Genomic DNA, 72,089 nt, shown 5'->3' with positions numbered 1-72,089 from the left:
CACGCATTTACCGAAACGAAACATACAAATCATGTGCGTGGAATGTTGATGCTATTCATTTCCAGCAATAAGAGATACTTCAAAATCGTCTTGCTTTTCTGAGACGCCACGTTTCGTAATGCAGATAACCCATGACATTTGTTCATTTTGTTTTTAAAAGAGCTAAAAATGTTTAGGGGATACATATATATCTTATTTCGCTAAAGTTAACCGGTCTATATTTTGTAAGAATAAACTATTGCGCATTGAGCGATTACCTCCTTTTGTTATAGGTGTAGTATAGAGCTTTATCACGCACTGACCTTACAATGCTGTACATCGTATCTTATTCAAGCTGTATCACTGAGGGTGAGTGATTATCTCCCTTACCCGAACAGCTCTATTGCGTACTACTTTTGCAATGTATTGTATGTTATTCAGGCAGCCATCGAGAAAGGTTCCAGGGGGGAATTTAGGCCAAGCCTGTCACGCGCACTCAATCTTTCAACTTCACATTGCTGTTGCAACATATTGTTCAACACGATGAAATATCAGGCTTTTATAAAGTATGACTTTGTTCAATAAACAACACATGTAAAGCAATTTGATATGAGAAATCTGTAATTAGTTGTCTTAATAATCACATGTATGGCGCTAGCTGTGCACAGTATTGTTTCCAATAGTTCACTGCATGTAATGTATGATTCATACCGTTTCATGCGGCCGTTTGCGGTTCTGCATGGTCTATTGCTTTGACAGTTTATTAACTTCCTTCAGAGATTATACACCCGTATATGTTCTTTCCTTCTGGATACATAGGAAATCAACAGGTTGGTCTGTAGTTTGCAATTACTTTCCTAAAAGATAATACGGTTGCATGATATCTTCACGATGTTTGGGTTGAACATATTGACATCCTTCGAAACATACTTCAAATCTAAACTGGAAGCAATCACAACACAAACAAACCCAGTTAACCAGACGGAACCGTACACAAGAGTGAGTGAGGGAGTTGGGTTCAGTGCCGTTTTGAATAGTATTCCGTGTCAGCTTGATGTGGGAGGAATTGAAACACCGAAGTGATGCAGGTCTTAGACGTTCACCACTTTGGTGAAACCAACGAGCACGGGTATTGTGCTGACAACAAAATTGGGGCGAACCGGGATTCAAACACACGTCATAGGTTTCTGGCGTGCCCAAGGGACACAACTCTGCATAGCAAATTTTCAGCGCCTTAGGCGACCATGCCCCCGTACACAACTGTAAGAAACTGTCATACAACAAAGATGTTTTAGATGAGATATGTATTGCGTAACATTCCATGAAGAAACAGTGGCAATATTACACTATCACAAACTACAAAATACATGCACAATAAACGACAATTAAAAAAAACAAAGGTGCATTCAACATACGAAGGAGGTAAATTATAACAATTTTATTTCAAAACAAGTGTATTATAATGATATGGAAACAATATGAGAATTGAGTAAAACTATGGTAATGTTGTACATACAAGGAATTTGTTTGAAATTGTTGATATGATAACAGATCTTGGAAGTTGTTTCTGGATAACTGTTGGTAAAGTTATTAAGAACTGTTCCTTTTAACAGAGTGTACCAAATTCTTTATCATGATTGAGGATTATTTGTGATTCTCTTTCTTGGTTGTATTATGTAAGACAGTGCTTAATGTTGTTAATCTTCTGAGGCATCAAATGTTTCACAGAGACGTTCTTCCAATGGGGTTGGTGTTTTTGTATATCTACCCATTTTTCAGTTTTTACTTTGTGATTACTTAAACGAAGTTTTGAGAAAAGTAACCTATGACCTTTGTTTTTTACAATATGAAAGATAATTCTAAATATTTGTAGATGACTTGACCAAACTGTGTGTTCTTAACTTTCTGTTACAAAAATAGGAATCCCTTAATAATTGCGTGATTTTTTACATTTGAACTGCAGTTTACTTACAGTGGATTCATTACATTTTTTTTGTTTACGATTTTAAAAGTTTGTTTTATTTAACCCAACCAACATTTTGATGACTTGACCAAACTGTTCTTAACTTGCTGTTAGATAACTAGGAATCCCTTAATAAGCATGTTTAAGAATGGCATTTGTTGTGTTATCTATATAGGACTCGTAATCAATTGTTTTTTTATTGGTACTAATAGTAGGTATATATCAAGTTCTGCCTGACAGGCCCAGTTTTCTTGACTGGGTTTTCCTTGTGCTGAGCATTTAAAGACACTGTTTCTTTAATTGTGCTTTCCAAAGATAACTACATTAATAACAACCAATTTGTACTTTACATCAATTCTCTCCTCCCATAGCTTACACTTCCTTCCTCCGCACATAACATTATATGGCGGGAAACAATTGATGCTCTGTAGCAAGCTCTACTTGTGTTTCCTCACACTGGTGTGAGGACACATGCAGATGGTGTCATCTCTCACCTCAGCCCGGAACTGACACTTCCATTAATGGTATCCCTCGCGAGTACATCGTATCGCGTTACAAGTTAGACAAGCTGTGCAATATCTAGAGTGTGAATGTAAGTTCGTTCACACCACCACAGAACACGGCTCGTATGTGTTTTCCTATCCCTGATTATCCAGTGTATTACAGCTCCATTCTTTTATAATACATTATCTCTGCCCATTCGCTACAACAGCTTTGATTTAAGCCCGATCAGCTGTTAGCTCACTTGTTTGTTGTTTAACGCCGCAGTCAGCAATATTCCAGCTGTATGACGGCGGTCTGTAAATAATCGAGGCTGGACCAGACAATCCAGTTATTGATTTCATAAGCATTGATCCACGCAATTGGTATACGATGACATGCATCTGTATATGTAATAATTGCAGGTTTTAGACATAATGTCTGATGAATTGAAAGTAGACATGTATGCTGAAAGGCCACGAGAGAAAAATAGGATATTTTTGTACAGTCCGCACTCATGGCGATCTTCATTGAAGTAAGTTGACATCAAACGTCTTATGACGTCACTGCCCAATTGTATCCTAGCACCCATAAGGTCCCTTTTCTTCTGTTGGGTCACATATTGTGAACTAAGATCCGCGCCCTGTGAGTACCAGGTCGCACCAAGTCACCGAGCCGACCCTTTGATGGCTCTTACAACCAGCATAGGCTGCTGGGGATCTCCTCTAGCCCTCTGAGTACCAGGACACACCAAGTCACGGAGCCGCCCCTTTGATGGCTCTTACAACCAGCATAGGCTGCTGGGGATCTCCTCTAATCCCCTGAGTACCAGGACACACCAAGTCACGGAGCCGACCCTTTGATGGCTCTTACAACCAGCATAGGTAGCTGGGGATCTCCTCTAATCCCCTGAGTACCAGGACACACCAAGTCACCGAGCCGACCCTTTGATGGCGCTCACAACAGCATAGGCTGCTGGGAAACTCCTCTAACCCTCTGAGGACCAGGACACACCAAGTCACGGAGCCGACCCTTTGATGGCTCTTACAACCAGCATAGGTAGCTGGGAATCTCCTCTAATCCTCTGAGTACCAGGACACACCAAGTCACGGAGCCGACCCTTTGATGGCTCTTACAAGCAGCATAGGCTGCTGGGGACCTCCTCTAACCCTCTGAGTACCAGGACACACCAAGTCACCGAGCCGACCCTTTGATGGCTCTTACAACCAGCATAGGCTGCTGGGGACCTCCTCTAACCCCCTGAGTACCAGGACACACCAAGTCACCGAGCCGACACTTTGATGGCTCTTACAATCAGCATAGGTAGCTGGGGACCTCCTCTAGCGCTCTGAGTACCAGGACACACCAAGTCACCGAGCCGACCCTTTGATGGCTCTTACAACCAGCATAGGCTGCTGGGGACCTCCTCTAGCCCCCTGAGTACCAGGACACACCAAGTCACCGAGCCGACCCTTTGATGGCGCTCACAACAGCATAGGCTGCTGGGAAACTCCTCTAACCCTCTGAGGACCAGGACACACCAAGTCACGGAGCCGACACTTTGATGGCGCTCACAACAGCATAGGCTGCTGGGAAACTCCTCTAACCCTCTGAGGACCAGGACACACCAAGTCACGGAGCCGACACTTTGATGGCTCTTACAACCAGCATAGGCTGCTGGGGACCTCCTCTAACCCTCTGAGTACCAGGACACACCAAGTCACCGAGCCGACCCTTTGATGGCTCTTACAACCAGCATAGGCTGCTGGGGACCTCCTCTAGCCCCCTGAGTACCAGGACACACCAAGTCACCGAGCCGACCCTTTGATGGCTCTTACAACCAGCATAGGCTGCTGGGGACCTCCTCCAACCCGGAATTCCGCGGGCACACAGACGATGTACAGCATCTCCATCAAAACCAGATAAAACAAGAGGCATTAATTATCATAAATTTTATTTCTGGTAAAATCATTTGACGACTCTATCTACCATAGGCAGTGAGCCATAGCAATGTACATGACACAGCTAATTAATACCACTTAATGAAAGCCATGGGCAATTGTAAAATACTGATTGTAGGTATTCCGTCAATCAACATTCTTGGCTCAACATAGATATTAAATAACCATCAACAGTGACATACATTCATCCAATCTGAGACCCTTTTACTAACATTTCTATCAATTCAGATTAACAAGGAGTAAAGCTCTTATCACATATTGCAGACCAGTCATACTCAGGATCAATGTCGACAATAAAGAAACATTCTAGGTAGTCCTATCAAGACTATGTCAAATGCCATTTAACAAATACTAATATTAAAATGATCATTGCTACATTCAGTGAGTGAGTGAGTGAGTGAGGTTTTACGTCGCTTTTAGCAATATTCCAGCAATATCACGACAGGGGACACCCGAAATGGGCTTCACACATTGTACCCATGTCAGGAATCGAACTCGGGTTTTCAGCATGACGAGTGAACGCTTTGACCACAAGGCTTCCCGGCCGCCCCTCATTGCTATAGAGACATCATGAATATTGTTCAATATAAGTCCAACATTATACAACCTAATTCAAGACATAATTTGCTTTTGCCATCAGCGCTTACAGAATGTTGGATACAGTGTGAATCGGAATACTCTTGATAAGATATTAATCTGTTGAAAACAAGCAGAAAGATATTATCAAAGTTTCAATTAGAAAATGAACTCAGTTTTAAATATGATCAAACCAAAGTTTCAAATATGTAATCAAACTAAAGTTAGCATTTTATGAAAGGGAGGGTTCCAAAATATCAAAATCCTCTCAGTCAAGTTTACTGTTACATTTTGGTTTTCATCCGCCTATTGTAAAGAACGGTTTATCATATTTCAGTTTCAAATAGAATTTCCATTGAACTTTCAAAGATTATTTCCAAACTAGGGTTTAAAAAGTAATCACACTGAAGTCTTAAATAGACAATAAAAAATGAAGTTTGAACAGGTTATCAAACAGGAGTTTCATAGAAAATATCTAGAGAAGTTTCAAACCAGTACTCAAACTGGAGATTCAAATAGATCACCAGACAACTTCAGAGGTAAAGGAAGTGTAATGTGAAGAATCCAAGTATCTTAGGCATTTTGTTTTGTCTTGTCACAGATGGACCTATCTTGGATATTCACTACCACCTGTATTTACATGAGGATCCTAGGCCTGCTCGTAGATATAGAAGAATCTACTAACATGAGTGAGTAAGTGGGGTTTAACGCCTCTTTAAACAGTATTCCAGTTATATCGTGGCATGTCAGCTTAATGTGGGATGAAAGCCCGAAGTGATGCAGGTATCAGACGTTGACAACTTCGGTGAAACCCACGAGCACGGGTATGGTGCTGACAACCTAGAAACATAATCAGGGCGAACTGGGACTTGAACCCGCAATCATAGGTTTCTGGCGTGCCCAAGGGACGCAACTCTGCACAGCGAATGGCGGCGCCTTAGACGACTGGGCCACCCGTGCCCCCTACTAACATGAGAGCAGTGTATTCGACACCTTCCATATCACTCAACTGATGCATTCACACACCCATAACCCCTGGACACTCGCTAATACACCACTAAACACAGCCGACAATGAGACTAGATTAGTATTGCATAATCATTCAAATTTGTACTTGATTCACAGAAAATTATCAACGTCGCCACTGTCTTCATCACCCCAAACATTATTGAATACAAAGAATATTGCAAAGTCTCAGTATTTCATAATTGTAACAGCTATGTACATAGAATAATTGTACAATTTGCTTCCGCTGACACTCGGATCAGTGTTAGAGGACATAGATCTGCATTATTACAACCCAACCATAGCAACACGAACTAACTAGCATACTACAGGCACTAAAACTAAAAAAATGGCAAAATATATTCATAGTTATTGAACAATTATCCTGACAACAAAGCACAGAATATGTAATTGAATGGTCCTATGATGAGTGAGTGAGTGAGTGGGTTGGGTTTAACGCTGTTTTTAACAGTATTCAGTTATATGACGGCGTGTCAGCTTAATGTGGGAGGAAAGCCCGAAGTGATGCAGGTCTCAGACGTTTACCACTTGGGTGAAACCCAGATGACGGTATGGTGCTGACAAACCTAGAAACATAATCGGGGCGACCGGATTCAAACCCACAATCATAGATTTCTGGCTTGTCCAAGGGACACAACTCTGCACAGCAAATCACAGCGCCTTAGACGACTGGGCCACAAGTGCCCCCGGTCCTATGATGAAGAGTGTGTATGAACTGATGATGTCAACTGATGGACTGATGATGTCCACATGGGACTGATAACTCGGACTGAAACAGTTTGAGCATTAGGACCTTGGCATCATGTCAACATGTGGGAACAAACTGATGCACAGCGACCAACAGATCTACTCCTTGTATGTCGCATTTCGACCTTGTCATGTGACCTTGGGAAGCATTACAGAAATGAGGAAATGTTTATGACATAAATAATCTTTTGGTTTAGAATGGAAGAAACAATTGTGTTACTGTATCTGTGTTGGCAGGAATGGCCAATCAATCAATCAATCAATCAATCAATCCTATGACTGATTGGTCGGCTAATTCCCTGGTGAAACTTAAGGAGACCAATATCACTTGAGAGAGAGAAAGTGAGTGAGTTGGGTTTTACATTGCTTTTAGCAATATTCCAGCAATATCACAGCGGGGGACACCACAAATGGGCTTACCACATTGTACCCATGTGGGGAATCGAACCTGGGCCTTCATTGTGACGAGCAAATGCTTTAACCACCAGGCTACCCTACAACACCAATATCACTAAAGACTCTGGACAAGGTACTATTGTCCTGCACTATGAATTTAGGAATGACTGAGGTGAACCAGTGATCGATATTGTGAACAACAGTCCGGGGTACATAATCACCCACACCTTACTGACAAGGTAGCTTCTGTACATACTCTCCATCCACTGCGAACATGTAGTCCTTGACTAAACACATTGTGTATTGCAGACATTACAAACTGCCGACACTACACACTGAAGTGTGAATGCTTGATCACACAGAATGCTGGTCCAAATGGCATTTAATAATTCTAGTTCAACAAATACTGGTGTTATTAGGTTGTCAGATTCCCCTCGGTGTCAGTGTAACAATATTTGCATGTTTCAAAACATATTAACAATAAGAATACAATATAGGTCACAACTAATTTATAATTTTTATTATTCTGTCATGATCATTATTAAACTTCCCATTTAGTACGTAATTGATAAAAAGAAGTAAGAAAATAGAATTCCATTATTTTTAGAATAAATACATAAAGTAAATAAAAGTTCAGAGAAAATGATATATTAAGAGCAAACATTTTAAATAGTGTCAGATATTTAATAGAATGAATGTGAGACAAACATTGTTGAGAAATTACCTGTCCCCTGTAAGGCTTTGATTTCAATAAAATTTATATTATTTAAATAAAGTAAAACACTCACAAAAATGGAAAGGAATGTCCTGAGCCTAAATGCTTTCAATATATCGTTTACTGTGTTGAATACCAGTGTTGAATACCAGTGTTGAATACCTGGTATGTGATGTTCAGTGTCTGACATATCTAGGTGGTGACACTGTATGTGTCTGTATGTATGTTCCTGTATGTATGTAACGGGACGTACCATTATGCCGGCATCACACACAATACTGTCAGTTCTTGTCATGTGGACATGCTACACAACGTCCATGTGAGATTGGATGTTTTATACAATGCTGAATAAGTATGTTTTGAGCTCTCACCCAACTTTACATTTACCGACTGTGCTACAAGAGCATCAGTGATGTCTAGAACTGGCACATACAAATGTCATTATTTGTTTGTTAACATCATATTCTTTATCACAATTAATGGACACGACTAAATGATACATATCTAATGAGCCTATCAACTTCATTTTTATACGCCCCTTGAAGAATATGTACCTGTACAATAAAATACAGATCCAAAAATTATGTTTTTAGATTTCCAAATTTATTCATAATTCACACAGTTGTCCAAGTTTACTGCTGAGGTTCTACTTGTGGGATTTTGTCTTAATCCTCTTGTGCTTCTGGATGGTTAATTTTCTCTGAGAATATGTTACTTTGGGGTATTTCACTTAATCAGAAACAAAAGCACTTACGCTTAGAGTGCTTATTTTGCTTTTTGAGCTTGCTGCTTATCTTGAAACCATCAATGCAAGCACACCATGTGTATTTGTGCTTTATGCTGCTTTCCTGAAATTGCTGCTTAGGGCTTCCAACAAGCAATGCAAGCACACAATGCTGAATAGTGCTCATTTTACATATCTGAGCTTACTCTTGCAGTCATACAGTCAAGCAAAATGCTTGATAGTGCTCATGGTTGCTCATCTGAGTTTACTCTTTTAATCATCCAGTCAAGCACACAGAGCTGAATAGTGCTTAATGGTGCTTTTCCGAGATTGCAAGTTAGTATTCAAGAAAGTATTTCATGTTTGACAATGAGAACTATCTACAGTTTTAAAGCTCTTGACACAAACAACATTAAGATTTCACAAATGTTTAAACTACAGTAGGTTCAACATGCACAATACAAACCTGTCTAAAGCACATCTCACATCATCATCAGCATGTCCTGAAGTCGGACTGTTTGGCACAAAGTGTAGCTCACTGTTTATAAAATCTCCTATCAAAACATGCGTTCCAAATAAATATATCACAATAGACAGCAGTATACAGTAGCATGCACGTCTTGGAGGAAGACTGGCGTACAACGATTTGTTTCTACCCCAGGGGTCTGCAAAGTGACCAAACTTAGGCAAGTGTCCAAGCTGGGCAATGAACCTACAGCTAAATGAATTGTTTGATAGGCATTACTTAGACACTGACGGATGACCAAGTAGACACAATTTACGGATAACAACTTCTTTATGTACGGTAAAGGAGACGTTTCAGTACAGATCCTTATACCGTTGCCAAGCAAGGCTGAAATATGTACACTTAATCTCGTAAATTGCCTTCCTGTCTTGCTGTCTTCCTCATCATGGGTTCTCTGTCCATCATGTTGTTACAGTCTTATCCTTCTGTTGTCATTACCTACTCATGTTAAACTCCTTGTATCCAATTGTTGTTACTATTAATCTCCAACCCACTATATATATTCTGTACCATGTTCATTATTCAGCCTTGCGGTACAAGGGTATAAGGATCTAGACTGAAACATCGCCTTTATAGTAAATAAAGAAGTTGTTATCCATAAACTGTGTCTTCTTTGTACAGCTAAAGGGGCAAGAATAAATGATTTTCATGGTTTTACAACAATTTATAACTCTGTATTGCCTCTGTAGACTTAGAAGCAGGGTACTTACGACCAGTGATGGAGCATTACCAGTTCCAACAGTACTTAAGCCATACCATGGCATGTCAGTGCACATGTGACGCAATCTTCGAGTTCATCACCCTCGTGAAACCCAGGAGCACAGGTGTGCTGCTGACAAACCTTGAAACGAATCTGCAATTCTGACACGTCATCATTGCTTCCTGGATTGCCTAAGGGACACAACTCTGCAGACCGAACTGCCGCACTTTTGACAATTTGGCAACATGCGTTTCCACGACAACCATTTCCAATGCATTTCTTAATTAATACAAACAATACATATGACACATTTCGCCTCATAACATTTTCCAACAATGGATAAATGAATGCAAATCGGATCTAATAGACCATATGGGTGTTGAATATGCCTTTCTTAAACTCTTGAACATTCAGGTCATTGTCAGATGCTTGAATTAATTCTCCACCAATAATGTTTTTGTAAATACACATTCATTACCTGAAATATATCACCTTAATGACATTCAATACAGAAGTGGAGGAGGTTTCTGATTTTGAATCACTTTAAGTTTGTACCCTTTGCAGTTGGTTGCAGACAAACAGGCACATCCATATTTGCAAATGTAAATGACTATCAAACGGACAAGCTTACAACATTCAATTAATACAGTTGAGACATACCCAGAGTTGATACATTATGCTTGTACACACGCCAAGGTAAATAACTGAGATGTTAGGTTCCACAACACATGTTACACAATCAACTATAACACCATATTCGTCTCCACCTGTGCATCTTCCAGAGGCAAAGGCGTTAACTGACTATAAAAGTACAGTTTCCACCCTTGCCGAACTAGGCTGCAATTATGGAGTTACATTTTGGCTTGACGAACGAGTCTATGCATAGTACAATAAACATTGCGTTACGAACTAGACACCAGGTTCGTAACTCACATCGATTTCAACATGCAGATTTCGGTCGCCTGCAGGATTTGCAAAGCATGTGTGCCTCCAACTGGTCGTCCACAGATATTTTGCAAATTCTTTCATATTTTTTAGCCAATGGTGGCGCTATGATCGAGCCTGGAAATTTCAGCCTAGTTCGGCAAGTGTGGAAACAGGACTTTTAGTGTCAGTTACCTCCCTTGCCTCGGGAAGATGCCACCTGTGTAGGCATTCAGGTGACCTTGACATGTCAGTGCTCTCTGATGTAGCGTAGACAAGACAACTTGCTACTTGTTTCTTAAATGTAGGGAATAGGGGTTTGAAATTGACCTGATATTCAATATTCATCCTTGTATGTTGGAACATCAGATTCAAGTTACGTTTCAGAGATCACCCCTTCCAACTAAATTGTAAAATGTTTTATTTGTTAAACCTGTGAAACATTTTATTTGTGGGCTTCAAAACTTGACGTATATGCCCCCCATCCTATAAACTCAAGGAATTAAGATATGAACTTCACACATTGTACCCATGTTGGGAATTGAACCTAGGTCTTCAGCGTGACAAGCGAACACTTTCACCACTAGGCTACACCATCTTGTCCCACTACCAGAGTACCATCCAAACCTACCCACTAGTAATACCCATCCAATCTTCTCCCTCACAGGTCTCATGTCAAGGTTCATCTACCATAATGGATTATTTAAACAGCTAGACGATAAACAAGGAAATCTTGTGGAAGACTATTTCTACTCTCCTACATGCAAGAACTTTAACATAGAAGTGACGTATGATTGTCAGATTGTCCTCTAATAATGATTAGCGATCATATTCATTTCAGCCTCTTGTTAATTAAAATATCCTAACTAAACAACAACATGATTATATTCGATTATAAAATAATCATGATCTAAAATTTAGTTATAAAAAAGTTCAACATGAGACATAAAACCCAATGAAGACATCAGCAACAACGTTGAACATATGGGGAGAATGCTAGAGTCTCTCCACTCAACATGCTCCACCAATGACTATGTACCGACTACCTCAACACAATCTGACACGCTTGATAGTACACCCATCATTAAATTAATACATCATGTAAATCAACAACGAATCACACTTGAATATACAAGTATATAAAATATATCTGTGTCACATCTGTACGGGACTCAGGGTAATAATGGTCTTGTCAAGTCAAATAGGGTGTGGCTTTATCATAATACTTTAGGTATTTGGCAACACTGATAGAGTGCAGCTAGACTACAACCAAAAGTCTCCAACTAATAATTTCATACCACTTTGTGTACATTATTAATAAGTGGGTTAGATATGCCAGTCAAAAGGAGTTAATATGGCTCTAGTTAATCGGTCATGCCATGACATATTAGGGAGTCAGTGAGAATGGTTTTACGCAGCGTGTTGCAATATTCCAGCAATTCCGGGTGCGACATCGGCAACACGGGAAGCCCTCGTTAAATCACCAACATCATCATCATCGTCCAGCAATATCATGGCGGGGGACACCGGAAGGGGGCTTCACACACTGTTCCCCACTGTACCCATGTGGGGAATCGACATGACGAATCGGCATGACAAGCGAACGCTTAACCACTAGGCTACCCCATCGCCCCATGACATACAGTGGTAACATGACAAAAATCATGCCATGACAGATAACTATTGAAATATTAACTTCTTTTGAGTAGTATATTTTAAAACTGACACTTCATACAAGGCTGAAATTATTCATCATATCAAACTAGATAGCAAGGATACACTTCCTTCTGTATCGATGCTCAAGATTCCATTGTGCTCTGTATCATCCATCAGAGGGTCTACCAATGTTTTGTTATCAAAACTGATTTTGGAACAAACATTTTTCATTATGTGAAATTAGAATATATGTTGAACGGTAAATAAGTCCATATTGCATCATGACTTCGGTGCGTCACATCAGGCCTTAATTCTGTCACTATCAGACTTGCAAAAAAACCAAACAAATATCCTGAGACTATTTTCTGCTCATATGACTACAAATACGCTGACAAAATAACAAAAATCATTACAAAAGAAATATTAAAATCTAATTAAAAATGGACATAACAACCATATAAGTTTTATCAAAAAGGTCAGATGTCATGGAAGCATTAAGTTAAAATATTACCTGATTACATATATAATATGTAACCATGGTAACTGGATCACATTCATTATTTTGATTTCTAAATGTTTGGTATCACACATTGAGCAGTTACATCACATTAAGAATATACTCTTCATATGCACTGTACCTGTTTGCTATCAACATTACAGTATTCAACCAAATAAGTGGCACTATGATTGAAAAGTAGGTTTGTTTTGTAATAAGGTTTCAAAACTGATACAGCTGGTACGATGTAGATCAGATTTTGTAATGAAAGATTTCTATGAAATATGATGTGTAAATAAAGAAACAGATCCATTTCAGGCTATTTCAGCATGGACATGTGGATTTCATCTTCCAGAAAACACAAAATGTTGGTATCAACACTAATTAAAAGTAAATAAAAATTTCTTTAAAAAAATTCAACGTCACCAAAATCAAAGCAAACTCAGAATATTGCATAGAGAGTTGGACACGGAAAAAACTAAATATTGCATGTGATGAACTCCGTCCTGGAACTACCTCATCTTGTTTAAAGTAAAAGACCATTTTTGAGAGGTTGAGTCCGGGTTACAGTGGTTGGCAGTGAGTCCTTCAGTCTGTACAACCTGACTGTCCAGACACAGATTGCTGGTCCTGTGCTTCAGCATCGTCTCTCCTTCAGTGCGATCCCATACCTGAAACAAACAGCCATGCCTTAGTTTGTTTGTTGCATTTGTTTACAGTTGGTGATACTCTAGGTGGCAACCCAGAGAGCAATACTCAAGCTAAAATCCGCAGATGGCAATACTAGCTAATAAGCTTAAAATACTCATATCCTCCGCCACTATGACATGTCTCCCATTAGCCCCTATGTTCACTACGAGGAAGTTGGTTGGATTGTTGTTTAACGCCGCACTCAGCAACATTCCAGCTATAAGATGGCGGTCTGTAAATAATCGAGTCTGGACCAGACAATCCAGTGATTAATATCATGAGCATCGATCCACGCCATTGGGATCGATTACATGCATCAACCAAGTCAGTGAGCCTGACCACCCGATCCCGTTAGTCGGCTCTTATAACAAGCATAGTCACCTTTTACGGCAAGGATGGGTTGCTGAAGACCTCTTCTACCCCGGATCTTCTAGACTGGTTCGGGTGCCACGTGTTAAATTGTGTTTTCACAATAATTCACCATATACCTTGTCCAAGTTCCTTAGTCAAGTGGTATACATCTTACTTAGGTAATTATGGTAACGGTTCTCAGACCATCCTGCATATCTCTTTTTGCAGAATGAGTAAACAGTTTCTGAGTTGTGCCCCGAAAGCGAATGCTACACATATTTGAGCTTAAGTCAAGTTTCTTGCAAAGGAAACATTCTTAAAAAATCCCAAGTTATAAAAAGGCACCAGTTTACCACCAGGGCTATCTATGTGCCAAGTTTGGTGAAGAAATAATACTTAAGACACAACGTCACTTGCAATCAACATGTCTGAAAAAAGGGGGATGTGCCACTGGCAGGCACTAATAAGTTGGAGCATGTCTCAATGAACATTTTTGCTCTTTTGTTGTTTAGGCTCAAAGGGCATACAAAACATATAAGAATGAATACATTCCACAGGCTTTGAGGTCTGGGTTACCTGTAGAATGTTGTCAGATTGGCACTGGAAGAGCTTGACAACAGTCCCAGGGGCATCGCCTGTGAGGGTGACACACAGGTCCAGGTGCTTGATGCTGCCATCCTTTGTCAATGAGAATTCCTGGAACACCACAGCATCTTCATGAACTTACAACGGACATTGTATGAATAACTCATTTGGATTAATTACAGCAAAATCTAATGATTTAAGTGCACATCAGTATTAATATCTGCTTTACATGTTTGTGATGGACTGGATTATGTAAAATAAATATTGATGTTCCCACTTATGTGAGTTTGAAACATGCCTCTCATCTTCAGTACATCAAATTTGGACAGAGTCGTGTGAATCATGTTTTATCCCAGAGTGTATGATATTGTCGTGCAGTTGTACGTGGATCGGACACACCGGTTAGCAGCCATTGTGACCAGCTAATTCCCATATTTGTCACCTCAGGGATCCTCACAGGGTGCTGTGGAAGTGTTCTGCGAGTCTGTGTGTATACATAGTTTACTGCGGCAGTCGGCAGTGTTAAGTCACATCACAGAAGCCAGTGACTGACAGCATGAGCATCAACACACCGCCAGGTCATACAACCACTCAACCCTCATTTACACCTGCTACAACAACAAGAATAGGTCCCTTGCCAAACAATTAACATCATCCTTTGCACAGTTCCATAAATTGTAAGTGCAGTTATGTATCCACGTTTTCTGTTTCCTGTATGAAGAAGTAAGCCTATTCTGGTGATCATGGTGTCTGGTTCATTGATACTGAGTGAGATGAGTCCTATGCTATGTCCCAATATACCAGCAGTGAGTGAGTGGGTGAGTGGGTGAGTGGGTGAGTGAGTGAGTGAGTGAGTGAGTGAGTGAGTGAGTGAGTGGGCGTTCGGACGAGCGAGCGAGTGGGTGGGTGGGTGGGTGAGTGAGTGAGTGAGTGAGTGAGTGAGTGATCCTTTTTGCTGCAGTCTGCAAAATTCCAGCAATATTTAGGTGGATGCTTGTGTGAGTTTGGTTTTTATGCCATAGTCTGCAATGTTCAACCTATGTCAAAGCGCAGCTTGTTAATGCCTGAGTGGTGAGTCAAGCACACAAGTGGTAGACTGGAGAAATGTACTCAGCACAGTCGGAGAACAACAACGCACCATCAGCCAGTTCACACATTGTATCCACCAAAATCATCAAGTGTGTTTGTCGTTTAACGCAGAACTCAGCAGTATTCCAGCTATATGACAGATGCCTGGACCAGATAATCCAGTGATTGATATCATGAGTACGATTCAGGTCTTCAGAGTACGATGACATACAATCAATCCCCCGATCCATTTGGTCGCATCTTACGACCCGCATGGGTTGCTGGGATCTATTCTAATCCGGAATCCCCATGGGTAACAGAGGAAGAGAATGCACGAGAACTGGTTGTTTCTTTCCCATTTTGGTGAGATTTGAGATGGAGGGAATATGAATGAGAGGCAGGTCATGACAACAGCGATGAGGATGAATGTGATCCTATGCATGATGGAGGAACAATGAAAGCATGAATATAGGGAGGTTCACAGAGTACACAAAACTAGCCTATGAGCAACACTATTTGCAAGCAGTGACATATAAACTACATCTGAAAAGCTTCTCCATAAATCATTACATCTACACATGGTATAATGTGCTGATACCTGGATCTGCCAACATGGCTCTGTGGACAGGACAGCAATTCATATGGCAGTGTGACTGCCCAAGCTAAAGGAACTCTGGGACAAGTTATCTGCACTATGACCGTCTTAACTCCCATAATTTATCTTAACTTCCATACTTGAACACAGATTTACAAATGACCTAGTGATCTAACAACTCTTCAAATTTGACCATGACCTAAATGCAAATTCAAAATGGCAGCTGTTTTTGTCATTTCATAATTTACACATCTCATAAAAAAAACCCTGTAAATTAATTTTGTCACATTTAGATGATCAGTGATACAAATAATTAAACAATTTAAAGCTTGCCAATTTTTACAATCAAAGCCAAATTCGGAATATATTTTCCACTAAACTATGATCTCCCCATAGTTTTCATTAAAAGCACCCATCAATACCGCCAAGCAGCATGTATGTAGCTTGCATTCCGAGCTATCTAAGCCAGCCAATCATCACGCTCTGCTAGAAGTGGGTGTGTCTACCTGGTTGCCGCCGGCATTGTGACAGGGGTATATGCCGAGGGTCCCGTCAGCAAAGTGTCCCATGGTATCAATGCACTGGCCCGACTGTTGTATACTGCCAAAAGCTACGTCCTGGGTGTCAGGCACTCTGTGAAAGGAGGAGGCATGCGATGCTGTCAAACCTCACAATACCACGGCGGATATCATCCAGTTTGGACACACATGGCCTTTCTCCCTACCTAATATTATATTCTGGGCACAATAATCAATCGTACAGTGGTATTGTGCTGCAAAACTCACTTAACATTACTGACACTATTTTCTAAACAACAGTTCTGTTGTCCTTGGCAATGTAGGCAAAGAATGGTATTTGGTCTTGTCCTAAATAACTCAAATCTTAAATTTCAAAATTTAACTTGACCATTTTCATGGCTGAATTGATTTAATGTTCTGATACAATCTTCAAGGTTCATGATCCAAACTTTCAAATGTAATTTTCGAGGAAAAAATGAGCTTGTCAGTTGTAATGTAAAATGTTAAATTTTGACAACAAAAGTTGGCAATCAACACGTTTCTGTATTTATCATTCCTGAAAAATTTTGAAATCAAAGAGAAATATATAAATATTTCAAATTCAATTTTCTCACCGAACCTAAAATAAATACCAACTAAAACCAGAATAATGTCATCACCAATTCCCCAAAGAGTCAAATTGCTTAAAAATACTCCTATGAATATTTCATAAAGCACATGTGCACCCAAACTAAAAAACAAACAGAAAGGTGTGTCTAATATAAGCTGACTCATTTGGAACACATGCATGAAACATCTTACTAATGTACAATAAGACAAGAGGTATACATGTGCTAGCAGGGCTGAGGTAACCGGGGACAACGACCATGAAGACAGGGTTCCCACAACTCCAGGAGTTCTGATTTCTGAATGTCAACCCCCTTAACTTCAATGGTATACATCGCGGAGCTCTCTATACTATCGCTCCCAACTGTGATAGGAGGCCACAACCATGCTTGGAGTTGAACTCGCAACCAAATGACCGTTATATTTACAAACAAGTGATGACTGTCGTGACGCCGAATACACCTATCGCTGCTAAATTACTTTCTTTGTTTGTCAATTTGAATTTCTGCTTCATTAAAACTATTGTGTTATTGATAGAGTAAGAATGTAAGGGAGAAATTGGTTGATTTTCCGTTAGTCTGCAATCTCGAACCAATCTGATTATTAAATTCATCTGGAAAACATGGTCAGTCGTAAACGTTTTCAAAATGAAATAAGATGGCATTCCAAAAGACAAGAACAAAAGTATAAACGTCACTACATTTGGGGTTAGAGGACAAATTTCAAGATTCTTTTAATGGCCGTGCCCACACTAGTGGCAGCCATGTTTGTAGTTGGGAAGGCAACTGAATGTACTTTAATTAGGATCTTTTTTACATTGTTACTTTTACTTAGTTGTTATCTATGGCTACAATTAATGTAACGAAAAAGGTTCAAGCCCTTTGGACAGTATTTCAGTTACATCATGGCTTGCCATCTAAAGGGGGATGGAAGCCTGAATTAATGTCGGTTTGGACTTTTACCACCTAATATATGGGAATAGCTACATGGGAGTGACTGAAGTGCTAGTTATGGAAGGAGATACCAAGTACCAAGCCCTGTGTTTCATGCAAGCTGTGGGTGCTGGCACTGGTGATGAGGATGCTGTGGTGAGGAGGGGATGAGTACCGAGCCCTGTGTTTGATACAAGCCTGGATTGAGAGCTGGGTTTCATACCAGCTTGGGTGCTGCATCTGACGAGGATGCTAGGGCTGGGTTCGGGTGGGTGGTGAATGGGGTGGGGGTGGAGGGTAGGGGGTAGAGGGTGGGGAGGGGATCAGTACGGAGCCCTGTGTTTGTTACAAGCTGTGGGTGCTGCATCTGACGATGAGGATGGGAGAGGGTGGTGGTGTGGGGAGGGGATCAGTACGGAGCCCTGTGTTTGTTACAAGCTGTGGGTGCTGAATCTGACAATGAGGATAGGAGGGGGGGGGGGGGGGGGGGAGGGGATCAGTACGGAGCCCTGTGTTTGTTACAAGCTGTGGGTGCTGCATCTGACGATGAGGATGGTATGGGTGGTGGTATGGGGGGTGGTGTGGGGAGGGGATCAGTACGGAGCCCTGCGTTTGTTACAAGCTGTGGGTGCTGCATCTGACGATGAGGATAGGAGAGGGAGATGATGAACAAACAACAAACAACATATCCCTCCTGGTTTGTGGGAACCCAATGTTGCCACGGTTACCAAAGATGATGACTGAAACTGATGCTGAAACATCACGTATGCCAAACAACTAATTCCAATGATATACAGCCAGCGCAACAATCATGACGAATACTCAGATGATGGGAAGGGATGTAAGAAGAGGTCTGGAGCAATACTTACTTCAGTTCTGGGTAGACATTCTCTAGGAACCACTTAAATGGCTTACATTGCAACTGTTCCTTCAGCGCCAAACGTTTTGAAATACTGAAATAACAAAATCACACACATATGTCACAACACAAAAGCATCTGCAATTCTGTTTGCAGAAAGAGTGGATATCTTTGTGAAGAATTTGCTTGGGGCTTACTCTGAATGTTTTGAATAATTCGAATTCATTGATAGATTTGATTTGTAAATTGTAAACAAGATTGAAACAATCTCTGATTATCCAGGGTATTATTTACCCCCCAAAGCTGGTTTCCAAGGAGATTGCCCTTGGGTGATATCTGGCAACTGGGGCATGGGTGGCCCAGTCGTCTAAGGCGCTGCGATTCGCTGTGCAGAGTTGCGTCCCTATGGTACGCAAAAAAATCGATGATTGTGGGTTTCGAATCTGGTTCGCCCCGATTATGTTTCTAGGTTTGTCAGCACCATACACGTGCTCGTGAGTTTCACCGAAGTGGTAAACGTCTGAGACCTGCATCACTTCGGGCTTTCCTCCCACATTAAGCTGACATGCCGTGATATAACTGGGATACTGTTAAAAGCGGTATAAAACCCAACCCAATCACTCACTCACTCACTAACAAGCAACTGCATCACAAAACTCTGGAGACCATTGTGATGTCATCAGTTACATCATAATCAAATGACATCATTAACCTGAAGCTTGAAGCTGTATTGTTTACACTCAACACACTGGTTGTTACTGTTTACATACAGGAAAAGTTGAAAGATTTTGGATGATAAATAGAATCTCACCCTCGTGTCTTTTGATATCAATTAAATCAAAACTCGTTGATAAAAGTGTAAAAATCGCCAGCATGCCAAAGAGTTTCAGACATTTATCGACACAGTTGATATATTTAATATCAAAAGATACCCGGTGACATTCTCTCTATCTCAATTCTATAAAGATGAAGACCCTGGGACCATTCATCAGCAAAGTCTTAGCCTGAACCTGGTTTAAATGACATGACGCTATCAATAGACATCCAGTAAACACAGAGAGTGAGTGAGTATCATTTTAAGCCGCTTATAGCAATATTCCAGCTATATCACGACGGGGCACACAAGAAATGGGCTTCATACATTTACCCACGTGGGGATTGAACCAGGGTCTTCTGCGAGACTAGCGAATGCTTTAACCACGTGGCTACCCCACCCTCCTGTTTTCTTAACAGTCCATTGATTGGATTGAATATATTGAGAGCTTCCACAAACAAGACCACGGTTCTGAATATAGATGCATGCTGAACTTGTGTTCGGTAGACATTTTGATTGGTTGTTGATTTCAAGCTCATGTTCAAAATAAATTCTGTGCCAAGTAAGTGATAAGAGAGATACAGCTGTTGACATCACCCCCGAATCGAAACTATCCAGGATGCAAGTTGGTGGCAGGGTGAAAGTTCACACCAGATTATCCACTTGCACAAATCGCTGTTAGCGCTAAGATGATCTTAACTCCCATACTTTAACATAGGCTTACGATAGTCTTAGCGCTAAGATCGCTTTGTGCAAGTGGGCCCAGGTCAGTTCTTCAGTTCTATAAGTATACTTCATCTGCTTGCACTACTCGTCCCTTCGTGGTCCACACATGTACCTGGGATCTCCCCCAAACAACTACCTGGCCAGAGAACATTGGAAATAATTTCCATAGTCCCTAAGGTACTAATTGTAGGTTGAGAATCACTTACTCTCCAAATGGAATATTTTTGGCTGAGGGAACTGCTGCATAGTAGAACTGCTTATAGTCATCCATCCACACTTCAGCAGCACGGCGTGTGTTCCTGGCAAATGGAGACATCATCATCATCATCATCAACGTTATACTATTCCTTCTATGTAATTGTCAGATTTGTAATTCTAAAATATCAATGTCATGTTCGCCATGCTCAAATTGTTTTAACTGTGTGTGGTGTGGTGAGGTGTGGTGTGGTGCGGCGTGAAGTGGCTCAGCGTGGCATAGTATATGTGTCTTTTGTTCAGATGATAAAAAGACTGCGTTCTGCGACGTACCTAGCAAATACATTGCCACTCCCCCCTGGGAAGGTGTATGGGTGCTGCTTCCTGAACACATGTCCAACTCGACTGCATGGAATGATTTCTAGAGCACCATGGCACTGCCAGACTCGGAATGAGATCTCTGAAAAGGGAAACACAATGGTAGGATCAAAAGGACATACACAAATCCCAGGCAATCTTCTGCAAATCACTTATTGACTTAAGTTTCAGGACAAATATCCATAATTCCTTGTTGTCTTTATGTTTTTCTCTGAGTGTCAACAAGGACACTTAATACGATATATTTAGGGTCCATGGTGTCAAGTTAGGAATCCAACAAGACAGACCATCTTGGACTTACCGAGGTTCTCCCCGCCCCATACATCCATGTCCAAGTCATACTTTCCCAGTTCCTCAAACCATGACTTGTCAATGGCAAACAGTCCCCCAGCAATCAGGGGAGTCCTGCAATAAAACAGAGAAAATATGACATCTTATGCATAACATGTTTCAGAATTATCAAAATGTCTGGACCAGGAAATCTCCCGGGAGACTGTAACTGGTCAAGTCTGGACTATGCAGACCAGTAACTGTTCAAGTCTGGACTATGCAGACCAGTAACTGGTCAAGTCTGGACTATGCAGATCAGTAACTGGTCAAGTCTGGACTATGCAGACCAGTAACTGGTCAAGTCTGGACTATGCAGACCAGTAACTGGTCAAGTCTGGACTATGCAGATCAGTAACTGGCCAAGTCTGGACTATGCAGACCAGTAACTGGTCAAGTCTGGACTATGCAGAACAGTAACTGGTCAAGTCTGGACTATGCAGACCAGTAAGTGGAAGCTTGAGAACAGTCCACTCCATTTGGGTACAGTGGCACACAGCCAGCTCAGATGGCACATTGTCACAAGCGCAGCCTTTTTGCAAACAGTGGGTGAGTGAGTGAGTTGGATTTAACACTGCTTTTAACAGTATTCCAGTTATATCATGGCGTGTCAGCTTAATGTGGGAGGAAAGCCCAAAGTGATGCAGGTCTCAGACATTTACCACTTTGGTGATACCCACGAGCACGGGTATGGTAAAAAAACCATTTTACTTTGCTTCCATGTTAAATATATATTTGTAGCGACTTAGACTCAAAATATTTTTAAAAAAAGAGAAAACTGGGACTGAACTTTGTGTGAATGATGTGTAGATCTACTTACTTCAGTGATGACGTCATTGCATTGAAAATTGATTAAAACCAGCCAATTTCTATATGTTTATTTAATTGTTGAAAGTTGGGACTAACAAAAATTAGGGGGGACTGGTAATTTTCAGTGTTGCCAGTCCACCAGGACAAGCAGTTTCTAAAGCCAGCGGAACACTGATTGAGTGAGTGACCTATCAACAACACTGTCTGTCTATTAAGTGCAGACAGTGGCTAGTGGCTGGTAGTGTGAGCGGCCATCATGCCATACTGCAAGGACACAGAGCCAGTCCAGTCCCAGATGAAGTCTTTCTCGCTGGCCACAATCCAAGAACTATCTATGCATACTACACAAAATAATTTAAACAACACCTGATTTTTCCATATGATTACAGTTAATCTGTTATGAAAAAATCAGGTGTCGTTTAACTTCTTTGGTGTAATATTCATATCAGCACCCAGTGTGGCCATCCGATCCCCAATATAGGCTCCTGCTACAGGTAGAGGTGCTCGGGACCTGTTCTGCCCCTTGGGGTGCTGTTGTAAGTGGAGGTGCATGACCTCGCACCCGAGGGTAGGTATCAGTGTGCTCCTTGCGTTACCTAATGGCTGAGATTGGATCTGTGGTTCTCTTATTGCGTTCCTCTGCCGTCATGTAATCCCACTTGAACACCAGGTTCCAGTCAAAGCCACCCTTCAAGTCCGCCGAGGCTCCAATGTAGTCGAAGTTGTCCATACTGATGACGTCAATGATGGGGCTCACAACACGTGTGCGATCCTACAAAGGTAAAGTTCAGCTGTTACCCACACGATTATATTAAAATGTCATTACCAATGAAGAAAGAGTTTATAATCCATTTGGAAATAAAAGGCAAATATCAATTTCCTAAAGTCTGTCATTAAAATCAGGAATATATATTCATGACTACTGAGTTGATGCCGGTCAGGCTGAACGGACACTAAGATCTGATACCTTAATGTTACCCTGGCTGCATGTAAGTAAGTTGTTAATAATTTTAACATTAAAAACTTTTAAAAAATCAATTCAGAATTTAAGGTAATGTTTTTATAACATGTTTCCGTATAATGGCGAAAAAAAGAGAATTCCCCATCTCTCGAAATGGACATCTGGTTCTTAAACTGCCGTACAGATTTCGGTCGATTGCAGGATTTGCAAACCATGTGTACCACCAACTCGGCGTCAACAGATATTTGCTCAATCTTTTCATGTATGTAATCAAGGTGCTCATGTGATTTGATGCACTTCACGAAGTAAGACTCATTTTATCACAAAATAGAGTTTGATTATCAATCAGATCATCTTGACAGGGCGCTTCCATTTTGTTTAAAGCAAATACAAGTGATACTTATGAAAGATGGAATCAATGGTCAATAGGAGAGACATAGATGGGACATAACTTGTAATAGCCACTAGTGGCGCTATGATCGAGCCCAGGAATTCCAGCCTATTTGGCAAGGATGGAACTGGACTTTTAAAGTCAGTTAACTCCCTTGCCTCTGGAAGATGAGAATTCCCTGACATCATCATTATCTCCTTGTAATGGGACACACACGTCAGTGTGGCACACCTGTATTGTATTACACATGACATAAAGACATTTGACCTTACCTCTGCCACTCGGAGCAGGAGGGGTTCCAGCCAGAAGGCGTTACACTCGCAATGACTGTCCAAGAATGTTAAGATGGCACCCTTGGCTGCATCAGCACCTCGCACTCGGGACCGGATCAAACCTGCATCACCAACCATGTATTGTATTTGGCAGGAATCTGCTATTAACAGTAAATTCAACCAATCCGAGTAAGTGATTGTGTTTCACACCAACGGTATGATCACCAAACATAAACTGTACGTTGCGATGGATCTATTTGCAGAACAAAAGCTAACTGGCCGAACAAGTGAATTTCCGCCAAGTCAGCAATATTCCAGATATATCAGAGAGATACCAAGTCTGGACAACCCAAACCAGTGACTGACAGCATGAGCACAAACCACCCCATTGGGGCACAGTGACACACTATTACATTGTAACATTCTGTTCCTCATTTACTGCTAATACAGATAAACTATAGCAACATGAAAGAAAGCAAGATCTGTATCCCCTTAAGTCTTACCCTCTCGTTTCTTATTATGAATGACCTTGACCTTCTGAATGACAGCCAGTTCATCGCCGTCAGAAGCTGCAGACGGAATGGAAACAATAACACTTTAAGAGCATGGTTTTATAAGATTTAATAATATTTAACCTCTAGCTGTCATTGTGACCACCCAATCAACATTTGAATCTGTCTTGGAAACAAACATAACTTACAAGTGTTGGGATCCATTTCAACAATTCAGATCAGCCAGTGACATTTATCTAACAGCTGAACGACTAGTGTTCAGTAATAATTACCGTATTCGACGTAATAAGCGCACAGGGCGCTCTCAAAATTAGAAATAGGGGGCTCTTATTAAAATGTTATTTTGGTGAAAAAAACAGAGTTGAAAGATAAATTTTGTGGTTTATGCTGAAAGCCTGAAATGTTTATGTACGACAGATATATTTTTCCAGAATTAAATGCCCATAATTAAGGGTGCATATAACACACGAGTGCGTATTATACACGAATAAATAAGTCTTGTGTACATTATCAATCGGAAGGGATGCTAATTGGGATTGTTCACTAGCCAATATCTTAGAAAATGTTGCCGTGGGCGCTTATTAGAGCGGGGCGCTTATTACTTCGAATACGGTAAGTCTTCTTGTCAGGCAATCAGGTCAAACGGCAATGGAAATGTGCTTCATCTAACTTCCATCCTAAAGTGCTTTTCAGAACCATTAGAGACAGAACCACTATTCAATCTTGAATTGAGATAATTCATTGCGTATTAGAACATCACTATGCAACATAAAATCAAGATTCATACAAAAATGACATTTCCTCTTCCACAGAGATCTTATTAGTGTCATTTACAAACATACTTACGATCATCACTGAAGTCGTCTACAAGGATGATTTCTTCTATCAAGTGTGGGGGGCTCTTTCGGAAAACGCTGAAAACGCAGGTAAACTTCTATCACCAGATTCAGAGGTGAGGTGAGGTGAAATGGGGTTTAATGTTGTGTTCAAGATTATTGCACTTACATACCGACAGGCATGGACGTGTGTGTGGCTGCTTGTACTAGTCCAGACTGATGCCGATTTTATAGTGCTTGCCCACTGAGATACCAATTCAACATGAATACCCCAGTCAGAAAGTGTATACTGACTCCGAGCCGAACAGTCCTTGTTTTAGCCCCTTAATGCCAAGCGCCAGACAGGGTAACAACAAGTACCATTTTTTAACGTCTTTTGGTATGAACCGGCCAGGGATCAAACCCGCTCTCTGGGAGGACGCTCTACCACTAGAACACAGAGGCGGTCCCAGAGTCAGAAAATCAATCTCACTGATCACTTGTCCATTGGTCTAGTTTATGTCCACATCAATCACACTGCTGTGCAGTGATAACATCATAAATATGCCTCGTGTCAATATCGGTATCAGTTGGAAGCAGCTGTCAACACATTGATGTAACACGACTCTAGGGCTGGGACGAGTTCGAATTAACTACCCGGGTACCCACCCCCCTATTACTCAACCCTACCCGGGTACCCACCCCCCTATTACTCAACCCTACCCTGGTGTCCTTCCCCTATAACTCAACCCTACCCGGGTACCCACCCCCCTATTACTCAACCCTACCCATCCGACCCGGGTACCTGAGTTACACGTCCCAGCCCGATACGACTCTCTATGATCCGGGTTGGCAGGGCCAATCAGGCCAGTAGAATGATTCGGTGACAACACTCAAAACACAAAGTGTACAACAACCTACCTGACAATTGTGCGGAGTAGTGCCGATCGTGCCTCATTATGGAAAGTGATGATAACGGATGTTGTTGGTAAGTTCTGTCTCCATCCCATCTGTCGACATCTGAAACAAAGTGGGACGTTCTCATCATCTAAACATGACAGCAGCGTCACTTAACGATTATCATCCACACACGAAAACAGCGTCACTAAACGATTATCATGATTATCATCTACACATGACAACAGCGTCACTAAACGATTATCATCTACACATGAAAACAGCGTCACTAAACGATTATCATCTACACATGACAACAGCGTCACTAAACGATTATCATCTACACATGACAACAGCGTCACTAAACGATTATCAATATACCAGACCTGTATGACACTTGTGTCCTTTCTTTATAAAATGAGATTGTCTGGTTCAGACTCGATTTATTGACAGACTGCCGTCAGATAGCTGGAATATTGCTGAGTGCAGCGTTAAACCAAAAAAAACCGAACAAACAAACTGTACAAAATGAACCAGTATGTGGACTTTAGAGTGGTTTTGGTGTATCAACTATTTGCATGTGTGCTTCAAACAAATAATAAAACGTGGCAAATACTTCAATTGTGTAAGTATGGCTTCAAACCACTTTCAGCAACGTTCCAGCAATACCTTAGCGAGGCACACCAAGAGTGTCATCATTATCTGTCGGCCATTTGCAAAGATCTGCACATGTCCGAAACTGATACACGTCAACATGTTCATCAGTAGTTTCATCATGTTAAGTTTTCCAAATTTTGATCGAGAACTGTGTTAACATATTTTTCAAGCTAAGTCTGAAATGGAAGTCGCCAGGTTAAAACGAGTGCCGTAAAGCTCGAGAAAGTTGCTTTCTAATTGGCTGATGTCGACTTCCTGTTAGTCTTTCAGTGGTCGTTCAAAGTCCTCAAAAGATCGTTCTGACGTGACCCGTAATGGGATGTCCTCAGATCTTTGTTTAGCAGCAGCAAGAACTTAGATCAGATTTTAATGAGATTGACCCTCATCCCTTCTGATATCAAATATATCAACATTCATCGATAAAAGTAAAATACTCCTTGATAAGCCTTGGCATTTTAAACTTTTATTGACTCATTAAATATTGATATATTTGATATCAAGAGTATTTGAAAGGCTTCTTGGCTAGACACTGTGTATCTATGAATACTTGTGAATCAATAGTCACTTGTTACTTCACACAAAATCAATATACATGATATATTGTGGATAAAAAACGAATGTAATCTTTGATGAGCATTTGATCATATTATTCATCAATTGATACTATCACTATCTCACCATGGAACCCATGTCAACTGTTCCTATCTTGACTTGTCATTGATCATGTTGATGTATTAATATCGGATCATGATCACTGATAGTTTTATCGATCGCTACACCCTCCGTCCAGTGCATGTAGGAGCAGGGTCACCATGGTCTACACATGAGAACAAACCCAGAGCTCCAGATAAGCTTTTGGTGTAGTGAGTATTTTACCCATGCATTTTAAAATCATTGGGTATCAGTAATTCTATCTGGGTATTCAAATTTCTGTTACCCACTAGTTTTTACACATGTGGGTATTTAAGTTAAATATTAAAAAACACTATTCATCTAGTCCCTGCAAGCTGGTGTCGTGTGGGTTCAAGAGCTTTGTAGGACTAAAAAATACCACGATACTTCCCCAAGAAAGTGTGATGGCAAATGATCATGATGTAAGTGTCATCGTGGAGTTTGGCAAGGTTGACGGAATGCCTGTTTATGATTTAAAAATAAGTTTCTGATTTGCTAATCGAATACGCAGGGTTACTTCACAATATTTTGATGATAAGCACAAGTCTGTAATGTTCAATGCGTATTTGATACGCTTGTATTTTATTTTACTGCGTATTTCTGCATTTCTGATGCATATTTTACGCAGCTACGCAGCTTATCTGGAGCTCTGAAACCTACATGCCCTTCCCACAATCTGACACACAGTTGTACAATCAATATGGGCTGACCAACTCATATTCGGAGGGGAGCCGATTTTTTTTGGTTAAAACAATAATCTGTACCTAAAATGCTGGAATAAATCTGTTGTTCACCAGTTGTAAACAAACAAACAAAATGGTAACTTGACATACTAGATGTTCTGAAAATGTGTTGTTGGTCAAAAAGAAAATGGTTCGCTCCTTTTTTCAGTGAAAGTGTTTTATGTCTTCAAGTACAGATTGATAACATTTTCTGTCTCAAACAAAAAATGTCTCCACTTAAAAAATTGAAGTCTCATAGCTGTGAAAATGGTGACTGCACATTTACTGTTTCTTGGTCAGAAGCAAGAAAATCTGATTGGTTACTTCAGCCACAAATCCTCAGTCTAGCATAAATCTTATCATGATATTACTGACACAAGATGGTCACAGATACTATTTTCTTGACAGTTCAATTTCATTGTGTTAACACGGTCACTTGATGTGCATATAATCATGGTAATCAGTGGACCCCTACAAACGATTACCTGGAAGTTAATCCAGAAAACTACCAGCCCATGTTGACCATGTTGACTTAGTAACTTGTTGAACTTGTAATGACGAAGTAACAAGATAAATAAATAATCAGTTTATGAGATCGCGATACACTTGAAATAGAACAGGAACTAATAGAGTTACCTCCCATAATCATGATATTGGCAGAAGTAACAGCGCCACCTGTAAGCATGGCAGAAGATGAGGATGTGGTAGCTGACGACGCCCCGACAAAACTGTTACATTTAATAACCATCCCTTCATTTAAACCTGTTTTGTTCTTGTGGTTTCTTGGTTAAAGGTTTGAGTGAGTGAGTGAGTGAGTGAGTGAGTGAGTGAGTGAGTGAGTGAGTGAGTGAGTTGGGTTTAACACCGCTTCTAACAGTATTACAGTTAGATCACGGCGTGTTAGCTTAATGTGTGAGGAAGCATGAAGTGATGCAGGTCTCAGACGTTTACCATTTAAGTGAAACCCACGAGCAGGGGTATGGTGCTGACAAACCTAGAAACATAACTGGGATTCGAACCCACAATCGTTTCTGGCGTGCCCAAGGGACGCAACTCTGCACAGCAAATCACGGCGCCTTAGACAGATGGGCCACCCATACCTTCTTAAGGGTTTGAGATAATAATTAATACATGTATGAAGAAAGAGGTTTTAGAGCTGTATTTCAGTGAATTTCATCATTTCTTATTATTTGACGTGGTGTATCGTGATACCAGTAGTATTGTCAGTCCGTATACCAGTCGATAATCAGCTCTAATATCAAAGTAATAGATCAGATAGGTCCCCAGTTCTACTGTACTCACAGCTGATGGCGTGTATCCGGGACATCCCGGTTGGATTTGGTGTTGTCACTGGCGAGCTGGTTAAACTTGTTTCTGGCATAGTTGTCTTCCCCTGGCCGAACCCGCTTCTTATCTACATATGCCTTTTCGTCATACTCCTCCCAGGGCACATCGTTCGGACCATCCTCCAGATAATCCTTCACTTTACTATGATCTATAGGTTTAGGCACTTTATGTCTTTTTTTTGGTTTTTGAGTAGGTATCAACTTTTCTTCGATTTTTTTCTTGTGTGTGTCATCTTTGGGCTGTTTAGGTGGTGTGATGATTTTTTCCTTTTTGGCCACCACAAGCGTGTCATCATTCACGATGACTGGACCGATCTCATTTGGGAAGACATTTTTGGGTAGGAGCTTATTTCCCTCACTTCCTGTCTGCAACACAAAATCAACTTTCGTTACACATAGATACACTCCATGATAAGCAAATACACAACGCAAACAAGAAATAAATCAGTAGACTCTAAATGCCATTCATCCAATATTTATCATTTTGATTTTTTAAATGCATCTTAAATGACAACTTATTGATATTTACATTATTAGAAAAATGGTGTCTGAAACATTTGAAGCTCACCTACAATTAAAAAAAAATTAAAACAAGAAAAGGGCATTATCACTATCCCCGCCATATAGAGTAATATTTTTTATCCTATATAGTAGGGAACAAAAACTATAAAAAAGAGTCCTATGAAGGCTTAACAAGAGATCGCTTTGTGTCATCAGGAATATGATTAAATGTGAAATTAACACACACTAAAGACCGGAACTCTGGAAAGAAATAATTTTCAGCACCGATTGTCTTGACAGGTATCTCATAGATAAACATGCAAGTTTCATTCATGTAACATCAGTACTTTGAAAAAAGATGTCCCAAATGAAGTTGACCCCACGGCAAACACCATGCACGAAGTTGAAAAGCATCAGGTGTAAGGGCCATAAGTCTTCAACAAGATAATTTTCGGAACCCTTTTTCGAACCTAATCTTGACAAGTGTCTCTAAGATAAGCTTGCAAAGTTTCATTCATGTGACGTCAGCAGTTTCTGAGAACAGTCCGTATTGCAGAAACCATACACTTAGTTGAAAAGCACCTAGCAAGGGCCATAACTCTGTAAGAATTAATTGGAGACACTAATTTTCAAACTCATTTGAGATGATGACCAGTAATATCAGTGTGTAAATATTTCTCTAACTTAGATAGTATTTGAGAAACATTTCCCCTTTGAGAAGCAGACGGACAGAAGATGGACGGAGGAATGGACGAACAAACTCCGTTCCTATATCCCCGCACCACTTTGTGTCGGGGATAATAAACTTAGGTATTATAGCAAGCTAAGCTATAAACATGATAAATAGTTTGAGCAAGGACAAGAAATGATTAAATGGTCTTCATTCATCAATAAAGATTTAATTGCAAGTTTATTTCAACATATCACTTTTTTTTTGGTGTTCATACACCCTGTAATAAATCACATATATTGACAGACCATCATGAATCCCGGCCATTGATCAGGGATAGTGGTGAACAAATCAGAAAAAAACTGAGCTGAACAATGCTAAACAAATCACTGAGCAAACGTCTTCTAAACCATACTGAAAAATGTGACTTGCCTTATCTGAATCATGCAGTACTTTGAATTCACCATGAGATACATCTCATAAAAATCGTTCATGCAAATATCCCACAAAACATCAGGAAACAGACCTGCAGTTGATTTAGACCGTTTCTCAAGCCAGTCCCTACCATGAATCGTCAACTTCTAAGGCATCGATCACACTTAAACTACCATAACAGACTGATAAATGTTACGCAAAGTTTATGCATCGCAGCTTAGCTCGAGTTTAGCTCGAGAACTATGCCTAGTCAGGCCAACATTATTTACAATCCAATTGAAAACAGTTCACCATGGACAATGATCAATATGTTTATGAAAAACAAAATATTGAAATAAATATGACAAAATGACGAAAAGCATGTATCCCAAATACAGATGCATTAATCACATCTAGTACACAAATACAGATGCATTAATAATATTTGGTACACAAATACTGATGCATTAATCATATTTGGTACAATGTATATTTGAAAGAAGGCGTTATTTTCAGACATTGTGTTATTACAACACATATTGGGAACATAATGGCACAATGTGAAAGTGAAATAATAATATTCAACTAAACATGCTTCTCATGCATTCCAGACTGACGCAGAAATGTGCACATCCTTTGCTGCAGGTCGTTACTGTAAGTGGAAGCGTCCTGCATAACAACTTCAACCTTGACCCACTCCATCTTTTATGAGATCAGTTAATTTAAGTAAAGCTCTCAGACAATCCACTTGCCTCTTTGCAAGCAGCACTCTATTTTCACAAAATGGTCGGTGTAGTGATTTTTCTAAAAACTTGAGCCCGGCCTAGGTGGTAATGTTGATTGAAAAAATGATTTCCCTGGAAAATGTCAAAAGGGCAAATGCTGGGGCTGGCTAGAAAGGCTTGACATTCTATCAAGGCTAGTCAATCTCATCCCCTCCTTCCATGGACACCCTAGTTAAACAATATTTATTTCATTTTGCATATGGAAGATCGATCAACAGGATAATGGAAGCGCATGTGAAATGTGGACATCATTCCTGAAAAAACCCCATTTAGACCAAAATGTGAATTTATACAAAATACTGGCCTTCAAATACTTATGTACAATACCGTACCGAACGGAACCAAGTTCCATGAATCTCTAAGATATTGATTCTGTGTCATGCAAGTTCTTGAGAACAAGCCCACCCTTGCCTGTCAGAGGATGAAGAAAAGTGGGTGAAATTAAGTTGTGGGTCCTCGAGGTCTTGAGGTGTGCTGGACCATCATAATGTGAATCTGGGGAACCTACAACTGTAACTTATTAACCAAGTTAACATGAGGGTATGGGCCCCATTACGTTCAGGTTAATTTCAAACACTAAAGGGGGCTTATTCTGCCTGGGAATCCTTATGGAGTGACAACTGAAAAGTGTACTTTGGGGTAAAAGTAACTGAACAATGCCTGCCAGCAGAATTAGACTTGACACAAAGCAGGCCACCAAACTACCGAGCAAGAATGACTGCCAACATTGACACAACGCAGGCCCAAAACTCAGAGCAAGAATGACTGCCAACACAATTAGACTTGACACAAAGCAGGCCTCCAAACTACGGAACAACAATGACTGCCAACATTGACACAATGCAGGCCTCCAAGCTACGGACCAACAATGACTGCCAACAGACTGGACACAATGCAGGCCTCCAAACTACAGAGCAACAATGACTGCCAACAGACTTGACAAAATGCAGGCCTCCAAACTACAGATCAAGAATGACTGCCAACAGACTTGACACAATGCAGGCCTCCAAACTACCGATCAAGAATGACTGCCAACAGACTTGACACAATGCAGGCGTCCAAACTACGGAGCAAGAATGACTGCCAACATTGACACAATGCAGGTCTCCAAGCTACGGAGCAAGAATAACTGCCAACAGACTTGACACAATGCAGGCCTCCAAACTACGGAGCAACAACGACTGCCAACAGAATTAGACTTAAGACAATGTAGGCCATCATAATACAGAGCAACAATGACACAATCACAATACAAAGTGCAGCCAGGGAGAGCAAACAAAGAGCCACTACAAGGCTACGATATCAGGATATTCATACATCCAAGCTTCACCAGGAACAGTCTTATAATTAATGGGAAGCATGTTTGCATGCAGCTGTTTTTCTTACTCTGACACACCCATCCATCCTACCTTCATCTAATTCCCAAAGTCACTACTTCGCCTTACACATTCCTTCTCCAAAAGCCTGTCAAAACTACTTTTTTTTGTAGAATGAGACAAACATAGCTGGAGCAAAGTAACGCATCAATAAAAGTCAGTGTTTCTAATAACGTAAGCATCTGACTGCGACTTTTCTTAAGATTTCCGTGAAATCTCCTCTGAGGAATTAGCAGTGACTGGGTCCTGCAGTGCTGCGACTATTTGCTGGCAGACTCAGCACTGTGATTGATGAAAGTATTTGCAAACACATCAATCTGCTTGGCAATTTTTCCTCACCTCCATTAAACTAGCTTTGGCCATTTCAGGACAAATTAATCTGAAACAACTCCTCTCTCAAACTCTCTATGACCTTCTGAAAGAAATGGTTTTATTGGTAAATGCCATTTGCAGTCTTCGAGAGAGAACAGAAGTAAAAATGGGCTGAAGTGATTGAGGAGATGGCGGCTGGAGATTTCTGTTGCATTTCTGCAACCTGGGTCTTTACTACCAGAACGGCAAGATCTGTGACGAAATATCTCGAGTGACCAAAGAACATTAGCCTTTGTCCAGACCTTTACCGTTACCATGGTTACTATAGAACATAAGTAAGTTTCCCCTTTGCTACCTGGTTCCAGCATGCATAAAGTGAGGATGGCGAGGGATTGAAACTGTGAACAATATCTAAGACACACCATGGCAATTCAGCTTGATTCGAAAACTTCCAGTAATGTACTTCCAAAATGTTTGTGATTTGGTGAGTGCGTACTGCATTATGCAGCCTTTAGCAACTGTCCTGCCACACTGCAGCAGGAGACATTGGGCCGTAACTACACTGAACCCATGTGGGGAATCAAACCCAGACCTTCGATGGGATGAGAAAACAACTAAACCACTGCCCTAAGGACAGCAGGGGCTGATTATGAAGCTGACAGACCTTGGTTCACATCAGTACGAATCTGAGATTCAAACCACCTATCAGGTATCAGTTAACAAAATATACTTCCGTCATCAATTGTAACACAGATTATTTTAATAAGCTTTGGTCAAGCTGTCATGCTTAATCATGTTAATTTCTTTCCATATATTCTTATGCAAAACCGTGTAAATGCTCTCAAAACATTAAAAAATTACATAAAAAACCTATCAGCTATTCTTGGCATGTCTGAGAGCATTAGCCTATCAGGTCATCCATCAGGTTTTACCGAAATAGTTAAATCCTTCATTGGACACAAATTTCTGGGCTCGATTGCAGCACTACCAGTGGCTATTACGAGTTATATCCCTTCTATGTCCCTCCTATCAGATTCCACCTCTCATATCACTTGCATTTGCTTCAAACAAAATGGTGGCGCCCCATCAAGACATTCTGTTAGCATGGTTAGTTTATCAAAATCCATAATGTAATCAAAAAGGTCTTTCTTCATCAAATCACGTGAGCGCCTTGATTATAAACATGATAAGATTTGGAAAATGTCTGTTGACATTGTGATGGCGGCACACAAGCTTTGCAAATCCTGCATTCGACTGAAATCTACACAGCAGTTTACAAACCAGATATCGATTTCGTTATGCGATTTTGATTGGACTATCCATAGACTCGTTAGTCCAGCCAAAATATAACTCTATAATTCCAGCCTAGTTCAGCAAGGGTGGAAACTGGACATTTATAGTCAGTCAACTCCCTTGCCTCGGGAAGACGTATCCTGCACACTCTTTGCCAACTCAGTGTGGGATTTGAGTGTTGACAGTCATATAGTGAGTGAGTTGGGGTTTTCACTGATTTAACAATATTCCAGCAATATCTCAGCACTTTATCGCGAGGCTACCCCACCACCCTTGGTCATACACAGTCAAACTTCTTTATCATGATTCATTTCAAGTTTGGATATAACTCTGTGATATCTTTATAAACAAAGATAGGAAACAGAAGAATATGCCACGATCACCTTCTACCATAGATCTGAATGACAATGTATTTCAAAGTCTCCTGAAATACACAGAATTATATAGGGTTTTTAAATTGTCAGCAGACAATATGGTCCATCCTGGTGATTGTATCCACAACACTATTGAATCCAGTATGCTTAGTTTGTTTGTTTGTTGTTGAACACAGCACTCTCAATATTCCAGCTGTATTTGACGGCGGTCTCCAAATAATCAAGTCTGGACCAATCCAGTGATTGATAAAATGAGCATCGATCCACGCAGTTGGGATACGATGACATGCATGAACAAAGTCAGCAAGTCTGACCACCCGATCCTGTTAGTCGCCCCTTACGACAAGCATAGTCACCTGGTTGTCAAGCATGGGTTGCTGAAGACCTATTCTTACCCGGATCTTCACAGGTTGATCCACTATGCATTATGATAAAACACAAATACCACTTATTAATTTTATTATGCAATCTCTCTTTACATGGCAGGCTATTCAAGAACATACAGTGCGAGCCATCTTGTCACTTCAGTTCATATCATGCATGGCTGAATCTGTACATGATGTATCAGTAGTGCCAGGGGTGTTTATATACACACCCATTCATGCATGTAACACACCCAGTCATGTCCATACACCATCCGTATCTCTATACATGTATAGCACTTCATGAAATACTCACACCCCGGTCAGTTCTGGGGCTGTGATGACAACACTATGAGGCGAATACCATACGTATCATGAATATAGGGTTATGAATACGAATATTTATTCACAAATACAATAACAAATCAGCAGTTGATGTATTAATTCATTATATTCAGTGAAACAATAACAAAATGCATTATTTGACATGGTTTGACCATGTTGACAGTGTTAATTATTATTATACTATACATTTAAATACAACACTTATGCAGGTATTAGAATCTGCTCCAATGTGACAATGACCAGTGGCCACTTTACCGTCAAACTAAAAACATAGGCGTTTTGTCTTTGAAAAAATCTACGTATGCATATAATAGTGAGTGAGTCAGTGAGTTCGGTTTAACACCGCTTTTAACAGTATTCCAGTCATATCGCGGCGTGTCAGCATAATGTGGGAGAAAAGCCCAAAGTGATGCAGGTCTCAGACGTTTACCACTTCGGTGAAACCCACAAGCACGGGTATGGTGCTGACAAACCGGGGTGAAGTGGGATTCGAACCCACAATCATAGGTTTATGGCGTGCCCAAGGGACGCAACTCTGCACAGCAAATAGCGGCGCCTTAGACAACTAGGCCACCTGTGCCCCCTGTATGCATATAATAAGTTCAAATGGATATTCTTAAGTACAGGTTATGTAAATGCGTATGACTGCATATTCATGGTTGCAAAAAAAAGAGTGATCGCTCGCGACAATGCTATACCTTTGGGGTTCAAATAATTGATGAGCGTTATAGACAATCAGCCGTTTAACGAGGTGGAGTTTTAGATGACCAGCATAACAGACTAGTACTGCGTGACCTGTACATGTTCCATTTCCATATATCGTGTTAATGAATAACAGACGGGTTCAAGTAAATTTTGGGGGTAAATATTCGTCTTTAGTGACCACTGTGACGATTCGGTATAAATCCTCATACCCTTGTCAAACAAGGCTTACTTGCTTAATAATGGTATAAGGATCTATACCGAAACATTGCCTTTACGGTAAATAAAGAAATTGTTATCCATACATAATCTCTCCTTTGTCATTTGTCAAATTCAAATTAATGCCTGTCAAACAATTCAAATATTGAATGGTATTTGAGTAATTCTCTGGAATATTTTAAAATATTATGGAAAACAAAACAATTCAAAATTTTCAAAAATCCCTAGTAAGTAAAGCACACGTTTAGCATATGCCTTACAAGTATGTTAAGTTTTGGGATCAAGTATTAAATGGTTTCCGAGGTATGACTGATGGAAGGAGGGTCACCACCCACTCCTATCCCTTTGCGCTTCCATGTTAATGGCGTGGGATAACAACAGGCTTCACATGTTCCAATGACACAAGTGCTACCTGATGCCAAGCTATGTCCGTGTTAATGATAGATCTTATACATTCGAATCACAATCGTGGGTCCATACCACACAATGTTCATTAAAAACAACAACAGTTAGGCGTCAGTTTCACTAGAGCTCTACAAACAGCTGGGACTCAAATTAACTCCCGAGGTGTTGTCATGAAGCCAGCTGAACTGTTGATTAATGCCACTAACATTCGACTCATTGCCTCTGATCTTGTCGGCACTGATCGAAGACACTTGGCCAATTGATAGAAAGGAGGACCTGTGTTCCCTCGAACAATCTCAAACAGTGGCCAATTATTGAAAATCAAAGTTTTCACTCTTGTTGCCATGTGAGGGTTTCACTTCTCAGGATTTGCTTCCATAGTAACCATAGTAACCTTTTGATGATTTTAATTAAAGGCAGTTGGGGAAATCTGGTCTTGAGAAAAGCTGTCACTGTTAAAAACTCAGGTTAGTTTAAGTATAATCTCTTTCCCAACAATCTTGAAAGAACCAACTTTAGGAATTACTTTTTCATTCTCAACTACGTGTTCAGTTCTGTTGGGTGATATACCCAATACTATGGTTTCAAGACAAGCAGATTTCCAACAATGTCCAATATTGCTAAACACTGCCAAGACAAAAACAATACCGGTACTCCAATTTCAACCAGTGATGGATCTAGGAGTTGGCTGATCGAGGCCATTTGGGACCTTGTGTTAAAAAACTCATAAAACACAGGAAACACAAAACAAAAGCATGTTTCCGTTATGGTAGCCTTCTTTTTAACAAAGTCTTGGACAACAATAAAGAACAAACAAATATCCTTATATTGGTTGACTTTTCATTTGTGTTACTTGAAACCATTTTTTACAGACATGACTATCAAGATGGAGTTGAGTTCACCTTTGAAATATCAACTGAAACATGAAATAGAAATGGTGACGGAAATATTAGCACTTATTAAACTTTATTTTTAAAATATTATTTAAATAATTCATTAACAATTTAATTAAGATTTTTTTTAATAACACATTCATAATGTCCCAATTAAGCACAGAGTAAGCAAAAATTGTGTCAAGTTTCCGCAATTGTAAGATTTCACAATATAAACTTACCTATTCCTTTTTATTTTCACCATTTACATAATCGGAAACGTATTACAAAAAGAATTCTAAACAATATCAATTACCATATTCGATGTAATAGGCGCCCAGGGCGCTCTCAAAATTGGAAATAGGGGGCTCTTATTTGAATATTATTTTGTTGAACGATAAATTTCGAGGTTTATGCTGACAGCCTGAAATGTTTATGTACGACAGATTTATTTTTCCAGAATTTAATTGCCCATAATTAAGAGTGCATATAACACATGAGTGCGAATAAATAAGTCTTGTGTACATTGATCAATCGGAAGGGGTGCTAATTGGGATTGTTCACTGGCCAATTTATTAGCAAATATCGCCGTTGGCGCTTATTAGAGCGAGGCGCTTATTATGTCGAATACGGTATCACCTTTTTTCTGATAAAAGTTTGAAAGCTCCGAACATCCATATATATTACAGTAGCCTTTCCAGGGGAATATTTATAGTCAAAGAGTCTTTATTGGATAGAAATTGGTTTCTAATGAAGCTTTATTGCAGTAATATGCTATAAGGATCGTGACTGGTCAAATTCAAGCACGTGACCTAAGACAGCCAATCAGATTACAGCAACGGATACCGTCCTTGTGTATGATAATTTTCAGATTTTAATGAAAGATTTTGGTTAAATCGTGTTGTTCTGAACGTCTTAAGCACTCTTACACTCAGAAAGTATGAGCAATCAGTTCATATTTATGGGGATTTATGGGGTAAGCTTGGAAATTTCAGATTTCTGTGCACCAGTGCCGCAAGGGCACGCTCTAGATCCATTACTGTTCAACACACATATTTTGTATACTTATTATGTTCCATAAATGGGAAAGAAGAATTCTTGCTCTTACCATTCCAAGAGGAATTGGGTCCTCAAGAATGAGTGAGTTAAAATTTAAAATTGCATCCACCATATTGGCAGCCATTGCCCCAAAATTGTGTCCACCAGCCCAAACTTGGCTCAAAGTATCAACTCCACTAGATTTTGATGATAATATGGACTATCATAACTCAGGTTCCTGGACCAATCCGAATTTCGAACTGACAAAAGTCCCAGACTGATATCGTGACCATAACTCTTCAAAACAGCCACTTCAGAAGACTTTAATAATTCAACCCTTAAACCATGATAACTGTCAAACCGGATGTCCTAAGGAAGAAATCCTAAAACCTTCCTTAATAAAATATCACCTAGAGGTTTTGACAGCTCCCCCAAGGGAGCATGCTATTGCATAAGCTGGTGCCAGACAAAAACCATCAATTACACTGTAGTCGTGAGTCAGACATCTTGTTTATTGATGGAATCTTCCAAAGTGATTAAACGCTTGTTAGTGGTAGTCACGTTGACACGCAAAAGGGATCTATGATCTAACATGAAATTAGATCACTGAAGAAATCATGTCTGTCTTAATGAGAAAATCAATACTGAGTTCATCCCCAATATTTACCACTGAAAACAAAGACAAGATCAGAGACCCTTCAGACTTCATGCACAGGAATATCTTCATCAATCCACGAAAGCAGTTTTATGTATGTCTTTTGGTGATAACACATCTTGGCAGCGAGAAACAGGAAATGAGAGGCTTCCTGGGAATTGTGGGTTTTTTGGCTATACTATTTAGATAGATATTGACATTATGGCAGACTGGTTTGGTATCCACGACTTCCACCTCTAATTTCGAACACTGAGTGAATATTTACGTGAGTGAGTTGTATTTAACACAGCTGTAAAATAAACCCTGCAGTTTCATCATGTCTGTCTATCAGCTTAATGTGACACTGGCTACAGACGTTTAGCACCCTGACACAGACACATTACTTACAAATGCAATATCATTATTGGGAGAATCTAGGGGACAAACCAGGAGCATGGGGGCATGCTTGCACAAAGCGATCTTAGCACTATTGTAAGCCTATGTTAAAGTATGGCAGCAACGATCATCTTAGCGCTAAGATTGCTTTATGCAAGTGGGCCCAGATCCTGTACGGTCGTTGGATGCAACTCTGTTTGCCAAATGTTCAAGTTAGCTTGTGTAAATATCGTGAATATATATATATATACTACTCAAACATCAGAGCTCCAGATAACTTTTTGAGCAATTGGATTTTCACTCTTGGGTTTCTATTTTAATTGGGTTATTACATTTTTCATTGGGTAACCAATATTTTTTCACTCATCTATTCATCACTCTATTGGGTTTTTCCCAAAATGAGTGAATATTTTAATATTTAAAAAAAAATGAAGTCATGTTTAAGTGTATATAACTGTTCGAAATATATAGGCTTGTAATTGTCTTTCGGAAATTAGGTCCTAGTTGTACACATGCTGAAAAAGCTTCATTGGATATTTACGCGAGCTGTTTTTATACATTTGAGTTTTCATTTAATGGATGCGTTTCTGTACGCAAGTTAATTGAAAGTAATTGGGTTTTGAATATTCTTGGGGATATTTTACGCAAACACTCTGCTTATCTGTAGCTCTGAACAAGTTAAAGAACACCCACAATTGGAAGGCTTTGTTACAATACCCATCATCCATGACATAAACTATGGTCACTGATGAACAAATCAGGTGTTCTTAACTTGTTTTGAGTAGCATACATGTAAATATTTATGCATATGGTTGTGAAGTTGTGAAATGCATTGGTTCTATCTTTATGATGTTGATGTTGTCATTTTGGCCTTTTTATCAAACTCGGACAATATTTTGTTCATTGGAATCATTGGTCTTCAGCAACCCAAGCTTGCCATGACAGGCGACTACCGAAATCGGGGTGGTCAGACTTTCTGACTTGGTTGATGCATATCATCATATACCAATTGCATGGATCGATGCCCATGATGTCAATCACTGGACCGTCTGGTCCTGACTTGATTATTTACAGACTGCTATCATATACTTGGAATATTGCAGAGTGTAGCGTTAAACAACTAACACAGGTGTTTCTCACATTGTACCCATGAGGGGAATCAAAGCCAGGTCTTAGACGCAACGAGCCAACGCTTTAACAACAAGCCTACAACTGTCCCAAACCAAAATCATCTGATACTAAGAATCTAACACAATGTCACTGCTGAAATCCTTAACATGCTTAATGCCGAGGTGGTAAGATAACGTTTGTGAACGTCCATCACAGTCACAAGGCGAAGAAACATAAAAATATTTCCAATACTCTATGGGTATCAATAACACCTGAAAGCTTTAGCCATAACTAATGAATATAATACCAACTGATGCCATTAGACTTTCCAAAATGTCAAAGACTCAAACTGCTATCTAAATTCTGGTATAAGTGAGACACTTTGGCATTTAGGGGCCTATCAGGTCAAATAGGTACCGAAGAAAATATCAGTAGCAGCATAAATTAATCTTTATCAATCCCACAAATTGCAAACTCTCGCATAAAGCAATTTAGCACAGGTCAACCAATCCATAAACACAGGAATGACAGATTAATAAATGATCGGGAAATGCCAGGAGATGCTTCCCCAATAAAATCAAAAGAAAGTCTCTAATTTTCGAGTAATGCTGAACTTGCTTCATGGCACTGATTTATTAGGCTTCTGTCCTAAAGCCGTGCTGGACAATAATGATGGCCAGGTTTTCACCTCCAGAAATGCCAAAGGATCATCCAAGCCCCAAATCAGGAGCCCAATCGAATCCCTTATATTGTAGACCCTAACAGGAACAGGATTTATTTCAGTTTGAAAACATATAAATATGATTACGAGTTGATTTCATCGACAGGACCATCAAGTGGTGGTAGTTTATGACTTGCATTGTCGATTATTCACTGACAGCCTTCTCTGGAAAAACGTCCACGTTCAATCCCAGCCCGAGCAGACGGGCAAACAAACATACACATACACGCGCAGGCCATTCTCATTTGTTTAATGGAACCAAGATTTTTAGACTGCAACATCAATAGCAATATTTCTAAATGTTCACATAAAGAATGAAGGTTATTCTATGGGAATAACGTGATGGCAGCAATTATGATAACGTCCTGCGCTCACAAGTGACCTGCCAGGGTCCCATTTGTTACCCTATTCTTGTTTACCTCTGAACAAGGACCGTCAAGGGGTGTTATCATTATGATTTGTGTTTAGAAAATTAATAACCAATTTATTGCTGGGAATTTGGTTAAAAAATATCTTAATCGTAATTCTTTGTCATGTTTAGTACAGATTCTTCGCCTAAAAAAGGCTTTTTCATCGAGCAATTGTTTCTTGTGCAATGGACTAGTCAGGTTAACTCTGGTCACAAAACTAATTAATATTAAACACAATATCAGTTTCAAATCGAAGTCATATTGTTAGATACATATACAAGATATACCTCACTCAAAAATAAATACGAGAAATACATACCCCACTTCCAAAGCAATATAGTTTGTAATACGAGTATATGTTTACACTACCATCAAATCAAAGTTGAATGACATCTGTATAGAGTGTCCAGATAAGAGATAAGATAAAAGAATTAATATCAATCCATATGAAGAACTGGTTATAATTAAACTCGGCCTACAGGATCCTTGATGAAGACATCGCCGTTGACAACAGGTGAGACTATCATTGCTACATCGTATGGAGAATTGTAGCTTCGGCTCTGTGAGGTTCGGCTCTGTGAGGTGAGGTGAGGTGAGGTGAGGTGAGGTGAGGTGAGGTGAGGTGAGGTGAGGTGGGTTTAACACTGTGTTCCAGATTATTGCACTCATATATCCAAATGATTCCATATCTATCATCAATCAAGTATACATTACTAATCTTTCTCAAAGCTCATGAGCATGTCGAACTTGTTTTCAAAGTATTGATTATGAGTTTTATTAAAGGTTTGTTAATAGAGAATCTCACCCGAGTGTCTTTTGATATCAAATATATCAGCATGAGTTGTTAAAAGTGGAAAAGATACCAGGCTTGCTACTCAAGCTGTAAGCAGTAATTTTTACACGTAAGACACTGCTTATTACTGTCTCCAAACTGAAAAATTTGAAAGAATGATGTTGGATGATAAATAAAATCTTTTGATATCCAACATCATTCTTCCAAATTTTTCACTTTATAGACAGTACTGCTCACAGCTTCAGTAGCAGAGCCATTAGTGATGTCATTTGATTGTGACCAAGTGATGTCATTTGATTGTGACCAAGTGATGTCATTTGATTGTGACCATGTGATGTCATTTGATATCAAAAGACACTCGGGTGATTTTCTCTATATATCACACTCAGTGATATCCTCTATTTCGCCTAATTAATGTATAACATATTTACAGGCAATGGGTCGTACAAATATTCAGTGGCAGATTTCTATCAGTAATCACTGAAGACTGGTCCTCCTGTAAAATACTGTCAAAAATATTTGTTTCAGGGATACCGAGTATTGGAGAGACCACCATTTTTATGCCTTGGATTCTGATCTCAAAAACTTTTCCTATACCCTGAAACCATCAAAGATCCACAATACCAACAAATTTGACTTCAGGAATTTGTGTTAACCACAAAAATAACTACAGCAGACATTCAAATATTGGATTTCATCAAAACATGACAATTTGAAAAATCAGGCTGAGAATGACTCATAGCTCAGTGACATTACTTCAATTCTCCTGAAGCTAATATGCCCACTAAATTAGACTTGTAAACAAAAGCTAACTTTTCCCAAGCTGTGGTAACGCTCGTGATATAGATTTATACCTTCTGTGTTTGTGACTCTCCGGCGGTGTGGCCTTATGTCTACACGTCAGGCTTGCATGGCTAAATGTCCCAAGCAATAGGGCTAACCTTTCTGTTAACTTAATAGATTGTTTGAAAAGGATCCAAATCTTAAATGAAATGCAAACATCAAGTAGTGGGAAACAAATTGCGTGGAAATTGAGAGGACATAGTAACTATTGCGCTGACAACTTTTTGTTGTCATGACCCACTCACTGGTATTTCGTTTTGGCAAAACAACTTTCCCAGGAATCGTCTGACCTGTTGACAGTGATATAAAATGACTTAATACCTTTACATTCCAGGATATAGAGTCTTCTCACTTAAAATGCTTGTCATTGACTTTTTTTAAAGTCGGTCAATTTGTAGAAAACTCAGAATCATAATCCATCTGCTAGGAGTTTTGCAAAAGCAATGGGCCTTGAAATGCAATCTGCTTCCAGACGTTTTTTGTTTCACATTATTTTCCCCACAAATTCAATGAAATTAACTCCCATAATTGAAAATAATGGATGTAAACTGAAACCAACCCAATTGTAGATGAAATCAAGTATCAGAAACAGTAAACATGCATTTGTAAACTGACACTTGACTTGTAGTCTTCCTACTGCCGTCTCTTGTTTCAACTCTCTATGCAAAGGAGATGAATTTCACAATTACATATCTCGCTTTTCAGGTAATAACGATTTTGATACTGTTCAACACATCCTGCAGTTGCTGTTTAATAGTTTAAGGGTTGCCAGGGGCACTGAGTCTACCGCATTATCACAAGACGCAGAAAACTCCCTCATACAGGACCATTATGTACAGAGCATGTACCTTCTCATATTTCAAATTTCCTGTCAGGGAAATCTACTACGAATTTCCAAGCTACAGTTCAATGTTAGGAAATTGCTCCACAGACCAGGATCAATCATCAGGTAAAGTCAAACAACTGATGCTCCACAGACCAGGATCAATCATCAGTGTCAAACTACTGATGCTCCACAGACCAGGATCAATCATCAGGTAAGGTCAAACAACTGATGCTCCACAGACCAGGATCAATCATCAGGTAAAGTCAAACAACTGATGCTCCACACACCAGGATCAATCATCAGGTAAAGTCAAACACCTGATGCTCCACACACCAGGATCAATCATAAGGTTAAGTCAAACAACTGATGCTCCACAGACCAGGATCAATCATCAGGTAAAGTCAAACAACTGATGCTCCACAGACCAGGATCAATCATCAGTCAAACTCCTGATGCTCCACAGACCAGGATCAATCATCAGGTAAAGTCAAACAACTGATGCTCCACAGACCAGGATCAATCATCAGGTAAAGTCAAACAACTGATGCTCCACAGACCAGGATCAATCATCAGGTTAAGTCAAACAACTGATGCTCCACAGACCAGGATCAATCATCAGAGTTTAACTACTGATGCTCCACAGACCAGGATCAATCATCAGGTTAAGTCAAACAACTGATGCACCACAGACCAGGATCAATCATCAGGTTAAGTCAAACAACTGATGCACCACACACCAGGATCTATCATCAGGTTAAGTCAAACTCCTGATGCTCCACAGACCAAGATCAATTATCAGAGTCAAACAACTGATGCTCTACAGACCAGGATCAATCATCAGTCAAACAACTGATGCTCCACAGACCAGGATCAATCATCAGAGTCAAACAACTGATGCTCCACAGACCAGGATCAATCATCAGATTGAGTCCAAGAACTGATGCGACCGACAAATGGCCAGTCATAGCAATAAGTCTTGTTTTAATGATGATAAGGTGTTATGGCCAAGAAAGGACATGTTGATGATCTTAACCTTTAGCAAGACTGATGTAGGAAATCAATTAATCGATCCAGAGCTCCACTGGCCTAACCATGTTAACATGGATCAAACTGATTAATCAAACATTACTAAACACAAGGGAGGGCCTCGGCCTGTGTGTATCTCTACAGCAATATCTAGGTGATTTGAAAGTATTTTTAACTGATTGTTAGCTGAGAAAGTTGAAAGTTTTATTACAAACTTCAGTGGGAAAGAAAAGTGATATTTTCATTGCAGTGAACATAACACTTGATATTTCACTGCAGTGAACACAACACTTGATATGTCACTACAGTCAACACAACACTTTAATGGAACTATTGTCATACAAGAGTTACCTCCACAAACTTGTCTCCCTTTATCGTAAGGGTCCAGTACCAACAAACTGTTGACGACCTTTTAACGTTAGTTCCACATTGACAAGGCAAAATAATGACAAGTCATTTATGGAGTTTATTAATATCACTTCTTGATGTTTGTTATTCTCTCGAAAATCTATCATTATAAACATGATAAACTGTAAATTTCTCATTAAACTCGTCAATCGACACTGTTCGTTTCGCAAAGAGTTAAGTGCCATTTTTGTTTTTGTATTCTTTGGCTTCCAACACCAGTCTCGTGGTATTTAAGAATATTTTTTGCTAAAGTTGATTTTGTATATAATCATAACTAAATATATGATAAAGAATTTTCGTGACACTAAATTTGTTTTGATACTTTTGTTTATATCTCGTAACATTTTGCAAACACAAAACTACTTTTTAAGTCGCAATTACAAGGGATCGTGAACTGTCCCTGTGTTTTAGGTAGGGAGAATTTACGTTTCAAGGTTTTACATTTGTAATGAAATAATTTGATTTAATTTAAATATAAAGTACAATGCAGTCTGTATTCTGTCAACTGTTTGCATCTTATAACATCAAGAATGCTGCAGAGCGCATGAGATCATCTTTTCTCATGTGATACAGATTCTTATCATCTTACTTTAATATCTAGACCAACCGACATAAATATTTCCCATCATGCCCATAGGCGCATGACACAGAGGTGAAATTAGTTTCAGTATCTCCCTGAGCTGTGTAAATAATACTTCATTGACAAGTTCATCCATAACCACTGCTTCCATTGTTAGCGACGTGACCAGATAACAATGTGATGTCATATCAACACATTCTTCATGATGTGACGTCATCATGGGCGTTTCATCAAAAAAACTGAGTTAGCTGATGTTTACCCTTTACATATGGACTAACAAAATTAAGTTCCATTAAATCAGATACCTACACAATAGACAAGGATACAAACACATCATAAAAAAATTAGAAATGAAATATTCATATTGTTATGTTACATTGTTATCAGAATATGTTTTCTAATCATGCAATCTTTAAAGCTTAACACAAAACTACTGTTGCCACCGATTTAAAATACTTTTAAAAGCATGGTCGTGAATGGAAGTCGCCAATTTGAAACTAGTGCCACAAAATTCAAGAAAGCTGCTTTCTTCATGTTCTTAGCGGCTTATGTCGACTTCCTGTTAGTTAATTTATTGGTCTCTCAGAGTTCGCAAAAGGTCATTCGGATGTGACCTGAATTGGGATATCCTGAGCGGTAGCGAGAATGTATCTGATTTTTAAATCCTGTTTTGTTTATTTAAAGCATTAATTGTTTAATGTAAAGCAAGCTTATCTCAGCAGCCCTTGTAATATGCAGTTACCAGCCGACTCATCTCGCATCAAAACACGGGCTGTGTACTGGGGCGGCCATGACCACGCAGTACGCTGATCACTGTGTTTATCGAGACTGATTAATGAGTGATTTCGGTAATTCGGTGCACCAGAAATAGGCCTCACACATTTTACCCATGTGAGGAATCGAACCTGGATCTTTGGCGTGACGAACGAACGCTTTAACCACTAGGCTACCCCAATGCCCCTTCAAACAACAGAGATGTGCTATGTACGGATATAAGCAGCAAAGGGTTTGGGCATCAGTTTAGCTGGAAATGATCAATGTGCAATTCCATGTTGTTCAAACCCACATTTAATTTATTGTCAAAATAATAAAAGCTTCCGATTGGTTCAATCTGTGTTGTCAGACACTACTAGTTATAAAGTCATCCTTTGTTTTATTGTTTAATAAAACAGGTCTTGCATCTTTATGTCAGAAGTTGTCAAGAAAACCTAGACCAAAGACTAACTGGTTTCTATGAAAACTACTAACAGACAAGCCATGAATATTGAGGTCACAAGTGACATGACTGGTTGATCTGGCACACTCAATTATTGAAATTTACAACATAAGACATCCTTAGTAGGAAATGCATGACATACATCTATCAATCAACCCGATCTAAACACTCCTGTTATAAAATAAAAAAGCATTTTTGTATTGGACTGAGGTCCTGTAGTCCGATACAACTCTTTGCCACAGAAATAGACCATGCCGACATGGCCTGGCATGGATGGTTTCACCACCAGAACACTGCCATTTGACCAACAACCTGCCCCAAACCATTAATGTAGGACACATACAAGAGGTAAAGTGGGAAGTCACTCCTACAGAGCAAGCGTGAGGTACAGTATGGCATGGCTACAGATAGTAAATCACCCTGATTCAATGATAACTCATTGTGGTGCGAAACTCATTGATTTTCCCCGAGAAAAGTCCGCCATGGGAAGGTAGTGGGACCTCAGAGAACTCCCGTATGCTGTGAAACTAACTGGCCAATTAGATGTAAATTCCCGTGACTGACAATGGTCCACATGCAAAATGGTGGGTGTCTCCAGATCGAGCGAAACTTGTGACAACTGTGCATCAGCCAGGCTTGCGTTTGTGGACACAATTAAAGTCTAAGTTGAGGGAGCTGGATCCACATAAACATTTTAGTTGCTATCATTTGCATTGAAACCTGCAGAGATCGAAACAGTTTTCCCAATTTGCATTCAGTCAGCATGTTCCTCATGCTATTGACAGACGTCCTGCAAGTAGGGCAGGTTAGAAAGACCTACAACCAGTACTTACAGTGAGAGAGGTTTTAGGTCACCTGCAGGTTAGAAAGGCCTACAACCAGTACTTACAGCGAGAGAGATTTTAGGCCACCTGCAGGTTAGAAAGACCTACAACCAGTACTTACAGCGAGAGAGGTTTCAGGCCACCTGCAGGTTAGAAAGGCCTACAACCAGTACTTACAGCGAGAGAGGTTTTAGGCCACCTGCAGGCTAGAAAGGCCTACAACCAGTACTGACAGTGAGAGAGGTTTTAGGCCACCTGCAGGCTAGAAAGGCCTACAACCAGTACTGACAGTGAGAGAGGTTTTAGGCCACCGGCAGGTTAGAAAGGCCTACAACCAGTACTTACAGCGAGAGAGGTTTTAGGCCACCGGCAGGGTAGAAAGGCCTACAACCAGTACTGACAGTGAGAGAGGTTTTAGGCCACCTGCAGGTTAGAAAGGCCTACAACCAGTACTGACAGTGAGAGAGGTTTTAGGCCACCGGCAGGTTAGAAAGGCCTACAACCAGTACTTACAGCGAGAGAGGTTTTAGGCCACCGGCAGGCTAGAAAGGCCTACAACCAGTACTCACAGTGAGAGAGGTTTTAGGCCACCTGCAGGTTAGAAAGGCCTACAACCAGTACTTACAGTGAGAGAGGTTTTAGGCCACCTGCAGGCTACAAGCATATCATCATTGTACTGCTAAGAAGGCAGGCTTTATATCGTTCATGGGTGAGTAAGTATGGTTTTACGCTGCTTTTAGAAATATTCTAGCAATATCACAGCAGGGGACACTAGAAATGGGCTTCACACATTGTACCCAAGTGGGGAACCAAACCCAGGTCTTTAACGTGATGAGTGAACACTTTAACCACTAGGCTCCTCCAGCCCCTGTTTGACACTGACAGTCATCCAAAATGTTGCCAAGATTTCTTTCAAATTTGTTAAGGATATAGAAGAATGTCAGATCAAAAGTTTAAAAAATCATGAGAATGTCCTGTTCCATTTGTCTCACAAGAAGGCCTCCTCAAATGCAAGCTGTGCCAAAATGATGGACTGTTTTAGCCGTGAGAACCAGACAAGGCTAAACTGGCTTCTGCAAGACAATGACTTCTCTCTACATGCTGAAGTCAGCAGACTGCAAATACATCCATGGGGGAAAGAAACAAGTTTTAGTCTATGATAATCAAACACAAATACTGTTGTCCCCTGTCAGTAAAATCAGATCTTTAACTCCGATAACCTCTCAGCATTAAGATCAAATGACTGACACCTCATACATAATCATGATAATGTCAAAATGATGGGAAAAGATTCATGAACAGAGCTGACGAACATGAAGAGGGTGACAATATTCCCCCAGAATAAGGGACATTAAGGGTCAAATTAATTACATTGGACCTGAAATCAATGAACATATTGACTTCCTTGACTGTAATAATAATAAGCCCCTACACCAGAGAGGAACCGGGCTGCTCAAGGAGCATGACATGACCCTCGTAAAGCAATCATTGTGCATTCCATTTGCAATCCTGGCACGCCCAAGCATGCTAATAGACGAAAATCTGCAGAGCTAGTTGCAGCCCCTTAGACAGCTGCCACCCCTACCCAACCTCCCCACATCCTACTGGGTACCCATTCAGTGCTGGGTAAAACTATTTCGAAAAAAGTCACTGCCTAATGCAAATTAGAAGACAAAACCATCAGCCGATGAGGTTCTACGGACAACTACTTCAGAGTAACACACCTAATGAAATCTGGGATTTATCAAGGATTCCAAATTATGTCAGCTCAAATGGGTCAGTGAATTACTCACCTGCGCAGAGCTGTTATATCAGTAGTTACAGTATAACATGTGTTGGGAAATTTGTTATTCCAATTTGGGAATATTTTCTAGCTGCTGACTTGGGGGCCAATAATGGCCTCTGAGCAGGTCTAGATAAATTGCAGGAGACCTCACTGCACCATGATATGGACCAAATAGGCTCGCTGACTTGGTTGATGCATGTCAGCGTACACCAATTGAGTGGATCGATGCTCATGATGTCAATCCCTGTATTGTCTGGTCCATACTTGATTATTTACAGACCACCATCATACAGTGAGTGAGTATGGTTTTACGCCGCTTTTAGCAATAATCCAGCAATATCACGGCAGGAGTGAGTGAGTGAGTGAGTATGGTTTTACGCCGCTTTTAGCAATATTCCAGCAATATCACGGCAGGACACACCAGAAATGGGCTTCACACATTGTACCCATGTCGGGAATCCAAACCGCATCTTTGGCATGACGAGCGAACGCTTTAACCACTACGCTACCAGACCACTCCCCCCGTGGAATATTGCTGAGTGCAGCATTAAACAACAAACAAACATACCCCCAGTGCTACAGTACAAAGCTGCCTATCCTAGCACTGTACCAGGCCACCATCCAATAAACATCATTAATACCCCTGTATCCATGTTGACAGTATGTCTGCAACATGGAGGTCACACCAGGGAGTGGTGACCTGCCTCGCAGAAACATAATAGACCAATTATCTTCATCTAGTAAACACAGCAGGTTCCTGACTGATTAGCCTAATTAAATAACATGATCAACAGAAAAGATTCATTCCCTTCTGGATCAAGAAACTGCAGGAAATTGACATGTTTTCATTAATGAGTTGCTATTAAAGAGGGTTGGGGCATTTCGATCTTCGTCAATAATTCACAGGGTCCAAGGGAAGGTGAGAGCAAAGTAGGGCAGGATCAAAATAACACTTACTGTATTTTAGTTTGTTTTCTTAGCTGAATACAAGGTTATGGTACTAAACGAAAAACATCTTGACATTTGGATTCTTTTCAGCAATGACAATGGTGTTGTGATTGAAGCTGAAACGTCTCATCAAAGCATCACAATATTATGCATAACACATGAAATACTTTACATTAGATACCTACTGCTTCTCATATGCTTCAGTCACCTTCCACATGAGATGGTCTTGACATATACCAGCCCTATCTGTGTCCAGGCCTACTATCTGATAACATACCAAATATCCTTGACAAGAAATGTATCTCATCTGAATCCCTCGTCCCCCATCATGTTTGGATACTTGTGTTTCTACTTTGACTCCTGCTGACATAAAGGACTTCTCTGTCCCCAATGGTATCAGACATCCTTGTAGAATTAGTCAAGTCAAAGACTTAGTGAGCTGCGACCATCATCTGAATTCCTAACCCCAGTCCTGCTTCTCTGTCCCCCATGGTATCAGACATCCTTGTAGAATTAGTCAAGTCAAAGACTTAGTGAGCTCCGACCATCATCTGAATTCCTAACCCCAGTCCTGCTTTTCTGTCCCCAATGGTATCAGACATCCTTGTAGAATTAGTCAAGTCAAAGACTTAGTGAGCTCCGACCATCATCTGAATTCCTAACCCCAGTCCTGCTTCTCTGTCCCCAATGGTATCAGACATCCTTGTAGAATTAGTCAAGTCAAAGACTTAGTGAGCTCCGACCACCATCTGAATTCCTAACCCCAGCCTTTAACCAAACCTAAATACTAGGGCTGGGACCGGTAACTCGGATACACAGGTCAGGTGGGTACTGAGTAGGAACCGGGTACCCACAGGACTAACCTCACCCGTGGTTAGTCACGTGATATATTGTTTAATGACAAAAAATATCTGGAACTCTATGGTTACACTACAAGTCACACATGTTCGCATATCTTTCTGATCATGCACCAATTTCTTCTGACTTTTCATATCTTTGAATAAAGATATAACTTGAGTCAACTTCAGTGTATGCATGACCAGATTGTTTAATACATGTATCTAACTACGTTTTGCCAGTGCGATGTTAAAAAATGCCCAATCGGACATTTTGTAGCTATCTCTTGGGACCTACCGTGGGTACCCGGGTAGGGTCAGGTAATAGGGGGCAGGGTACCCGGGTAGTAAATTCGGACTCGTCCCAGCCCTACTCAATACTGCGTGTCATGTTGATAGGTGTGTCAGGAAAAGTACAGTTGTTGTGAACAGAAACAAAGATGCCAAAATAATGAACTCCTTCCATTTCGTTCGTAAAGAGAAGATAATCCAAGTTAAGAAAGATCCCCCATTTCCAGTCATTCCTTTGTCTATCCTAGCATTGTTAATTCCATAATACCTCCATCTGGAAAACACATAGGATCTAATTGATCGTCCATTCAGGGCAATAATTATGATAATGGTCTATTTGCATCTATAAGCCTGCAAATATATGTCTACACCATATGGACCCAGGGGGAGTGATGGGTGAGAGGGATCTCTGGAGTTATCGGGTGAGATGGATCTCTGAGGTTATCGGTCGAGATAGATCTCTGAGGTTATCAGGTGAGATGGATCTCTGAGGTTATCGGTCAAGATGGCTCTCAGAAGTTATTGGGTGAGAAGAATCTCTGGGGTTATCAGGTGAGATGGATCTCTGAGAATTTCGGGTGGGAAGGATCTCTGAGGTTATCAGGTGAGATGGATCTCTGAGGTTATCAGGTGAGATGGATCTGAGGTTATCAGTCAAGATGGATCTCAGAAGTTATTGGGTGAGAAGAATCTCTGGGGTTATCAGGTGAGATGGATCTCTGAGAATTTCGGGTGGGAAGGATCTCTGAGGTTATCAGGTGAGATGGATCTCTGAGGTTATCAGGTGAGATGGATCTGAGGTTATCAGTCAAGATGGATCTCAGAAGTTATTGGGTGAGAAGAATCTCTGGGGTTATCAGGTGAGATGGATCTCTGAGGTTATCATGTGAGATGGATCTCTGAGGATTTCGGGTGAGAAGGATCTCTGAGGATATCGGGTGAGAAGGATCTCTGAGGTTATCAGGTGAAATGGATCTTTGAGAATTTCGGGTGGGAAGGATCTCCGAGGTTGTCGAGTGAGAAGGATCTCTGAGGTTATCAGGTGAGATGGATCTCTGAGGTTATCAGGTGAGAAGGATCTCTGAGGTTATAGGGTGAGATGGATCTCTGAGGTTATCGGTCAAGATGGCTCTCAGAAGTTATTGGGCGAGAAGAATCTCTGAGGTTATCGAGTGAGAAGGAGTTCTGAGGTTATCGAGTGAGAAGGATCTCTGAGGTTATCAGGTGAGATGGATCTCTGAAGTTATCGGTTGAGATGGATCTCGGAGAAGGTCATAGAGTAAAAAGGTTCTCTGACAAAGTTTTTTGGGGCAAGATGCAACTCTGAGAAGGTAACAGGATTGAGATAGATTTTAACTTTCAGTGATCCTTAATCTTACAAGCATGGGTTTTATATTGATTTTCTTGGACAAGAAAACAATTTCTCATACCAACCTCATTAACTTAAACCAAACGCTGCTACAAAATACTCCAACATCATGATCATTAAAACCCATTATCTGCTTGATGTTACACAATCAAACACATAATTAACTTGGAGCTAATATTTGCAATCTACTCCAAAAATGTCAAAAAAGATTCATAACGAATTCGAAACTCAATTAAATGTTTCATAACCAAAATAAGAAACGGACCAAACAAAAGCTTCCGAGAGGCAAGCTTTAATTGAGAATTCCAAGATAAGGCCCATTGACATGGCGACAAAGGAATACAGGTCACTCCCAGTCCACGTCACTGCCGTCAGTCTAGATATATACTCGCCACGTTTACAACTGAATCCACACACCTGGGCCCCTGTATGTTCTAAGCATGGTGGTCATATCGCAATTTCAATGTGAACAAATAAATTCCCTTCACAGACAGACACAGCATGAAATGGAGATAATTTGTACATTAAATTCGTCATTGAGTATAATGAGTTATGGAATTTTTGGCAACATCTGTAAAACTGGTGATGTCCTAGGTAAAGTATGTGCACATAGGATGAGATGGATTGCCAGGTTTGGCTACTGTTTATTTTCATTAAATACCTACAGACTCATTTGTTTTTCAGATCTAAGAATACATTATCCTCCTGGCAAGTCAATTATCATGATTAATATTGTTAATCTTGAAAGCAAAAGCATTTCAGAACCAGAAAAAATAGGGCAGCGAAAGTTTATCAGACAAGGTCAAAATTGGGTGTCAAGTTCTCATGACTACAATAACTAGGCTGAGGCTAATTGGCAGTCTTAAGTTTGATTCAAGTCATTCAAAGCCACACATTTGTAACTAAAGTTTATGATGAAGAGAAAAGTCACAGCTAACGATTACCCTAATTATACACAAACAGTCCCAGTTTCACATGAGGTGTTATGATTAACACGTCTACACCTGACCTGACGCCCATACCTTAACATAGACTTATGACTCAGTTTTCAAAATTCACTCTAGTCTGGTTGCATGAGGCTACCAGATTGTGCAAGGGACAAGAAAAAATCCAATGATGGCCGTCCACACTGACCAAAGTTAGAAATTGGCACTAGTCCTGTAGTCCTTGCCAAACTACCCAATTAAGTTAAGGTATCATGAGGACTAGTAGAAACTTGCCATATTTAAGCGTTTTGCTATATGTATTCATTCATTATAAGGACTAGTTGACTAAAAATGTTAGTTTCTAACGCTGATTGACTAGTAGCATTTGAGGGCTATAATACTGAAGTCTTGATGCTTCAATTTTGCTACAAATTGGAACTGAATAAACTAACAAAAACTGAAAACCTTTTCTGAGACAGCGATTGTCATATCTATAAGATCATTTATGCATGTGGTCCCTGGAATGCAACTGGCACAAGATCATAGTGAGTGTGGTTTTACACCGCTTTTAGCAATTATTCCAGCAATATCACGGCGGGGGACACCAGAAATGGGCTTCACACATTGTACCCATGTCGGGAATCGAACCCGGGTCTTCGGCGTGACGAGCGAACGCTTTAACCACTACGCTACCAGACCGCCCCGCACAAGATCATAGACCCTCTTTATGTGCAACGTGTAATATCAAGGATATACACTCTTTAAATCTATGAAATTTGTAAAGCTCAATGTCTCAGCGCAAAAAAAGTATCCCGTCAGATCCCTCAACATACATGTTGAGATGCTAGTGTGTTATTTTAAGTTAGAAGCCTTAGAATAAATAACATGCCTAGTAGGACATAGATCAGCAAAGTAGACACAATTGAGACCTATCACAAGTCAAACGAAAATTCTTTCTCAAACACGAATTCATGGACTTGAGCAACTAGGGCTGTTGATGAGAGCTCTGTTCTGTTCTTCGTCTGTATTGATGCATGAAGCCAGCTAAGTGGCTGTTGAATCTTTTCAAATCAATACACACCAAGAGGAATGACAGCTATACACACAAAACAACGCCACTGTCAGTCATCATTGAAAAGCACCTCATCTCAGCAATGATGATGTGTCGTATCTAGATTACAACCTCCCCATGTCTGAACACCTGAAATACCTGGCAGTGCTTACCCCGACATTAGCACAGAGCAGCAAGTCAGAGTGAGTGAGTGAGTTGGGTTCTATACCACTTTCAATATATTTCCTACCACAGTCAGCTTAGTGGGAGGAAGCAAAAACATTTATCACATGGGGAAACCCAGGTATGGTACTGACAGACCATCCAACGTAGGACAAACCAGGGCTTCAGACCAGAATCAGCACATCCTTGCAAAGTAAAGGGATATAACTCTACATAGAGCATAAAAGAATGAAATTTGATGAGTGCTAAATTTAACAAATGGCTCAACCCAAAAGCCAATGTCAAATCTAACTTTTATTAGGCTGACTCTACTAAACCGTATGGTATCTCAGTGGGCTAGCACTATAAAACTGGCACTAGTACGACTTATTACAAGCAGCCACATCCTTGTGCATGCACATCGTTATGTCACTGCGATAATCTTGAACATGACATTAAACCCCATTTCTCCTCACCTGGTAAAGATTACTCTAAACGTTTCAGTTTTCTGTTCAGACATGCTCACTGAAAGAAACTGATTATCAGTTGGTAACATGATATGCAACAGCAGGTAGAACACCTCTCGCACATAAATAAAGGGCGTCTCCAATTTCATTTACACATACAAGGCATATTTTTCTTAAACTTTACTGCATGTGTACGTAGTTCGTTATAAGCATATAAACAGCATTTTTTCAACCAAGGGTCGGGACTAAAAATAAGTTCGTTATATCGGTCAATTCATTATAAGCGTGTTCGTTATAACCGTAGTTTACTGTAAATCAAATACACATCATTGTATGCTAACTGCATAATTTTACCAAAAACATTAAACTCTGCAATCATGCCAATGGATTCATCATGAAACTGCCACTTATTGATCAAACATAAACACAGTGCATAATGAGCGTAATCAAACACAAACAGAAAATAATGAGAGTGATCTATCAGCATTAAATGGCACCAGTAGAACAAATGACATGTCAATCATTGCCCATTGAAGTTCTTAAAAAAAGAGTAATTAAACCATGTGCCGGGTGATGGTGATGTGAGGTGAGGTGAAATGAGGTGAGGTGAGGTGAGGTGAGGTGAGGTGAGGTGAGGTGAAATGAGGTGAGGGGAGGTGAAATGAGGTGAGGTGAGGGGAGGTGAGGTGAGGTGAAATGAGGTGAGGGGAGGTGAAATGAGGTGAGGTGAGGTGAGGTGAGGTGAGGTGAGGTGAGGTGAGGTGAGGGAGGTGAGGTGAGGTGATGGGAGGTGAGGTGAGGTGAAGTGAAATGAGGGGAGGGGAGGTGAAATGAGGTGAGGTGAGGTGAGGTGAGGGAAGGGAAGGGAAGGGAGGTGAGGTGAGGTGAGGTGAGGTGAGGTGAGGTGAGGTGAGGTGAGGTGAGGTGAAATGAGGTGAGGTGAGGTGAGGTGAGGGGATTGGAGGTGACATTGGGTTTGACGTCGCGTCCAAGATTATTGCACTTATATAGCGACGTGCATGCACATGTGTGTGTGGCTGCTTGTACTTGTCTGGACTAATGCCGATTTTTAGTGCTAGCTCACTGAGATACCATGCCGCAGTTTAACATGAATACCCCACTCAAACACTCCAAGCCAACCAGTCCTTGTTTTAGCCCCTTTATGACGAGCGCCAGACAGGATAACAACAACTGCCATCTTTTAACGTCTTTTGGTATGAGGCGGCCGGGGATCAAATCCCAGACCTTCCGCTCTCCAAGCGGACGCTCTACCACTAGACCACAGAGGCAGTCTGTAGGTCCCTGAAAGCTGTGGTGGTTATGAGAGGTGGTGTGGTAGATCCCATGTCCTTATGCCTTGACGGCATGGATCATTGTGCGTATATCAATCACTGAATTGTCTAGTCCAGAATCGTCAACAAGAAACGAAACAACAAGCAAACAAACAGAAACTAATTACCGTAAGTCAAAGAACATCAACAGAATGTAATGTAATGTGTTCCCCTGCCGATACCGACAATGCCTTCAGTGTGACAAGATGACATCAACTGGGACATCCAGGGTTAGAAAATAATTTTTATTCCACTATTCCACAAAAATGATATGCTACAGAGCTGCCATCTACCTCATGGTAAAAGTGACAGACTCTGAATTTTATTAGTCTCAGATAAGCAAACATTTTGTTAGTTGAGAACCCTGATACCATATATGGTTATCAACATTGCCGTCTATCCAAGTACCAATGTCAAGGTCAAACACAGAGGTGAAAGGAACTGAGCCTCCAGTTGTCTCAAAGTTAGAAATGAATGGCCCACTGGCTTGTGGCAAATGAAATTTGCAAAGGGCGCATGAAATCGAGATGAACAGGGAGTACCAAGTATTTCTGAACTGACATTCATCACTATTTCTCTATTGCTATCAGTCTCATCCCATGCTGTTTACCCGTCTTCACCAAACCAAACAAAAGTATGTTGAAGTCAGGGTTTTGTCATGAATTTCTGGGCTGGTACAAATCTCTGCACACCAAGACTACACACCCAATGGCCCATGATGTTCTCCTTTGGTCATGAAGGCTTATAGTAGTAGTTGGTTGGTGTGTTGTTTAAAGCCTCACTCAGCAACAATCCAGCTATATGACGGCGGTCTGTAAATAATCGAGTCTGGACCAGACAATCCAGTGATTAATATCATGAGCATCGATCCACACATTTGGGATCGATGACATGCATCAACCAAGTCAGCGAGCCTGACCACCCCATCCCGTTAGTCGCCTCCTACGACAAGCATAGTCGACTTTTACGGCAAGTATGGGTTGCTGAAGACCTATTCTACCCGGAAATCTTCACAGGTCTGAAGGCTTAGTATTAACTTCTAATGCTTGAGTTCTAGTGGAATTGTGAGCTCACATTACACTTTCAATACACGCGACAGTTACGAGCAACAAAGATGTAGAAATGACGGCAACTAGACTGAAATCCTTGAAGCCAGATAATGCCATTCCCAGTGAAAATATCCAGATAAACACACCCAGATTGACAAGTCATGTTTGTATAATAGAGTAAAGTGTGACAAAATTTGAAACTACGAAGGTCCAAAATGTATTTATCAGGACTTACCTGATGTAAGTTAAAATTTAGGGAGTCCAGAGATTCACATGCTATTGCTAAAAAACTCAAGGCCGCCAGGACCCCCTTTATTTATAATGCTGAATATATAGACATTCGAACAGTACATTTCCAAAAAGTAGTTTCACTGTATCAATGCTATGTCCTCACATTCGATTTTACTCAATTAACACAAATTTGGTAGATCCACATTCATCATAATGATATGTTTTTAGTCAACAATATAAGAAGTTTGTAAGAGTTTTCGATCCGCATCATGTGTAAAAACATCATGGAGAACACCATAAAACAAAACAAGCCCTTCACTAGCATTGCCAGCCCCGTTACATGGCCTGGTGCTCCATTTATACATACGCTTACATAATATCGCAAACGAGTTTCTAATTATCAAATGAATGTACTTCTGTTTCAGTAGATGCAAGCTACCAGGAATTAGCAGCCTAACTCTGCCATGCAAACACCTACAGCAACTCCGGCTGCAGCAGAGATAAAATTACTTACATGACACATAGCTAACCAAATGGGCTGCAGTTTTATATTGCCACTATGCACTGAACGATCCTGACAAATATCATGTTCACAGTCTGTAGAAACTTTTCACCAGACATTAGGACTATAAATAAGTGTAATCAGAATCTTGCAACAAGTTTACAAAGCTGGTGAACCAAAACCAACTTGGTGTCCTGCGTTACAAAGCTCCCATCATGTTAAAGTACACATGCAAAACACATGTGTATTTATTGATGTTAAGTGTCACCAAACCTAATGAACGAACGAGTTACCGTCCATCAACAATGCAATATGAAAATTTAATATATTTTCTGATATACCATATATCACTGACTCAAATAAAAAAAATTAATTCTTTGATATGGCTGTCATAAAGGTGTTTCACAGCATAACGGGTAGAATATAAAGGAAGCAAGGCAAGGAAATCACACGTTACAACAGAACAAGACGACGACATAGCAATGGATCAGTGAAGAAACACTGCTTTTATCATTTATCCCAGGGACCATATGGTCTCTGTTTATCCATTTGTCCTATTTACCATGCAAATATGATAAAACATATTGTTTCTGAATGAAGAGCATTAACAGTTTTAACCCAAGAACCAATCATCCATATTTACAGTGTAGTACAACTTACTGCACAATACACCTCAATACAGTCAGTGTATATGGCAATACATCTCACTACAGTCGGTGTGTATGGCAATACATCTCAATACAGTCAAGAGTATATGGCAATACATCTCAATACAGTCAGTGTATATGGCAATAGAACGAAATACAGTCGGTGTATATGGCAAGACATCGCAATAGTCACTGTATATGGCAATATGTCACACGTCAGTTTGTATGCCAGACAATACATCTCAATACAGTCAGTGTATATGGCAATAGATCGCAATACAGCTGGTGTATTACAGTTTGTGTATATGGCAATACATTGCAATACTGTCAGTGCATATGGCAATACACCTTAATACAGTCATTGTGTATGGCAATATATTGCAATACGGTCGGTGTATATGGCAAGACATCACAATAGTCACTGTGTATGGCAATATATCACACATAAGTTTGTATGCCAGACAATACATCGCAATACAATATCAACTAACAATATTCCCTTCGACCCATTCCCTTCCAAAACTGCTTCAACAACAATGTTCCACAATGTTCAAAGGAATCCAGCTATCATCCCCTGATCCCCTTTATCGTTGTCCAAACACATGTCCAGCCTCATATTGTCTTTGGCTGTTACTGACCATTAGCATAACGCTAGTGACCCATGGTCAAGGTAGGGAGGACAATCAGCCTAGCACATGTTAAATCAGAGAGCAAACAGGGAAACAACACACTCTCAGTGTCTCACGCTTACCAAATGTTATTTCGGAGGTCGTGTCAATCCTTGCCGAGAAGAGTCAATACTGATGTTGAACCAGAAGGTTGCATCAAAATTAAAATTCAAATGTAAAGGTTGATCATGTTTGATCATAGAAAGTACGAGAGGTAGGATTAGGGAGGACTAAAAAATCTTCTATTTTGCAGTGATTTAATGTTTCATGACTCTCAGGCCGGGGCATTATAAAGGAAATAAAGTCTGAAGCATCACAAGCAAAATGACCTTTTCAATCCATTAGTGCTCGTAACAGTAATGTGTGAAGATTTTTCAAAAGTTTGGAGCTTTGTGTGAAGATAATTCAAAAGTTTAGAGCTTTGTGTGACGATAATTCAAAGTTTGGAGCTTTTTGTGAAGATTATTCAAAAGGTTGGAGCTTTGTGTGACGATAATTCAACAGCTGGGAGCTTTGTGTGACGATTGTTCAAAAGGTTGGGGCTTTGTGTGAAGATTGTTCAAAAGGTTGTGAATATTGTTCAAAAGGTTCTGAATATTGTTCAAATGTTTGGAGCTTTGTGTGATGATTTTTAAAAAGGTTGGAGCTTTGTGTGAAGATTGTTCAAAAGGTTGGAGCTTTGTGTGAAGATTGTTCAAAAGGATGGAGCTTAGTGTGAAGATTGTTCAAAAGGTTGGAGCTTTGTGTGAAGATTGTTCAAAAGGTTGGAGCTTTGTGTGAAGATTGTTCAAAAGGTTGGAGCTTTGTGTGAAGATTGTTCAAAAGGTTGGAGCTTTGTGTGATGATTGTTCAAAAGGTTGGAGCCAGGACAAAACCGGGCTACAGACATCCATAACAATTATCTGCAACATGGCCCAGATGGGTACATAAAACTGCCTCATGACCATCAGTGATGAAGATCAACTGGCATTTGCCACATCAAACATTGTTATCTGACCATAATGCATGGCTTATTTCATATTTCACAGCACATACAATCAAGGTCTTCGAAAGGTCTTGTGCAGAATTCACATTCTAAAGTTCATTCATTAGACAAAAACACTACACTTGTGCTTTGGAAATTGAACTTAGAATACTGAAACTCAAGTTTTGATCACAAAATGTTCCAAGATAGGTTATATGTATAAGGATTTTGGAGAAATTCAAAATATCCCTCCTTCATAATTATCAGCTCATTATGAACACATTACAATGTCCACTTTCATCAAAATTCTTACATCACAAACTCAACAAGTAAATTAATCATAAACGTCACTGGATCACAAGTGTAGTACTATTACTTTGAGTAATGCATTATTAATTGGGTCACATATATGATACTGGTTTATTTAGAGTAATAAATTGAGATTGCTACTTCAACCATCTCATAACTGTCTATTTGGTTACAATAACCTTCCCCAAATTGGGGGATTTTGTCTTTACGACTTTCCTCTCAACCTGTCATGTTTATGGGTAAACACACACAACCCCCCCTCCTCCCATATATCTAACTCACTCACCCCCAAGCAGTAATAAAAGGCAGGTCCCCCGTACTGACTGAAGCGGAACATCAAACATCAAACTACCCCATATAGATATCACCACATGCACAAAGCTAAAGGTAAACAAACCCATGTTGATTTTTAAAAGAGCAAGTTGAAAATATTGAAAATATTTTTAAACATAAAAAAGCAATCACCTTCTAAATGAGCTGAACGTGTGAAACATATATACATATCCGAATTTAGTGGTCCATTCGTACTGTAAATAAAATAATGTAATTTCTCATTTTCCTGATCATGTATTAATATTCCAAATCAACCTTCATTTTCACAACTAACTTCCAGTTTAATAATTGATAAGGCTTATCAGCAGGCACAGCATGTTGTGACCGAAGTCTAGCTTGTTACATTTATATTAGTGCTACTTTGGGAATAACATTAAGATGCTGAAACATCTGTTACACAGAAACAATCAATTAACATACAAATGGAATACTAAAGCCAAACTGGGTTCAATAGATCTTAAGTCTTGCTAATAGACTTATAATATTCCTCCATTCAGAATTAGGCCATTTCTTTCTTGATCAATGATAAATAACACTACTAAGAAGAAATATTGAAAGAAAGACCTGATACATTTACGACTCGAGAACGAAATAAATTTTTATTTTTTATTTATCAATAGAGTAACTGTATCGAGAGAATGACTAAATATAGCTGAATGCCACATCTGCAATCTTGCAGCCTATCGCTCTAAGTAGATTTAAAATTATTCCCATACAACAAAACAATACTTTAATAGATATTCATGATATTTGTCATTTTTGACGTAATAATCGAATGGCACTCTTTGAACATACAAATTAGAAGTTTATTCGGGTTTTATCCTCTTGGAGGAATAGATCTAGTAAAAATTTAACGGATGACAACAGCTTGTTGTGAATAATTTTCACAAATGAATAAGACCAACAGCATGGTCCCATTCAAAGACTTCATTTCCTCCACCTGTCACTGCATCATTAACTCTCAACAATGCTTTAGACATGGTAGACTAATAAAACTATATCAAGGCAAGATTTGTCTCTGGTGTCCTACATGACTGTTATATGAGAATTCCACATCTGGTCAGTGGTTGACCTGCTTGGGATATCATGTGTAAATTATTTATGACATTTTTCTTACTAGACCATATATTATTTATAGGACAATTTTCAAAATTGCAGTTTTTTATAAAGAAAAAAGGCCATAATACATGGTGAAGATTTGGCCTACATATTATTTTCTTTAACTCAGAAATGGAGTTCTTATACTTTTCAAAATTTCATGATCAATTGCACTTGCTTATGAAGAAATGTTTAACCTTTAAAAACAATTGCCACCTCAATACGTTTCACACACTAAAAATTGTGGGGAAACCTTTTTCTTTTCATGGCAAAAATCATAACCTATGTTTGGAAAGCCTATATTAATCTTTAATGAGTGCCCTGCTCGACAAACACAGTTCCTCGCCCATGTACAGTATTTGATAACAAACTCACTGCACAGTTGTGTAGTCATGTGACTAAAGTATGACCCACAGTTTCATAAATTCCACAAAAAAATGTCAACAATTTCTAACAAATCCTCAACTAACAAAACTTTGAGCAATCATAATTTCTCTACATAGTTCATATTTCACTCATGAAGATGAGAACATAATCTAAACTGGAACATATTGTGGTATCCTTGTGCATAAATATTGGTAAAATAATCAGCAGTTATAAATAATGGATATTAATGAATTTCCTTCATCCCTGGAATATCTATTGACCCCATAAAAACTATATATTTTATCTTAATACATTAAAAGAGAAATAGATCTACATTGTACAACTTATGAGTGATTAAATCAATGTTGGAAACATAAACAATTGTTTTTGTAAAAGTTTAACATATGAAGCATGGCTGCTGAGATGTTAACAGTAATCGATGAGGATTGTTTATATTTGGAACTTTATCGAGGCAAATGACAAAAATATCTGAGAAATGTTCTAGTCTGCATTCCTGACAACATCGTTTATGCACTCTACAAAATCTAAAACAATTAAAATGAACAGAAAAATACGCTTGCCAATGCCCCTTCCTTTGAACAATATTTTCCAATATGACCCACGCTCTTTGACTAATTCCATCTATAAATAGAACGGCACCACACTGACAGCCACTACGGGACTTGCCGAGTTCGGAGCCTATGAACAGATCACAAGCCCCGATACTCTCCCGCTCTTACTTGTGACATCAATGTAAAACATGCATTCTTACCTGTTCCTCGTTAGCCTTATAAACATAGTAGACAATTCCTACAAGCCAAATGCTGGCTAGCAAAAGTAGCAAGCGAAACTTTCGCCGTACCATCGGTACGCTTGTCGCGTGTCTACTGCGAAACACATCCCACTCAGCAGGAGTAGATTATTGACCAATCGGCGAGCCGATATCTCTTCTCTCCGTGAGACGAAAACAACGTCACGATAGCTGGTGTAAACGCAAGTGCCCCTGTTCGTTCACCGGGAAATCCGTTATCTTAGCGTGTCACGGCATTTATAAAGTCGCACCTTTATCAAGATAAACTTGTGTTGTCGTGTGAGGATCGTTTATAATTGAAACATGTCGTTTCATGTATCCAATTTTTAGATAGCGCTTCAAACATTGCGATCGCCTGCCCGGCGGTTTTAGCCTAGTGAAAGTGAAGATATTGGCTGCGAAAAGTCATTTAGAAAAAAGAACATATTCAAGTTTTATTTTCGAAAAAGAATTTTCAGTTGGATATATTTGACAGTGTATATCACATCAATGATATGTATATATCACCATCTCGACAAATACAGTTTACCGGTCCCTTTTAATTTCAATAATTATACTCAAAATAAAATCATATTTTTTTCATCATCATCATCATCATCATCATCATCATCATCATCGTCGTCATTATTATTATTGTTGTTATCGTCGTTGTTGTTGTTGTTATTATTATTAATGATAATAATTTATTATCGTTGTTAATTTTAATAATTGACGATGTTACTTTTCCCCCACACCATTTTTGTTTAAGTGTTAAAAAGATGTTTCACATTTTTTAATAACCCGGACATCCAGAACTACCAATACGTCAGTGTTATAAAAATGTTATGCACGAACGCGGATGTAACCCTGACAAGGCCATAAATCCTTGGAGCACCTACTTTCATGAGCACAAAAGGCATCGTTCAAGTTGCGGACCATCTGTGCACTCATCTATACATCAACCAACTATGCATACTTATATGTTCATGAACCCAAAACACAAGCTGAAAATATCCTTGCACCGTAGCGTTCAGTAGTCCACGCAGTATAGTTGGAAAAAAACCCGATATGTATATGATAAAGACAAATGCAGTTGCATTTCCAGTGCAGGAAATAAAACACTGCAAATTCCTTGACGACGGAAGCCTGTGTGGGCGACAACTCCTCACTGCTCTGTAGCGACGTTTTAGTGGCTACTCGAGATCATCGTCTCTTCATCTGAAAAATTTCCTCGTTCACATCGTGTTATGGTGTTAAAACTAGTCTTCACGAGCGTGTTTGTTATAATGTTCAACCTAGTCTTCACGAGCGTCTTTGCTATGTTCAACCTAGTCTTCACAAGTAAGTTTGTTATGTTCAACTGTGTTTTCACAAGCGTGAAACTTAGTCTTCAAATGTTTGTTAGTGTTCAGCTTAGTCTTCACATGTTTGTTATGCTGTTCAACCTAGTTTTCACATGTTTGTTATAGTGTTCAACCTAGTCTTCACAAGCGTGTTTGTTATAGTGTTCAGCCTAGTCTTCAAAAGCGTGTTTGTTATAGTGTTCAGCCTAGTCTTCACAAGCGTGTTTGTTATAGTGTTCAACCTAGTCTTCTCATGTTTGTTATAGTGTTCAACCTAGTCTTCACAAGCGTGTTTGTTATAGTGTTCAACCTAGTCTTCACATGTTTGTTATAGTGTTCAACCTAGTCTTCACAAGCGTGTTTGTTATAGTGTTCAACCTAGTCTTCACATGTTTGTTATAGTGTTCAACCTAGTCTTCACAAGCGTGTTTGTTATAGTGTTCAACCTAGTCTTCACATGTTTGTTATAGTGTTCAACCTTGTCTTCACAAGCGTGTTTGTTATAGTGTTCAGCCTAGTCTTCACATGTTTGTTATAGTGTTCAACCTAGTCTTCACAAGCGTGTTTGTTATAGTGTTCAACCTAGTCTTCACATGTTTGTTATAGTGTTCAACCTTGTCTTCACAAGCGTGTTTGTTATAGTGTTCAACCTAGTCTTCAGAAGCGTCTTTGTTATAGTGTTCAACCTTGTCTTCACATGTTTGTTATAGTGTTCAACCTAGTCTTCTCATGTTTGTTATGGTGTTCAACCTAGTCTTCAGAAGCGTCTTTGTTATAGTGTTCAACCTAGTCTTCACATGTTTGTTATAGTGTTCAACCTTGTCTTCACAAGCGTCTTTGTTATAGTGTTCAGCCTAGTCTTCACAGGCGTGTTTGTTATGGTGTTCAACCTAGTCTTCACATGTTTGTTATAGTGTTCAACCTTGTCTTCACATGTTTGTTATGGTGTTCAACCTAGTCTTCACATGTTTGTTATAGTGTTCAACCTAGTCTTCACATGTTTGTTATAGTGTTCAACCTTGACTTCACAAGCGTGTTTGTTATAGTGTTCAACCTTGTCTTCACATGTTTGTTATGGTGTTCAACCTAGTCTTCACAAGCGTGTTTGTTATAGTGATCAGCCTAGTCTTCACAAGCATGTTTGTTATAGTGTTCAACCTAGTCTTCACAAGCGTGTTTGTTATAGTGTTCAACCTTGTCATCACATGTTTGTTATAGTGTTCAACCTAGTCTTCACATGTTTGTTATGGTGTTCAACCTAGTCTTCACATGTTTGTTATAGTGTTCAACCTTGTCTTCACATGTTTGTTATAGTGTTCAACCTAGTCTTCACAAGCGTGTTTGTTATAGTGTTCAACCTTGTCATCACATGTTTGTTATAGTGTTCAACCTAGTCTTCACATGTTTGTTATGGTGTTCAACCTAGTCTTCACATGTTTGTTATAGTGTTCAACCTTGTCTTCACATGTTTGTTATAGTGTTCAACCTAGTCTTCACAAGCGTGTTTGTTATAGTGTTCAACCTTGTCATCACATGTTTGTTATAGTGTTCAACCTTGTCTTCACATGTTTGTTATAGTGTTCAACCTAGTCTTCACAAGCGTCTTTGTTATAGTGTTCAACCTTGACTTCACAAGCGTGTTTGTTATAGTGTTCAACCTTGTCTTCACATGTTTGTTATAGTGTTCAACCTTGTCTTCACATGTTTGTTATGGTGTTCAACCTAGTCTTCACAAGCGTGTTTGTTATAGTGATCAGCCTAGTCTTCACAAGCATGTTTGTTATAGTGTTCAACCTAGTCTTCACAAGCGTGTTTGTTATAGTGTTCAACCTTGTCATCACATGTTTGTTATAGTGTTCAACCTAGTCTTCACATGTTTGTTATGGTGTTCAACCTAGTCTTCACATGTTTGTTATAGTGTTCAACCTTGTCTTCACATGTTTGTTATAGTGTTCAACCTAGTCTTCACAAGCGTGTTTGTTATAGTGTTCAACCTTGTCATCACATGTTTGTTATAGTGTTCAACCTTGTCTTCACATGTTTGTTATAGTGTTCAACCTAGTCTTCACAAGCGTGTTTGTTATAGTGTTCAACCTTGTCATCACATGTTTGTTATAGTGTTCAACCTAGTCTTCACAAGCGTGTTTGTTATAGTGTTCAACCTAGTCTTCACATGTTTGTTATAGTGTTCAACCTTGTCTTCACATGTTTGTTATAGTGTTCAACCTTGTCTTCACAGGCGTGTTTGTTATGGTGTTCAACCTAGTCTTCACATGTTTGTTATAGTGTTCAACCTAGTCTTCACATGTTTGTTATAGTGTTCAACCTTGTCTTCACATGTTTGTTATAGTGTTCAACCTTGTCTTCACAGGCGTGTTTGTTATGGTGTTCAACCTAGTCTTCACATGTTTGTTATGGTGTTCAACCTTGTCTTCACATGTTTGTTATAGTGTTCAACCTTGTCTTCACATGTTTGTTATGGTGTTCAACCTAGTCTTCACAGGCGTGTTTGTTATGGTGTTCAGCCTAGTCTTCACATGTTTGTTATAGTGTTCAACCTTGCTTCACATGTTTGTTATAGTGTTCAACCTAGTCTTCACAGGCGTGTTTGTTATGGTGTTCAACCTTGTCTTCACATATTTGTTATAGTGTTCAACCTTGTCTTCACATGTTTGTTATAGTGCTCAGTCGAGTCTTCACGCGCGAGTGTGTTGTGGTGTTGCCTCTAGATGTTCTATAGGTCTTTACGTCCACGGGATCATGCGTATTTTTCGATTTTTATTTTATGTTAATGATTTTTCCTTTTTTTCACGTCTTACTGGGTTTTTGTTTTGTCCATTATGACAGCGATTCCTGTCCTTAATCAACGCACACACATACCTTTAGATGAATGACCGAACGAGTGATATATAAACAGATACTAGCAGGTAAAGATTCATAAGAGGTGATCGAAATGCAATCAGTATTATTGAACGATAATACGTGTTTGTATAGATGTTGTCATGAGAGAAAGTATATCACTTAATTTACATCTGGCTATGGGCGTTTGTAGAGATTTTTAAAGAGTTAATGAAATCTACTATAGCACATGAACATATAAACAGTAGATTATTTGTGACTAGTTTTGTTCATAATTAACATCTCTGTCAAATTGCTGATTATTTCAAAATCATCATTACATTAAAGCCGGTCACATTTAAAGTTCAATGCAAGACCCCGTACTACCCAGGGGAGATCTAATGTAGATATTTGACAACACAAAGCCATGGGGACAAACTCATATATTGCCTCTGATTGACGGTGTCATGTATGCCAGAATGTCTAAAGAAAGTGGCCTTTGCCTATACGGTATATGTCAATATGGTTGCTTTAATGATACGAAAACAATGGCTGTATTTTACCGCCGTGTGTCTTTTTAGTGCTTGATTGTATTTTCAATACAGAAAAATGCCCGTGGCAAGAAATGTATCCTCTTGTGTAGACATAGCTGATTTGAGTCACGTACAGTCACTGGCATAAACGACAAACCCTTTTGTCATCCCATTGCCTAGGGCGTTAAATCGAATATTGCACACCTCGGCGGCCACGATGTATACACTTATAACCTGTTTTATTTTGACAATTGCTTGAAGCAATGCGAGGGGAGTTGAAATTGGGTGAGATTACCGTATGCCCCTAATATGTGACGTGGAAAAGATTGATTCTACGTCATATTGGGCGTTACAAATTAATTGGGCATCATTTTAATCAAAATAAAGACATACAATACTTACATGGTGGAGTGTTTTCGACTAGAAGCCATATGCTTGTATAATTAATTTACTATGCACACTCAGTCTCTTAAGAAGAAATCTACTCTTTTTTGGGTCATAAAGTCTGTTTGACTATATTGATTTTGATGCGAGTGGAATATATTCAGCCGTAAACGATTTAAAAGTGAGTTGGGTTTAACCCTTCTTTGAACAGTCCCTATGAACATCCGGGTTAGAACCAGTGTTCAACAGCCCATGTTTAAAGAGGCGACTAACAGGATCGGGTAGCCAGACTCGCTGACCTGGTTGATGCATGTCATCACAGATCGATCCTCACTCATGATGTCAATCACTGGTTTGTTTGATCCAGACTCGTTTATTTACAGACCACCGTTATAGCTGTAATATTGCGGCGTTAAACAAAAACAAATAAAAGAAAGACCCAGAACGTTTCACACTTTGGTTTGTCAGCAGTCAGTGCGAGTGTACTTCAATCTGCATCACTTGGGCTTTCCTCCTTCATCACGTTGGCACACCCTGATCTGAATAAATGTTTAAAGCCTATCTTCCCGAGGCAAGGGAGTTAACTGACTTCATAAGTCCAACCTATCGTGACCAACTCGTGTTATTCCGGGACAAGCCGAATGCAGGTTACGGAAAGGGGCGAGTTGTGACGAATGAAGTCCAGTTTCCACGTTTTATAGTCAGTTAACTCCCTTGCCTCGGGAAGATGCGCTAAGCCCAACTCACTCACTCCATATTCCCCAACCAGTGCGCACAAGCCGAGTCACTCAATTCCGCTTAAAATTACTCCCAAACGCATTTTCACTCCGCGATTTACCTGTGGCCACGTGTAAGCTGATGTACTGTTCAACCTTTGCCTCGACGGGTATTGAGGGAAACAATGTGAACCCGATATCACATAAACCATCCCTACATAGCTGACTAAGACTCAACAGTCAGTCCAAGCCTGGTGTATATATATATATATATATATATATATATATATATATATATATACAGGGGTAGTTTGAAGACATGTTAAGCTTGAAAAGATAGCTGGATCGCATCTTGCTTCGCGGAGAAAAGGGAAAAGATAGATTTTGTAAATATATATATATCTACTGAAGAGTGTAGCCTCAAAAGCAATAAATATTAGGGTCAACTGGAATATTTGGGTCGTGTTGGTAAAGTGTTATTGTATGCGTTATGGAAATGTTTGTGATTTCGGCGCTTTCAATAGTATGTACCGTAATCGACGTAATAAGCGCCCAGGGCGCTCTCAAAATTAGAAAAAGGGGGCTCTTATTAGAATATTAATTTGGTGAGAAAAAAACAGAGTTGAAAGATACATTTCGTGGTTTATGCTGACAGCCTGAAATGTTTATGTACGGCAGATATATTTTTTCTGAAATTGAATTGCCCATAATTAAGGGTGCATATAACACACGGGTGCGTATTGTACGCGAATTAATGTCTTGTGTACATTGATCAATCGGAAGGGTGCTAATTGGGATTGTTCACTGGCCAATATATTAGCAAATACCGCTTATTAGAGCGGGGCGCTTATTACGTCGAATACGGTATGTCACCTATATCACAACTTGGGAGGAAAGACAAAGTGACGCAGGTCGTCGACCAAGGACTATTATCGGAGCAAATGTGGAATTCGAACAGCCAGCAGATCCCTGTCGGTTAAGGGACGCAACTTCGCTGAACTAGAAAACAGACAATGGATTTACAACGCTTTTCGAACTCCCACCTACAACCGACATCCGACGAACTCTCTATGCAACAAACCTCACCTACACCGACAACCCATTCTTCGTCTACACAGGCGCAACCGC

General features: G+C 39.8%; 1 protein-coding gene across 1 annotated transcript; it reads right to left on the bottom strand.

Moving 5' to 3' along the window:
* Positions 1-11,592: 11,592 nt before the first annotated feature.
* On the bottom strand, positions 11,593-65,257 carry LOC139443944 (polypeptide N-acetylgalactosaminyltransferase-like). Its single transcript, XM_071224830.1, has 14 exons — positions 65,130-65,257; positions 29,525-29,934; positions 26,196-26,294; positions 25,306-25,373; positions 24,451-24,516; positions 23,948-24,069; positions 22,920-23,095; positions 21,488-21,591; positions 21,142-21,268; positions 20,820-20,912; positions 19,084-19,167; positions 16,665-16,791; positions 14,487-14,606; positions 11,593-13,540 (listed from the first exon to the last, which is right to left on the bottom strand). The coding sequence occupies exons 1-14, from the start codon at positions 65,220-65,222 to the stop codon at positions 13,382-13,384; spliced, it is 1,848 nt and encodes a 615-aa protein (XP_071080931.1). The 5' UTR covers positions 65,223-65,257; the 3' UTR covers positions 11,593-13,381.
* Between the last annotated feature and the right edge of the window lie 6,832 nt (positions 65,258-72,089).

Source organism: Haliotis cracherodii, unplaced genomic scaffold, assembly GCF_022045235.1.
Source record: "Haliotis cracherodii isolate W230 unplaced genomic scaffold, xgHalCrac1.p SCAF_5, whole genome shotgun sequence".
In the NCBI taxonomy this organism is placed as follows: Eukaryota; Metazoa; Mollusca; class Gastropoda; order Lepetellida; family Haliotidae; genus Haliotis; species Haliotis cracherodii.
The sequence above is the reverse complement of the archived record's forward strand: the minus strand, read 5'-3'. Positions and strand labels throughout refer to the sequence as shown.

Excerpts from the sequence above, each read along its gene's own strand:
- LOC139443944 (XM_071224830.1), bottom strand. The coding sequence starts at position 65,222 with ATGGTACGGCGAAAGTTTCGCTTGCTACTTTTGCTAGCCAGCATTTGG. Across the intron at positions 25,374-26,195 it reads CTACTCCGCACAATTGTCAG|CGTTTTCCGAAAGAGCCCCC; the intron begins GTAGGTTGTTGT and ends CTGCGTTTTCAG. Across the intron at positions 14,607-16,664 it reads ACAATGCCGGCGGCAACCAG|GAATTCTCATTGACAAAGGA; the intron begins GTAGACACACCC and ends GTGGTGTTCCAG.